The sequence below is a fragment of the Rhododendron vialii genome, chromosome 12a, assembly GCF_030253575.1.
Source record: "Rhododendron vialii isolate Sample 1 chromosome 12a, ASM3025357v1".
Classification (NCBI taxonomy): Eukaryota; Viridiplantae; Streptophyta; class Magnoliopsida; order Ericales; family Ericaceae; genus Rhododendron; species Rhododendron vialii.
Genome location: NC_080568.1, coordinates 2,456,677 through 2,527,680, shown reverse-complemented (window position 1 = coordinate 2,527,680; position 71,004 = coordinate 2,456,677). Strand labels below are relative to the sequence as shown.

Here is a 71,004-nt window from a genome sequence, read left to right as displayed (position 1 = left end):
TTCAATCTTATCTCTCTCAAAAACAAGACCTCAAAAGCTTCAAAATTTTAAACTGGGTGCTTACAAAAGTACCTTCTTTTTCTTTGAAATTTCCCATGATGTAACAGCCTTGAACTTGTATCATTGGGGTTTCAAAAGTACTCAGACTTGGGTGTTCCATCTACTTAGAGTGTGTGCATATCTCTTGTCAATTAGCTCTGCATTTTTTGAGCTGTCTGAATAGAATGTGATCATGTTAATTCCTGCTTGGTCTACAAGTGTTTTACTGGATTGGGATTTCTGTCATAACCTATTCTCTCTAATCAGATTTATTCTATCGCAATATTCCTTTGTCCTTCAGGCATTTGTGCAGATATTGCAGTGTCAAAGTACGAGTACTGGTCATCTTTGGCACCTCTTCCTTTTGAAGTTGTTATTTCTGCAGGGCAAAAAGCGAAAGAGGAAGGCTGGGAGAAAGGTTAGCACTTATATCTTCATTGATTTTCGTCTTATAGAGATAACAAATTTTCTTTGGGATATCACCTTTTCCTTAGTCGTTGATGCCTTTTTATCTACACTGTTGAGCAGGTGATGAGAATCCCGAGAGAAGGAGCAAACTTTTCGAGGACTTTGATCTGACTGGAGAAGGGAATATAGAAAGTATGCTTTCAGTTGAAATGGGCTTGAAGGAACTTGTGTCATTGAAGGTTTCCTTCTGAAGTATAAGATTTTTTTGTTTTGCTTTTATCTTGTACGCTTCACTGCTCGTCAGTAGTTTTTATTCTTCAGACCAGGCTGCTTGCTCTGTTTTTCTCTTTTTCTTCATTTCCCCATGTTCTTCAACTGCAGTTGTGTTTAGTGTAGTATTTTCTTCCATCGAAGTACCTACTTACATGATCTAGGGTTGCTTTTTACCAGGTTGAGGATGCCATCGTGCTTGCACTGGCACAGCAGCGACGTGCAAATGCAACTCGACTATCCAATTCAGGTTTGTAATATGCATGTTCCTGATATGCTTGATGGCTGATACCTGCTTAAATAGATAAGCTTCCTCACAATATGTGGTTTCTCGTTGAAAATGGTAGCACTGTTTATGAATGTGTCCTCTGATCCTCTCTTTTCAGTGAGGCACTGAAAAGTCTTCATTGTCCCATGTAGACTTGTGTGTAACAATGGATTATTGATGATTTTACTTCTTAAATGAGGTTGCCCTTTTATCAAAACCCTTGTCCAAAATCAGCTGTCTTTGAATAGGTTGGCCCAATTACTGAGGGGAAATATTGGTGAACTGGCAAAACTACCCTCCAACTCCAAGTATGTTTTCTTTTTCCCCGAAAGGCTGTTTCCTCTAATTCCCACAAAATTTCCACGGCAGTTGGGTCACCCTTTTCCCTGTTCCATAAAGAGTTGGACACATTCAAACTTTTTGAAGCTCACCTGTGGAATAAAAGCCGGCATAGATTCTAATTTCTTGTTTCCCTTCTCCGTCTCATTTTCCTGTTTTTTTAACAATTTGAGCATGTTAGCCAATCTCAAGGATGTTGATGTCTTCTAGATTATGTTTTGGGGTAGTAGTTAACTAGGAATGGAGTTCTTTGACAGTGAAATTTGTTTGTTGCTTTGAGGAAGTCTATTGGTACAGGAAGGAAAATGACAATCTCTCATGTTCAATTATGCACTGAAATACTTGTTTCCTCTTTTCACTTACTGGTTTAATTATTTCATGTGCAGATATCAAGTCACCTGGTGACCCAAAGTATACGGATGCAGTTGGTATGTTGTTCATTTTGTATACTTTAGATTTTGTTAAGTGTAACTTACTACGGCATTTTGCTATAGAAGCTACGATGCATTGATATTGCAGAGTGTATGGCTGCCAGCCTGCCATTTAGTGGGAAGGCAATGATCCAACACTCAATTGATGAATTCTCGCTGTCAAAACTTACAAAACACTAGCAGTATCCACACCTCAGCAAAGATGCAACCTTCCTGGAAAAATGTCACTAGGGCAAACTTGTCCCTTGTCATGATTTTGTTTAACTCTTCGACGATATCATACAGAAATAGTTTTTGCTTTTGCTTTTGTTCCTTCCTCGGCACTTGAATTTGTTTCTTTCAGAATGGGAGTTGGTTGCTGTTTATGTCCTTATTCAGTTGTTCCCAATAATCAAGTACTGCCCAAACTACTTTGGACCGACATTGAAAACTCAAAGATGAGACTTTGTTAAAACTTCTGTGCATAGCAGTATGGATCATTTAAGTCCATGTCAAAACTTTTCTGCACACAGCAGTATGAATCATCCAATTTCATAATGAACCTGAGTTTAACTTTGAGGTCTTTGTTTCGCTGCAGAACTGAGTCCAGAAGAGTCCGAAGATGTTCTTTTCAAGGAGGTCTGAGATTTCTCTCTTACTTAGCATTGTTAGTACAATCATGCTAATTTTATATATGTCACGCTCTTAACAAAGTGCATGTTTCATGTGGTTATAAACATAGTATGGTGCTTCGTCAATACATGGTATGTTATTTCTATTTTACCAATGTTGTTACTAGGTAGAAGCCACTTCATTTATCTGAGTAGCTAAAATTTTAAGCTCAAATAGTTCATTCAACAGTGTTCATTCTGGCTCCAGCCTTCTTGACAACGTTGATATTCACGAAGAGATGCGCTACGTGTGGAGATTTCTTTTATTTACACCTCAATCTACATCCCTAAACCTCATCAATTTTCGTAGAGATTACTCTAAATTTTAACAATTCTTCATTGAACAATGACCTCAATATAGTGGTTGTGCATTATTTTACTTTTTCATATTCTATTTCTTCGCGATTGATTTTGAGATCAAACTTTTCTAATAATTCTGACGACTGGATTCTTGTTTGTATCCCTTCTAACTTGCTCAGGCTTGGCTTACTTACTTTTGGAGAAGAGCCAAAGTCCATGGTATTGAAGAGGAGATTGCCAAAGAGCGACTCCAATTTTGGATTAGCCGCAGTGGGCACTCACCATCTACACATGACTCTGTTGATGGTATGTTACTTGATTACAATCCCCATCTTTACATGCAGTTATCGATTGGCGGTTTCAACAGTGTCTTTGCAAAAATTGAAAAAGGGAAACAAGGCAAAACTGCGGGCATGATTTATTCATGTTATAAATCTTTTTAACACATGTTCAAAGAATGCAGAAGATTTCTAATGCGAAGAGGTTCATCACATAGGAGATCTTCAGAGGGTTCAAGAGGTGTCACCGAAGTTTTGCTAAAGAGTAGATAGTATCAATTTTGAACGTTAATTGACACACGGTGAAGAATTCTTGCACACGCTTTTAGAAGTGTGTAGGTGCCCACGTGTCGTGTTGGTGCTTCTAGAAATGTATGTACGCATCAGCAGAAGGAATAACAAGTAAACATTCGTGGATTTAGAGGTGCTCTAAAAATTCTTACAAGATACAAAACATGTTTGCGGACCATCATTCCTGTCTTTAGCAGGTTTCCAAGAAAATAAACAAAGGGTGTAGTTGGATGGTTCACAAGGAGTATATTCGGGAAACAATTACACCAATGACCTTGAACTAGTAAATGATATGAGAAAACATAACCTCTGCGCTCTTTTGGGTAGTCTCTCTCCCTTGAATATGAGCTTTCCCATCCGACTATGTCAAGTTGGTCTCCAACAATCTTAGTATGGCTGCTCTTGAGATGATCAAAACTGCAACTTAAGTGCACGAAGCTGGAATTTCTAGGGCAAATTACACATGCTATTGCGGGAATTATATAAATAAGAATGCTGGTGTTTATAAATAATAGAAATGTGACACACCATGATGGCTGCAGCCTTCATTTTGAATTTGAGCATCTTTGAACTAACATTATATTTCCTTTCAGCTTGGCCTGGGCTTAGGGGCTTGCTCCCTCCAAGGTCTCAAGTTTGAAATCTCTAACATGTTACCAACTCCTTCGGGGCTAGTCCATATAGAGCTTCGCTCTAGCTTTAATTGGGACCCAGCAAGTGGGCGGTAGGATTGGTCCCCTAGGAGTAGTCGAGGGGCGTGCAAGAGTTATCAAAAAACATTTTCTTTCAGCTTTCTTTTCGACTTTATATTCTTATGCCGAGTGTATGATCTTCTAGTTGAGCAAGGTTTGATGGAGCTGAGGAAACTGGCTATTGAGCATCGACTCTGGGAAGCGTCTCGCAAAGAAACCGAACAGGACTCTTCTACTTCTGCTGCACGAAAATAGCCAAGCAAATGAAAATTCCCTCTTTGTAGCTACTGCCTCAGATGTTTGTATTGTCATATTTACTGAAACTCAGTCTTTTGTTACCATCACACGAAAACACACTTTTGAGAAGTAAGTTATGTATACTTGTATGTACCTGAATGTACATTATTTTTTTACCCTTCAAATCCTCATCTTTATTGAGAAGGAATGTGTATACGAAACTATATGTTAAATGTTTATGAGATGCAGCATTTCTTCAATTATGCAATGTTCTAAAAGTTGCTCGGCGCTAGTCGGGCGGTCGGCTACCTTTGAGCAATTAATCAGATTAATCGGCAATTAATCGGTATATATTAATTAGTAATCAGCGATTAATTGTTAATCAGACCTAATCGGATAGGTTCCTCTAGCTATTAATCGGTGATTAATCGTCGATTAATTCCTTGTTTTAGAACACTGCAATTATGTCAATTGTTATTATACAACTTGTGTATTAGCAAACTGAGGTGTGCCCATTGATCATTTCGTGTGGTTAGTCGACAACTTGCAGGTTTAGCCATACCGATTGCTTACAGAAGTCTGGAAATCATTCCTTAATACAATCCAGATTATAACCCAAGTTGGACGCTACTTTTTCCTTTACCGAAGTCTAGAAATACTTTTTTTTTTTTTTGGGGCCAACTATTTGCAATCACAAATTTTCTGAACGTAGCCTGTTTATACTATGGTACACATTTTATTTGTACATGAAAATAGGCTACGTTCAGAAAATTTGTGGTTGCAAATAATCCGGCCCTTTTTGTTACATAGTCAGGGGTGTCTGGGCTTGATCGTCTACGGTCCTGTCAAAGGCAGACCATAAACGCCGGAACTAAAAAATTCATGAGAAATTATTTTTTCGTGGCCTAACTCAAGAATTGAATTATGGTCAATTGAGTTGAATCCTGGTCAATTATACGAGGAGCTTACCAACCAAACGAACTAAGCACGGGCTTCTTTTTGTTTTTTTTGTTTTTTTGTTTTTTGACATACAAGATCATCCCATATAATATATAAGAAAAATACAATACAATAAAAACGGACACTACCGGTCTGAAAATATAAAAAATAATGAAAAAAAATACAACAAAAAAAGAAAAGCCAAGAGTGGAACTTGTCGATCACACTCATGAAAGGGGGTTAGAGTGGCAAAGCATAGAGTGTTCAGGTGCGGACACAAAGCAAACTCTCTTGGATGAATCTGTCTCACCAACTTGATTCGTTCCCACTGCAAATTATATATGCTTTCACAATGAACAAGTTAACCCATTCCAATAACCAAAAACGTGGTGTCCCAAGGTCCTTTTCCTTCCCACATTATACCATACATTACTGTGAGGTTTTAAAAAAAAGTGTATGAACCACATGGTGAATCATGCACTAAGTAATTACTCCAAAATTTGGGTTATTTAGTACAAGTTTACAACTATAGCCAATCATGAATAGGCTTGACTCAAGAATCGAATTCTCGTTAATTGAGTCAAGAATCAAAATCCTGATTAATTATACAAGAGCATGAATCGTCTCTTGAAGTTGACAAGAGAATTAAAACAAGGGCATGATTAGATACTCCCGTTGTTGTAAAACGTTGTCAACCCAATTCACATCCACCACTTTTATTCACTGTTCACAGTATGGGTTCTCAAACCAAGCTCTCCAAATCACCGAACAACACAAACCCACTGTTTTCACAAGCCATAACACAGCATCAGAGTTCAATTCTCATGCATACGCAATTAAGCTCCAGAATTGCGTGAAAAATGGCGAACCCACCTCAGGAAAAGCCCTCCACTGTGATATTCTAAAGAGAGGTAGTGGTTTGGACTTGTTTGCATGGAATGTACTATTGAACGTGTATGTAAAAACAGACTTATTGTCTGATGCACGCAAGTTGTTTGATGAAATGCCCGAAAGAAACACCGTTTCTTATGTTACCTTGATTCAGGGGTGTGCAGAGTCTCTTAGCTATCTTGAGGCCATTGATTTGTTTGTTAGATTACAAAGGGAAGGTCTTGAACTTAACCCATTTGTTTTTACTTCGATTTTGAAGTTGCTTGTGAGTGTGGAATCGGCAGAGTTGGGTGGGAGTGTCCACGCGTGCTTGTATAAGCTAGGTCACGGGTCCAATGCATTTGTGGGCACTTCTCTGATCGACGCGTATTCTGCTTGTGGCCTTGTTGATGATGCTAGAGAAGCATTTGGTGATATTATTTGCAAGGACATGGTTTCTTGGACTGGGATGGTGACATGCTATGTAGAGAATGGTTTTTTCAAAGAGTCGTTAGAACTGTTTTCTCATATGAGGATGGTGGGGTTAAGGCCGAATAATTTTACGCTTGGGAGTGTGTTTAAGGCGTCTCTTGGACTAGAGGCCATTGATTTAGGGAGGAGTGTTCATGCTTGTGTTTTGAAAATGCGTTATGAGATGGATCCTTATGTTGGTGCTGCTCTTCTTGACTTGTATACTAAATTTGGAGATCTTGAGGATGCTAAGCTTGTATTTGAAGAAATTCCGAAATGTGATGTCATTCCTTGGAGTTTCATGATTGCGCGATACGCTCAGAGCGAGAGGAGCAAAGAGGCTGTTGAACTATTTTTTCAAATGAGGCGAAGTTTAGTCCTTCCGAATCAATTTACTTTTGCTAGCGTGCTTCAAGCTTGTGGAAATACGGCAGATTTAGAGTTGGGAAAGCAAATCCATTGCAATGTATTGAAGGTTGGTTTTGACTCGAATGTATTTGTATCAAATGCCCTTATTGATGTTTATTCCAAATGTGGAAAGATGGATAACTCAGTGGACCTATTTGTGGAGTCGACAAACAGAAATGAGGTGACTTGGAACACTTTGATTGTTGGCTATGTGCAATTAGGAGATGCAAAGAAAGCATTGAACTTGTTTCTACAAATGCGTGAAGACAACGTGCAGGGAACCGAGGTGACATACACTAGTGTCCTTTGTGCTTGTGCTAGCTTAGCAGCCTTAGAGCCTGGAACCAAAATTCATTCCTTGACTATTAAAACCATTTATGACAAAGTTATAACAGTTGGAAATGCCTTAATAGACATGTATGCCAAGTGTGGGAGCATTAAGGATGCTCGTGAAGTGTTTGAAATGATGAGCAACCGAGATGTAGTATCATGGAATGCAATGATCTCAGGGTATTCCATGCATGGTCTCAGTAGTGAGGCTCTGAGGATCTTTGAGTATATGCAGAAAACAAAAACTAAAGCTGACAAAGTGACGTTTGTTGGCGTTCTTTCAGCTTGTAGCAACACGGGCGTATTAGACAAAGGTCAAGCTTATTTCGCTTCCATGGTGAATGACTATCATATCAATCCTTGTATTGAGCATTATACTTGCATGGTAGGACTTTTAGGGCGATTAGGCCATCTTGACAGGGCTGTTAAGCTGATTGAGGAAATGCCATTTGAGCCTTCTGTTGTGATTTGGCGTGCTTTGCTCATGGCATGCATTGTTCACAATAATATTGACCTTGGAAAAATAGCTGCGCTTCATGTGCTTGAATTGGAACCCAGTGATGATGCAACCTATGTGTTACTCTCAAATATGTATGCTGCCGCACAAAGGTGGGATAATGTAGCTTCTATTAGGAATAACATGAAGAAGAAAGGAGTAAGGAAAGAACCAGGCCTCAGTTGGATTGAGAATCAAGGAACTGTTCATCATTTCGTAGTAGGGGATGCTTCACACCCTGACATTAGATTAATACGCGGGATGCTGGAGTGGCTCAACATGAAAACCAAGATGGCAGGCTATGTTCCCAATTATGAGGTACTATTACAAGATGTGGGGGATGATGAAAAGGCACGCCTCTTGTGGGCGCACAGTGAAAGATTAGCTCTAGCCTTTGGGCTTATTAGGACACCATTTGGAAGTCCTATTCGTATCATGAAAAATCTCCGAATATGTCAGGACTGCCATGCTGCAATTAAGTGCATATCAACAGTTGTGCAGCGAGAGATTGTTATCAGAGACGTTAATCGGTTTCATCACTTCCGACATGGAACTTGCTCTTGTAATGATTACTGGTGATACACTTTAACGATGCGTCATGGTGGGGGATAGAATTATCCATCTTTCAAGAAATTTGAAGTTGCACAAGGTTGTTTATTGGGGCTGGTGTGGAACTTGCTTTATTTGAGATAAAAGAAAAAGGGACCAAACTATCTACCAATAAGCACCGACTACGAGGGCCGCTTCCTGCTAAAGCTATGGTTCTGTTTGTATGTTGATATTAGCCACTCTCTGGTTCCAATCAATGGTGACAAACTTCTAATAAGCTTCGATCTCTTGAAGTCAGCACTTGGCGGTTCATTTCTGCGTTGCAAGATTGGTATCCAAATGAGACCTTTAAGAACCAGACTAGCTGTTGGACGATCATCTTAGGCATTCAATCTCACTCCAATGACCTTGAACAAGTATATGATATCAGAAAACACAACCTCTGCTTTTCTGTAGTCTCTCTCCCTTGAACATGAGCTTCCCATCTGATATCATGTCGGGTTTGTCTCCAACAATCTTAGTATGGCTCCTCTTGAGATGATTAAAACTGCAACTTAAGTGCACGAAGCTGAAATTTCTAGGGCAATCGCACATGCTATTCGGGAAGTTAAATAAACAAAAATGCCAGTGATTTTACCTAGGAGAAATATGACACACCATGATGGCTGCAGCCTTCATGTTGAGTTTGAGTGTCTTTGAATTGTCATGGCATTATATTTCCTTTCAGCTTAATCTACAACTTCATAATTCTTATGTTGAGTGTATGATCCTCTAAATGAGCAAGGTTTGATGGAGCCGAGGAAACTGGCTATTGAGCATAGAGCCATACTCCATAGACTCTGGGAAGCCTCTCACAAAGAAACTGAACAGGACTCTTCTACTTCTGCTGCACGGAAACATGCCACACGGTTGAAATTTCCCACTTCGTAGTTACTGCCTCTGGTGTTTGTATCGTCGTACTTATTGTAACTCGAATCTCTTGTTTCCATCACGCGAATGACCTTTATTGAGTTAAGGACAGTGGACACGAAAACTATGAGTTAAATTTTTATGAGATGCCGCATTTCTTCAACTATGTCAACTGCTATGCAACTTTTGTATTAGGTGTGCCCGTTGATCATTTCGTGGTTTGTTGACTACTAGCAAGTTTTTCCCTTTTGCAAATTTAGCTGTTGATTGTTATCGGTTTCCTCAGCATTAGTGTTAGCTAGTGGATATGAAGAGGTCAATTCCCGTTCTGCTAAGGTTCATTCTTATTGTTTAAGTATTTATTTTTTATTTTACGAGATAGGTGATTCTTTCATAATATATCACCTTTAATTCAAAAAAGGAAAAAAAACTGAAATAGTCCCTATAGTTAAGTATTTATGTCAATTTGGTCCTTGTAGTTGTAATTGGCTCGATTTACACTCTGTACTTTTCATTTTGTTTCAATTTGGTCCAATTACTAACTTCCGTTAGTCCGCCGTTAGTCCTTTAAACAACAAAATCATATGGCCCCCTTTTTTGGGGTTAAAATAGACTCGTTTGGCTAAATAAGACAACTGGCTTATTTTTTTTATCCTTATTGAATTTTTTTTCGTATTTGTTAGTTTTTCGTCAATTTTTTTGGGGTTATTGCATCGTCATGACGAGAGGAATTTAAAAAGTAAAAAATTATGATAGAAATCCAATTTTTTTTGAATAAAGACGAAAAAATTTGCTTATTGGCTTATTTTTGTCTTTATTCAAAAAAATTAAGTTTCGATCGTAATTTTTTACTTTTTAGATTCCTCTTGTTATAACGATGCAATAATTTCCAAAAAAAATGACGAAAAACTAACAAATACGAAAAAAAATTTGAATAAGGACAAAAAAATAAGCCAGTTGGCTTATTTAGCTGAATAGGATTACTCGTTCCCCTATTGCCCTAATATACCTCTGAACCAAAACACAGCTCATTCTTCCATTCTCCATTGATAATGAGGCACTTGGGAAGAAATTTAGTTATAATTTTCTACAAAAAGTTGTCATCGAATTCAGCATTTTCATGATCAGCTTGAGGCATCATAACCACTGATATTGTCTACATATTCAACTTGTGGACAAATACTGAGATGCCTGCATATAGAACCATGTTCAAAAGTCATAACATGATATAGATCCAAAAGTCATAACATGATAAATAACCATGTCCAAAAGTCAGAATATTATATAAACTCAGTATCAAATTTACCATGTCATAACCTAATAAATAGACATAACAAACCACTCAACTAGGTTATAATAAACCTAACTTAACAGCCCAAGTGGTTACAAAAAAAGTGCACTGTCATTCCATTCATTTTCTTACATTTGGCTCATGCATTGATTCCTAACTAGGAATGTTGAAAAATAAACCTAAGCCAATTTTTTCGTCTTTATTCAAAAAAAAATTGAATTTCGATAATAATTTTTTACTTTTTAGATTCTTCTCGTCATGACGATGCAATAACCCTCAAAAAAATTGACGAAAAACTAACAAATACAAAAAAAAAATTGAATAAAGACAAAAAATAAGGAAGTTGGCTTATTTAGCCGAATGGGTTTGTTTTAACCCCAAAAAATGGGGCCATATGATTTTGCTATTTAAAGGACTAACGGAAGTTAGTAATTAGACCGAATTGAAACAAAATGAAAAGTACAGAGTGTAAATCGAGCTAATTATAACTACAGGGACCAAATTGATACGAACACTTAAGTACAAGGACTATTACAATTTTTTTCCCTTCAAAAAATTATTACTTATTTTAGTTTGTGAAACGGTCTAAAGAAGGATATGGCTTCACTGCCATTGGGAGTCTCTATATCTAACTTAATTAGAGCATCTCCAATCCAATACTCTATTTGAGAGTTCAAAATACTCTATTTTATTCATAAAGTGATTTTAGAGGAAATCACTATTCCTATTTACTCCAACCACAAACACTCTATTTTTCCCTCTAAAATCACTTTACGAAAAAAAAACCTTTTTTCATACTCTCATAAGAATATGGTTGGTATAAAAATTTAGTAAGAAAAGCTTACAAGGACAAAAACATCTTTTAAAAAATGTGAACATTGTTATGGAGATGATCCTTTATATTTTCTCTTACCCTCTAAATATAGAGAATCAAAATCCAATACTCTCAAATGGAGTAGGGTTGAGAGGATGGGTTGGAATGCTTTGATACTCTCAAATAGAGATATAGAGTATGGGTAGGAGATGCTCTTACCCACCAATACTCTGTTTTTGCATCTAAATTCGTTCCAATTGTGTACTGATCGATGTCAGTTTAAAGTAAATTTCGGTACGGGTCTGAAATATGAAAGTTTTGGTTCATAAAATTAAGGCCGATATAGGGACTAAAAGGGGTGAACTGCAACCCGATGCAGTTTCACTCCCAATGACAGACAAGCCATTTCCATCTAGGAACTCTTACAACCCTAATACGTCGAGATTAATTAATTATCTCACTTATTTGTTGGCCAAACCAAATGGTCCCAATCCACAATTCTAGGGTCTGTCGAGAGTAAATTAGGAAATGCTTTGGACAATTTTTCTTAATTAATCTTATTCAAAACTGGTGGACCATATGGAAATAGGCAGTGGCAGAATATTTAGAGATTTTGTATGCAATTAGATTAGTGGTGATTTGAAAATGATTAGCCTTTTTGAAGGTGGATTATCTGGGCGTCTTATTCTTTTTGTAGTTGAGTTAGTGGAAGCCGTTGGGCTTGATTTGGGGAATCCGGTCGTATAAATTATTCGGTACTCTTATGCTTCTGTGTCAAGAGATTTTTTGGCTGTTGCATTATTTTTTTTTTATATGTTTTAAATCAAACGGCTAGAAAACCCTTCGGCACAAAGGATCCTGCCTCCTCTTTGGGTACCATGTCGCCATTGCTTCCGTGATATTTTCAGCAAATGAGTTACCACAACACCTCACTAATTGTCTTCCAAAATCCTAACAAAAGTAGTATCACCCGCAAAATTTATCGCTATGTGATTTGTCATGAGTACCACGTGAAAATGTCAATGGTACTCCAGGAGGAGTAGGGTTGCTAACGAACCGCCTGAATTGCTCTCGTTCTACTCGAGGCTCAGATAGTTAAGGCTCGACTTGGCTCAGGTCGTTTAATTGTCAAGCTGAGCCAAAGCTCGGGTTTTAGGCTTGCTTCATAAATGAACCAAGCTCAACACTCTACAGCTTGGCTCGAAAAAACTTGGCTCATTTGTATAGGCTCGGCTCGTTTAATAAATGAACCGGGCTCTACTTGTTAAGGGCTCGGCTCAATCACAAACGAGCCGAGCTTGAACTTGAATTTTAAGCTCGTTTAGTAAACGAACAGAACTCAAATACTACAAAACTCGACTCGACTCGACTCGTTTACACTCCAAGAGTGTTGAATAATTACTTTAACTGGTTGGGTGCATGCCATAACCGATTAAAAAATTGTCATTCCAATGATATTTTTCTCATCTATCTCTTACGCAACTTTAATGGGTGAAAGCTCGTAGTTAAATAAGGACAAGCACAATGGTTAATTAAGCTAAAAGAAAGATGCTCAATCCTCCAGGCTTGGTCTAATAGGTAAGGCCTGAGATATAGAAATTTGTTCAATCTTAAAGTTTCAGGTTCAAAATCTGATATCAATTTCTTAGAAATCAGTGGATCTGGCTCTAATTGGAACCACTTGTAAGTGAGCGGACTTTGGGTTGGTGTTGTGCAGTGGTATGCACAGCACCGTGCTACGCACCTTCGAGCCGTCGGATCGTGCATCCGACGGCTCGGATCTCATCTCGGCAACCAACGATCGAGAGCCGTTCATTGCCAAGATGAGATTCGAGCCGTTGGATACACGATCCAACGGCTCGAAAGTGCGCAGCATAGTGTTGCGCACATCACTGCACAGCACCATCCCTAAACGGACTTCGGGTTGATCACCTTCCAAGATTAGTCGATTTACATGTGAACAACACTTGAGTTATAAAAGAAAGAAAGATGCCCCTATAAGAGGAAGAAGATGTATAGGAGAAAGGGAAAAAGCACATTATTTGTCATCTTTTGTGGTGGAAGCTTGCAAAATGGCCCTTTTGCGTAGCCTAGAATTTTGTAGTAGTAGATTAGAGTTGGGCTTTTTAATTTTTTTCCCCCTCATCACGCCGTGGGTGTATCATTCCCATGCGCAGCAGGCTTTATGTATAATATATATATACACATAAACATAAAAATGAGGTTTGAATTATGTAAAATATACATAATTAAATAGAAGCTACAAAATGAGGTTTTGAATTAATGAAATAAGTATTATAGGGTGGTGGTGTTTGTTTCTGGTCTGGAAAAGGAGAGGAGTTAGAATATGGGCAAAGCGCATGTGGTGGGCGTGCCCGTGGCCCTCCTCCTCGATCGGTGGACTCAACCAGCAAAAGTTGGTGCATTCTTATATGGTGAAAAGGTTGCGCATGAGAGAGAGAGAGAGAGAGAGAGAGAGAGAGAGAGAGAGAGTTTTTAAGATTAGAGCGAGTGAGTTTTTAAAGTAATCTTAAAGGCCAGTTTTGACCCTATTAATGGCCTTAAACTAAACCACCCACTTTCTACTTGGATTTCCCAAAAACCTGGAATGAATGCTTGCTAGTATTTCTCAAACTATGGCAGCTTCACTACAGAACTCCTCTCCAATTAATGGCTTTAGCTTAAAGGACTTACTAAAAGGATAAAAGGGCCGAATTCGTCAACCTCTCATAATGGGCCGGGTTTCACAAATGGAATGGTTATTAAGCATTTTTGTGAGGGGAAAAAACATCTTCATCTACGAAGCAAGGTTGCCAAATTATAGAAGTAACACACTTTGGTAGTCGAAACATGCTTTGGGCACAGATATATCTTTAGTCGTTCGATGTGCATGTATTGGCTCTATACATAGCATATGGGGATTCGTGTATTTCGGACAATTCTAGATATTGGTGGTCAAATCTGTACCAGAGTCTCATAACATTAATGCTCTCTCCTCATGACTGAGACGATCTTTTTGCTTTGAAAAAACATACGAAGTACTCATGCTGTGAATAATTACACTCACATTCAGTGAAATACTATACCCCACAAAATAAAAATAAAAAAAAACATAAATTGGAAACTTTAGGGATGAAATCTTCTCTGGCGGATTGAAATGTGGAAGAAGTGGTGGGGATGGGAGATAGAGTGTATTATATATTTTGGACCCCTCCACAAGAAAAAAGGCAACGTGGAACAGTGGCATTTTTTGAGTTTTTCCCTTTTGTCTCTACCAATGGTTGGCCCAAGCCGGTTAAAAACAAGTGCTACTAATAATATACTATGCAAATTCCCCTGTTCCTGGCGTGGAGGAGATGTTTTCTCCAACATCTTCAAGTGGCTATCATTCTCACCTTGACACCATCATGACCACCATCTCCATGTAGTAGTACTCCATGAGAGAGAGAGAGAGAGAGAGAGAGAGAGAGAGTGTGTGTGTGTGTGTGTGTGTGTGTGTGTTCTGGCAGTTCCAAGTTCCAATCCACTTTTCTTCAAAGAGTTTTTCACCTTTCAGTTCAGTCCTAGCTTGGAGTATTATATTACGTTCCTTTTTCACTTTCCTCCGTTCACAATATTCCACCCCAAAACATTTTTACTGTGTATAAAATTGTGTTGTGACAGGACAATAATCCCTGACGGAAGTTATGATATGGTATGAATCAGGTTACATCACAACGTGTAGATCATCAACGTACATTAATGTGTCAAAACTCGAATACATTACGCCATAACTCAACTTTAAGTGTAACAAAAATTCTAACTAGGACTAGTGGTGTGCACCATAGTCCATATATAAATGCTATTTGGGATACTACTTCTAAGTGCTACAGAGTTTTCGTTAACTTATCGAAGGCGTCTTCGCTCACCAGCTTGAGAGGTCATGCATGTGAACGCAATATTTTTCCACAGTAGGATGATGCGGTCACGGGGTACTGCTTCATGCCTCGTTATTTTTTTTTCATAAAAATAGCATCTCATTTAATCACCAATTAAACCGTGCTACATGAGCATATTGCACGTTGTGCGGAATATTTTTTTAATAGAGTTTTTAATTGACAATGAGTGCAAACAAGGTGGTTGTGTAGATTTTTCATGAAGAAAAAACTATGAGGTACTACTTGTTTTCCTTTTTATGTACTGAAAAATGGAAAAATTGTATGAGTAGGCATTTTTGTTAAATTAAATGGACTACAGACCAATGACAATAGTCCAATTTTTCTGTTAATTGATATTTTAATTGATGTATGTAAGAAAAATGACCTGTCCAAAAATCTATAAAATGAGTTTTAGTTCATTTAATTTAGCGATACACAACTTTAGTCAACAGAAAACCATGAAATAAAAAGTCTTCTAGCGTTTTCCCTCTTTCTTATCTTAGAAAACAAAAGTATTCTCTATTGAATAGAGAGAGAGAACAGGAAGGTGAGTGAGGGGAGAGAGAGAGAGAGAGAGAGAGAGAGAGAGAGAGAGAAGGAGATGGGGGAGAAAGCAAAAAAGAAAAGTTGAAGGAAGGAAGAATTGAAAAGTGGAGCTTTAATTGCATTTCAAGACTCCAAAAGGCATGGTTGAGCTTCACTGTAGTACTACCATTTTTTAAAGCCCAGTTCCCAATTTCACAAATTGATCTCTATTGGTCCCCTTTGAATTCATCCCCTTATTAAATTGAAAAAATCAAATTATTAACAAGTGAAATAAAGTGACCACTCTTCATTCTCATACCTGTATATAAAACCTAGCTTAGCTACTCCGTATCCGAGAGAATACATTAGGATCACATACAATGGCCTGAGTAATAACTTAGTGAAATCATGGCGACGGATTTTCGATCGGGCTTGCTAGGTAGCATCTTGCGGTGGCGATTGCAACGGGAATAGACTTAGCTTGATGCAGATGATGGTTTCTCCACAAGCGTCAAGCGGATTGATGGGTTTCAATATGAGTTCAATTTTGTCGACTTATCTTTAAAAGTAGGTGAAAATTACCCAGTATGTTCCCGGTGTTCCCGATCCTGTTTAGATGATCATCTCTTAGAACATGGTATTTTTAACTCTTCCTAAAATTACCCGATTTTTCAGTTTAGAAGTTTGACGGGAATCTGAACTGAAAGTTGTGTGATTCGAACAAGCAATTACCATTATCCGATTGCGTTTATTTTTTTGCAAGGGTTAGTTAAAATATAACGATCTAAGAGATGAATTGTTCCGATCGTTGAAATATGACCGAACGATAACATGATGGGTGAGGTCCAGATGAAGATAGAGACATATCCTTAGCTGTGTTGAAGACTTGAAGTATGATCCTGTGTAGCCGTACGGCAGACAGAAAACTGTAATGGAGGAGAGGATTCCAGTAGGAAAACTCTGGACCACATTTACATTTCTGAAATGGACTCATCAATGTGGCTGTTTCTATTGTACAGAGTTTACTATTTGGTTATCGAGAGAGGGAAAGAGAATGTCCTGAGGGAAATTACTGTGATCGGATTGTCTCCGGTTATCGTTATTGTGGATTGTCGGCCACTCATCTCGACAATTAAAGGTCAAGAATTTCGAATAACTTCCTACCCGTAAGAGATTAGTCTTATTTCTTAAGAGATTATAAACGAATTCAAATCCTCGATTGTTTGGATAAATGATCGAGATTTGGACGGTCAGGTCGAGTCCAAATGCAAGACCAAAGGGCATTCAACTTCTTACGAAATCGAGGTGCGCGTAAGTTGACCTGGACGCCTAAGTTATCAAAAAATCCTTAAAGTAAAAGATATGGGTTTGCCCTAGGCTCGCGAGTTCAGCTCGGCTCGTTAACACTCCGTCGGCTCTCATGCTCGAGTTTTCGGCTCGTTTAGTAAACGAGCCAAGTGGAATTCGGCTCGTTTGACAAAAGCTCGATCTGTTAAGGGAGGCTCGGCTCGTTAAGGGCTCGGTTTGTTAAGGCTCAAGCCGAGCTCAAACTCAAGTTTTTGGCTCGTTTACTCTAGCTCTTAACAAAGCTCGGCTCGACTCGTTTACAGCGCTACCATGGGGGCATCATCACGGATTATCCATGTGTGGCCATTGTAATACCCTTCAAAAATATTTCTAGTTCAAATAATCTTGGAAATTTAGAAGGAAAGAAAACCAAAGATGTGGGTTTGTTCCATTTTTTTATTATTATGGGCAAAAAGAGAAGTATGGGCTGCTGCCATCCTTTTTGGATTTTTCACAAGATTCCAAAATGAAAAATTTTCCTTTCTTGGATGAAATAATTACTAGTACATTGGTTGTCAACATGTCATATTCACCAGTTTTATGAAGAAAAAGGGGAAGTTATATATCCTGTAAAGCTCCTTTCTGCGGAACAGAGTCTTGCCTTGCAGGGTGAGTTTTGGCATAGGCATTATTGTGATTTTTGAACATAGACCCAAAAGATGAGGCTCAGAACAAAATTGCACACCGTGCAGTTGGGCCATTTTCCAGCCCCTTGCCAAACTTGATTTAGTAATCGATTTCGTTCATATTGTAAATCTGTTGGAATGTGTGTTACGTACCAAATAATATGTCATTTAAACCAAAAACAACTCATAACCGGATGTTGGTGGTTTTCATTCTAGTGTGTGAGAACCCAAATTTGATTTCTCTTTGTGTTTCGATTGCATATTATTGCAGTGGTAGGCATAGCCAGAAATCTTGTTCGGTATAGGCACTGTTAAACATGGTTTTAGAATTTTCTATCTTTTACTTATACTAAATAACAAATAATAAAAAGAAGTGAACTTAAAACATAAAATTTGCTAGAATATATGTATCGATGAAGGGTCTTTATGTAAAAGCATTAATTTAAGAGAACCTTTGTAGAAACTTGACAAAGATACTAAGGGATGTAAGTGATATAAAAAAAAAATGTGTATGATCTTTTTGATACAATTTGTCATTACTTCTATAATTTAGGGGTAAAATTGAAATTACTAGAAATTGCAGTCCCCACTGGTCATGGCATGCACTGCCTCCACCACTGTATTATTGGATATTCAAATTTACATGATTTTAAAACCACACTTAAGTATTTCGACGATATCTATAATATGAACAGAGCCGTATTATTGAATTAAGTCCGGCAGAGGCCTAAAAACGGCCAACTGCACGGTGGCCCAAAAAAAAAACACACACACACACACAGACGGAGTCGGATCCTGTCAAGTTTGGTTCATTTTTTCCATCCGAACCATTCAAAAGTATTTTAGACGACCTACATTTGTTCGGCGTGTTCCAGTCCGACCAAACTTGACCGAATCCGACTCCACACACAGACCAAAAGCAGTAGGGACTGTAAATTTACACTTTTTGCAATACCAGCTAATTGTCCATTCTCTTTTCATTTCACTCTTGAGAGGACCAGTGGCACCAGCTGGATAGGGCCAAGTCAGGAGAGAAACAGAGCCGTTACAGAGCAATGTTTTGCCCCCAGACGCTCTAAATTTTTACTTGGACAAAAATATATACACGAATTTTCATAACATGAAATTCTACACAAAAATTAACTGCGAACTCGGGAAAAGTCTACGGCGCTCCTTAAAAGTGTGTATGATATGATTTTGATGTATTGTTCATATTGTTGTGCCACTTCATAATATTTTGGTGTCTGTCGTAACTTTGTTCTAAAAACTCGTAACTGTTTAACAACAGGATTCGTAATATTTTTACTATGATTCATTAGATTTTGGTGCATCTTATAACTTTTATACTACAAAAATCATACCTTTTCAGCAATAGAACTCATACCGTTTAGGATTCGTAAGATTTTTACTAGGATCATAACATTCTGGTGTGTCTCGTAACTGTTATTGGGACGCATATGATACACACCCAAATAAGAGTGGGTATTGTAGCCTTTCCCTTTTCTGTTAAACGCAATGGCAGACACCCCTTAAAAAGGTATACCATATGCACCTATTTTATATATAGTTCATTCATAACATTTCAGTGCGTTTCGTAACTTTTGTTCTAGAATTCATAACCTTTCAGCAGTACGATTCGTAACATTTTTATTATGGTTATAACATTTTAGTGTATCTCGTAACCTTTATACGATTCGTAACTTTTTAGCAATACGATTCGTAACCAATTTCTCTATAATTCATAGTAATATTTTGAAGGTGCATATGATACACATCCAAATAAAGAATGTGTATTGTAGTCTTTCTCATAAGTTAATCTTCTTCATTCGTTACGTATTGAAAATTCGACGTTAGCTGCGGATGTACACAACTAGATGACCATGTCCGTAAATTTTTGTGTCAAGTTGTTGTACGTGTTTTGCTTAATTATTCTTCTTGCGATTGTGCGTGTGATGATGGTGAATAGAAGCCGTTTATATTGAGGAGATATTTATTGCATTTTACTTTTCTTTTTTTAAAAAAAATTAATTTTAGCACTTCACTTTTAGTCATATACATAGGACCGGCCCAAAGACAAGGTCCAAGAGGGCCTTGGGCCAAAAATGGAAAATCCATTCCTAAATAATTATATATATTTTCTGTGCACATCTATAATACAAACTTCTTTGGTAGTTTAGTGGTAAAGTGTTTTTTCTTCCACATAAGATGCCTAAGTTCAAATGGTAGGGTATTTTTTGAAGTGTCTTTTTGCCAAAAAAAATTACTTTAGTCACACAAATTGGGGCTGCTGTGATTCAAACCTAAGTCCATTAAATATTATTGCAACCGCACAAGCTATTAAAGCCGAAATTTTTACCATGTTGAATAGTATGAACGAAAATGATACTATAAATAAGTATTTATGTTTATTATTTTTAAATTAAGAAATTTATATAGGGCATTATTCCATCACTTGGCCTAGGGCATCCAAATACTTTGGGCCAACCCTGCATAGACACTCCATTTTTAGTCTTTTTCTTATTTGAAATTACAATAATACCCTTCTATGTGTTTGGGAGTGGATGAAAGTGCAAATTTAAAGCAATATCCTTCTTTGTTGATTAAAAAAAAATGGATGAACCCCAAAACAAAATAAAAAATAATTTGGTAATTTCACATAGGGCTGTAAATGAACTGAGCCATTTGTGAATTGTTCGAGGCTCGACTCGGAAAAGGATCGTTTGAGTTCGATTCGTCTACTAAATGAACCGAATCTAAACCTCAAATTTAGGCTCATTTCATAAATAAGCCGAACATGAACATAACAGTATTCGGCTCGATTAGGTTCTCGAACCTGGAGCATATGTATAGCATGGGGATTTTATATAATTACATAGTGAAAATTTTAAAACAAATTTACTTATGTATATATTTTTATCATTTTATATGTATATGAACGTATTTATGTACATACTAAAAATTTTATTTGCAGCTTTAGACCTATATGAGAACATAAATATATGATTTTATTGGGTCATTAAGGCTCGTGAACAAGTTCGAGTTCGACCCAAACCTAGACAAGCTCGGTTCAGGTTCGGCTCGTCATAATTTTTGTTGAGTTCGGCTCGAGTTCGCTACAAAACTTAATGAATGAATCTAAACAATCTAATATTCCGCTCTGTTCCAAAATCAGTTTCCTATTTAAAAATGTCAAAAGCCAAAAGATTAGTTCAAAAAGAAAGGGCAATCCATTTAGAACAAAAATGCTCTTGGTAAGTCATCTTTTGAGTCTTCTCACATGGCATTCAGGTTACTCCCTCCCCCAGTCTTCGAAAGCGACAAAAGTAAAACAGTAAAACAAATGCCAGCAAAAGAACAGTACTACTCTCCTCTTTATATAGTTGTGTCACCTGACTGGGCAATATCGTCAGCTCCCTCTCACTCCCCCTCTCCTCTTTTGCTTCTTTCCTCTCTAGACAGAGAGAAAGCCATGCCATCTTTACAATGGAAAACCACGGCATTGGCTTTAACTTTGTTTCAACTGCTCCATCTCATCAAAGTGGAATCTTCTCTCTCTCAACCGGACAGAATCAACCAGCTACCGGGGCAACCCCAAGTCAATTTCCAGCAGTTTTCTGGGTACGTGACCGTTGACGAGAAGAAAACGAGAGCTCTGTTCTACTACTTTGTCGAAGCTGAAGTAGATCCCGATTCTAAGCCTCTTGTTCTCTGGCTCAATGGAGGTCTCTTTTTTCCAACTTTTCGTATTTTCCCGAGCAGTGATACGGACACAGATATTTGGATACAAATTCCAACACCGGCATATCCGAAAATGTTCGACGCACATAGATTCCACACATATAGAATTCATGCACGTGGAACAGCTTCGGACATATTTGTATCCGAATTTGTGTCCGAATCATTTTCCTTGCCCACAGAACCCACATTCTATCCATCATGTGGGAATTTAAGTTTTTTTTTTTTCTTAATTTTTGTTGTAGGGCCCGGTTGTTCTTCATTGGGGGTGGGGGCATTTTCTGAGAATGGACCGTTTAGACCCAGTGGGAAAGTGCTGGTCAGGAATGAATACAGCTGGAACAGAGGTAGTGTATTTTTTTACTACATTATAAATATATTTTATTTTGTGGGTAATTTCAAGAAAATCAAGAATCTGATTTGGAAATGATTTTGTGGTTGTTTGATTCTGCAGAAGCAAATATGTTGTATTTGGAGACACCAATTGGAGTTGGATTCTCTTACTCAAGTGATACGTCATCTTCTTTGTCTGTAAATGACAAGATCACAGGCATGTCCCTCCAATTTTATCCACATTGCACCCAACTTTCTTGAATCGATTTCAAAATTTCGAATGATTTTCCCTTCTGGGAATTTTCCTGTATATGGGTTGAAACAGTGTCCTTTATGTATACAGAAAGTCTCCCCAACCGCTCTCCATTTACTGCTTCCCTACCACTAGTCCGAATTTTAAAAAACTCTTTTAGGGAAAAGCTTTTTATAAAAATTCGAACCATTGATTGACAAGACGGACGGTGAAATATTGAGCGGTGAGACAGAGCGGTGGGCGTAGCAAACATTATCTGTCAATGACAAGATCACAAGCATGTCTCTACAATTTTATCCACATTTACCTAACTTTCTTGAGTCTATTTAAATTTGCTATTGCGACTGCCTCTGCAGATTTTCCTGTACTAGATGGGTGAAATAGTGTCCTTTTGGCATTCATTTTCCAAAAAAACATTATCTCCATGTTGAAAATAGTGCAAGTGTTCTTCCTTTTCACATCACCCTTTAACATTTTTCTTTCTTGTACAATGAGTAAATATAATACTAAATCTCAAGTACTATGTAAGACTTCACTTTTATGTCATGCTTCTTGTTAAATGTTTTTATTTTTCCTTTTCTGACTTAGAAAGTCTACGAACTCACTTTAAAGTACAACTCTAAATGCGACTGTGTCCAAAACCGATGCATGTGGACTTATGTGCATCGAACGGTGTATGCAGTTGTGTGCTATCATTGCTCCTTTGGACTTGGAAAAAGTCCCACAGTCCCAGTTCGCACAGCCTTCTAAATTTTCTTGTCTTTTATTACAGCCGGGGACAATCTGGTCTTCTTGCACAAATGGTTTGTCAAATTCCCACAGTATAGAAACAGAAGTTTGTTCATTACAGGAGAAAGCTATGCTGGTACACTTCGCTTTGTAGTTTGTACTGAATAAAATGTTGTCTTGCCAAATGGAGAACAATTCAAGATTCAAAGTTGAAGACTGATGCTTTTACTTTACTTCCAAACAGGTCACTATATACCTCAACTAGCAGAACTTATGATACAGTTCAACAAGAAGGAGAAGTTGTTCAATTTGAAAGGAATTGCTGTGAGTAGTCCACTGCAAAAATATGCAGTTTTCAAGTGTAAAAACCTTATCAACTAACAAAATCTCAATTTTCCAAAGTGCGAAAACCCAATTCAAATCCTATAGTCTACTAACATATTTTCAAATCTGGCCGAAAAAAGAAAATTCGTATGTTCAAATCTGTAAAAATCCAATGCAAATCATGATTTGGCCAATGTAAATGGAAGCATAAACATCCTCCCATCTTGGCCTATTCTAAAGTAGTTCAGCCGTTATGATTTCCTGTTGTTCTAAATTTCAGTGTTTCACATTGACTGCAGCTGGGCAATCCAGTTTTGGAATTTGCAACTGATTTCAACTCAAGGGCTGAGTATTTCTGGTCTCACGGACTTATATCGGATCCCGCATACAAGTTGTTTACTTCCACTTGTAACTATTCTCGCTACGTGAGCGAGTACTATAGAGGATCCGTGTCTCAAACTTGTTCAAAAGTGATGAGCCTAATAACCATGGAAACAAGTAGATTCGTGGACAATTATGATGTTACCCTTGATGTGTGTATATCATCCGTGCTTTCTCAGTCCAAAATCCTCAGTCCCCAGGTGAGTTCGACCAAATGTTTCTCTTTTTTTCCCCATACCAGTAGTTCTACTTTGGGGTCTAGTTCATATTGTTTGATGCATTCTGATTGGTTTTTCACTTGGCAGCAAGTTACCGCAGAGACGGTGGATGTGTGTGTGGAAGACGAAACTGTAAGTTACTTAAACAGGCGAGACGTGCAAAATGCTCTCCATGCGCGCCTTGTAGGAGTCAACAAATGGCTTGTTTGCAGCAAGTAATTGTCTTTCATGAACACCCCACAACGAACTAGTCTTGTGTAGATACTAAAACATTGAACTACAAACATCTATCGTTATGATGCAAAAAAACATGCGAATTAAGCAAAAAACTACTTTGATGATTCCAAATTCCAAATTATGTCTGGAATTCACTTCATTATGGTGCACGTAAACTCCAATAATAACCACTCACGATACTGGTAAGTTCAGTTTTATCCGGATGATTCAATAAAATACAAGAAATTCACTGCTAAGAGTTCTCTTGACTTGCATCCCAAGTAGGAAAATTAGCTGAAACTGTATTATTTCGATTGCCATCCACTGTTTGCTCACGTTTTGTGTATCGTCTTGTTTTAATCCTTGGATTGCAGTATCTTGGATTATGAGTTGCTCGACGTGGAGATACCAACAATTTCTCTTGTGGGAAAAATCACCAAGGCAGGAATCCCAGTATTGGTTTACAGGTATAGCCTCTGACCTTCATAGATCTCCATGATCATACCAAATTCAGGCATAAAATCCTATGCTACGTACCTATAAGGCTACAATCATTTCAATTAACTCCATATTTTGTTTTACTCACAGCGGAGATCAAGATTCTGTTATCCCATTGACTGGAAGTCGAACATTGGTTCAGGGACTGGCTCAAGAATTAGGACTGAAAACGTCGGTGCCATATAGAGTTTGGTTTGCAGGGATGCAGGTGATTCTTGCTAATAATCATATTCATGAAATGCAAAAGCAGAAAATAAAAGTAAAAAAGTAAATAAACAAAATGTTGAGTATTGTTTATGATATATTCCCATTTGTGAATTGTTTCAGGTTGGCGGATGGACTCAAGTCTACGGCAATATCCTTTCTTTTGCCACCATTAGAGGGGCATCCCATGAGGCTCCATTCTCTCAACCCGAGAGATCTCTTGTGCTATTCCAGGCATTCATACAAGGCAGGCCTCTACCGGAAGCATTCTGATCTACTGATCAGCTTGCAGATAATGAATCTGGTTTTGAGATTGTAATTAAAGTTTGATAAGTGAAGGCAGTAGTTGGTTGATCTTTGAGAATGAGAAGTGCATTCTTTTGTTTGTTTTTCGGGTTTGTCCAAGCAATGGAACTCTTGAAATAGAAGCATTTTGTAAAGGTTTCAAGAAAATGAAAGAATATGTTGTCTGCTTGCTCTCCGTTTTGATCTACTTAATTGTAATCCCTGTAACTAGGAAAGTCTAATAAGGAAGTGTATAATTGACCGGCAAAAACATTAGAAAGAAGCAAAACATCCACGGGTAAAGACCATGAAATCGTTTCAACTAATTAAACTGCAGAACTCATTCTGGCTCTTAGAATTCCAGTCTAAGAACAAGCAAGGTGCAACGAAGCTATCAAGCTAACCATCTTTCCAGTATCAGAAACTATATCACTGACACTAACTGCAAGTCGGCGACACAGAAACCAGATCATCTCCCATTCTTTCGGTACTCTTTGGAGAGAAATGTGTGCAAGACGTAGCTGCCAATTCATCTGATAGAATAATTCATTGTTGCAAGTCATGTTTTTGTTTTGAACAAGTGTTGAGACGCCAAAGTGCCTTTCCAGATCCACACAATGTGGCTAAAGCTCAAATTGAATTTTATTGCGGTCCTCTCATTTCAGATCAGATTTAATATTCGATAACAAACTTACAAGGCTGTATTTTTGGACGTTTGAATGCAACAATTACTACGATGGTGAAATTTTTAGGGTCATCCCTCCTAAATTCCACTAAAGTAGAGGAGCTCGTAAACCAAGGTTGAACTTGAAATATCATATCGCCTCCCTTAAAGGCGGAGTCCTAGATCTGTTGCACTGTTACATACTCTTTAGACAAGCAATCCTCCAAAACGCGGATATACATTACTTTGGAGGTGTAATTATATCTATTCTCTCATTGTTAGCCTGGTGAAATCACCATCATATGAACTCATTATCACCTGATCAAGCAAATCGAGTCCTAGGGCATCCAAAAGCAAGTGGTTCTAATGAATATGTTACACATTACAACTGGTAAAATATGTAATTCAAGCATTTCATGGTCTCTCTCTCCATGAAAAAAGTAGTGGTGGTAGTAGTAATCATTTCTTTGAACTTGTGAAAACTTGCCCACCTACCTAAATTTCAAGTTAATTCATATCGAACATCCACCCGACTCTCAGGTCCCTGAGCCCTGACTAATTCTACAATGCAGACCAACGATAGCCCGTAACTCTCTTTGGATACAGCTTACAACTTTCATCATGCTGTTTTCTTCGTTCTTGATTCTCCTGATTATTTAAACAGAAGAACTTGCTTTCAAAAAAACGTTACCCTTAGCAGTTGATCATTAGTTGAAATGGGATCCCGAGTTTCCAACTCAGAAGTACTCTACTTTGCTTAGAAGTACAAGTTCCGCTAAGGTTTTTGGGGCTTTTTTTTGTTTTATCCTTATTCAAATTTTATTCGCATTTTGTTAGTTTTACGCCTAACTTTTGTAGATTATAGATTCGATAAATCGGAAAAGTAAAAAATTATGACTTTTGCCCAAATATTTTCTGAAATATCCAAGAAAATATCCCAACAGCCAACTCTCTTCGAGACAAATCAATAATCCACAAAAATTGCACACAAAACTACCAAACATGATTTGTTTTTAAAATAAGAACAAAACAAGAAAAAAAACCCCAAAAATTTTAGGGGAACTTAGCCCAAACTGACGTACAATAGTCCAAATGTCTAGAGTTGAACTCTGAAGATGCATGGGCTAACTAACGGGCTAGCCCAATTGGTTAAAGGACCTTAATGCCCTCGACGGATTCTGCCGTCCGTTGAAAACGAAACTCCCCCTGTTCCTCTCCCACTTTACTAAGGCTCCGTTCCAGAAATGGAATAAGAATTCTTATTTTTTGTTCAATAAAAAGGCTTATTCCACAAAGATAAGAAGGAGGTGCTTATTTTTGAAGAATTTATATAGGTACCAATAGGCGCAGTGGAGGGAAATCGTACCGACGGCCGCGCCGGGCCGTCTCCGACCACCGGACGGCTGATCCGAGCCTCATCATATATACATATAAAATAGGTGCTCGGATCAAGTACCCTACACACCTCGGATGCTGTTGATTCTCGCGATAGGCCCCTCGATTTTTTTTTATAGAATTTTTGGACGGTTCGGATTGGCCGTCCGGTGGCCGGAGACGGCCTGGCGTGGCCGTCGGTACGATTTCCCTCCACCGGCGCCCCATTATCATAGCAACAGTCTTATTTTTTGTATAAGACAACTTCAAACTCAAAAATCATGTGTTTACGCAAATAATTTTCCTATCACTATGTATCTTGTTTGATAGATCTCATTGAGATCTTTAATATAGTGCAAAAAAATGAATTTTTTTTTTCATTCACATTATTTTTGAGTTTGAAAATTTGAAAAAAACTTTTTATTTGAATTTTGTGAAATGACCCTTCTTATTTTTGAATAAGAAGTGGCAAAATAAGTATTTACTTTTTAAGAAAGTTTCCGGAACGGAGCCTAATATCTCTTCCAATCCCCTCGAATCAAATCTAGTCAGAGATTTTATTTATTTTTTAAATCGATGAAGAAGATAATTACATCATGTATGAAATACAAAATACAAACTGCGAAACACTATATCAATTGTATGCGAGTCCACGAGATAAACCGAAGCTAACAACTCAACCAGCACGATAAATAAACTTATCAAAGGGACCACAATCACTAAGCCCAACTCAACTACAAGTTTCATTAATGAAAGAAATAATCCTAACAAATACTCCCTCCGTCCCATAATATTTGTCCGGTCCGCAAAACGGAGACGTAAAAATAATACTATTTTTGTAAGAAAAGTTGAAAAAAAATTCAACAATTTACTAGATCTCAACCAGTTCTTTTAACTTATGAAAAAAATTTAAATTTTTTCTCGAAAGAAATGCATTATTTTGTAGTTCTTGTTTCGCGGACCGGACAAATATTATAGAACGGAGGGAGTACAAGAGGAAGAACAATCATATGCAGGTGAGAAGACTTGAATTCCTGACCTCCTAATGAGATGCAAGAGTTTTGACAATTGAACTAGCCCCAATTAGCTCTAGAGTTGATTCGGTTTAATTTGCGATCTCTCTCGCTTGGGTTCAACTATTGTTTTTTTGATTGAGATTAAATTAAATTAAATTACTTCCACTGGCCGTGGAAAATGATGGATTTTCCACCACCACCATTATGAGTTCCACCGTGCATTTATTAGTTATCCAAATCGTTCATCTTGAAAGGCCCGCAAAATAGTATATTCATACAAAAAATAAGTTTGATCATATAGCGAACGTTATATCAAAATTTAAATTTTGACTTATAAAATGGATTATGAACAATTTAACGTGACACTATCACTATCAGACCGTATAGTGAAAATTTAGCTTTTGATAGATATATTTAATGTATTTTATTGATAAAAAGTCTAGGCTTACCACACATGTCCACCTCATACTCATGGAATCTGCTCTGAATTCCACAAAATATAAAAAAATAGTTATAAATTCTAAAATAATTTCTTATGAACCCAATAAAAAAATCAGGTCTACCGGATATGGTAAATATGTTTTCTTACCTTTTTATACTACATAGTTAGGGGCTGTTTGATAAAACTGAAAACTGAAACTGAAAGCTGAAAAGTTAAGTATTGAAAGCTGAATGCTAAATTTTTTAAGCTGAAGAACTGTTTGATAAACATATTAAGCACTAAATTAAAATTCATGAATTAATTTTAGTTCTAATTCCTTTTAATTTTGGTGATTGTGGTGGTGGTGGTGATGGAATGGTAGTGGTGAGGGTGGTGGTGGGATGGTGGCGGTGGAGAGATGATGCTGTGATAGTGATGGTGGAATGATGGTGGTGCAGTGGTGGCATTGTGGTGGTGGTGGCGGCGGCGGCGGCGTGGTAGGGGTGGTGTGGTAGTAGTAGTGGTGGCGAAGTAATGGTGGCGGTGGTGGTGGAGTGGACTAGTGGTGGGTGGTAATGGTTATGGTGGTGGTGGTGAGGAAGTGGTGGTGGTGGGGAAGTGATGGTGGTGGTAGCGTGGTAGTGGAGTAGTGATGGTGGTGGTGGTGGTGGTGGTGGTAGAGTGGTGGTGGTGGTGGTGTAATGGTGGTTGAGTGACGACGGTAGTGGTGAATGAATGCAAGCATATAAGAATTCAGCCAGAATTAAGTAGCTCAAAGCTACTTAATTTTTATCAACTTTTTACAATATATTTTAAGTGGCACTTAATCTATTAAGAAATGTAAAATGTGGTTATCAAACCTACTTAATCACTTATTACTTAATTGTTTCAATTTTAAGTGCTGAATATGTGATATCAAACAACCCCTTACACTACATCTTATGTGGAGCCTATTTCGGATCTCAGAAAAATCCCAAAAATACTGATAAATTTTAAAATATTGTTTTATGGAATCCTGTAAAAAATCAGCTCTAACGGATATCGGTAAGTATTATTTCTAGATTTGTAGTGAAGAAACTGCTCAGATGAACAATTCACATTCCTACGAATCAAGAAGTAATACTAACCAATATCTATTGGAGCTGATTTTTTACAGGATCCCATAAAACAATATTTTAAATTTATGGATATTTTTTTGAATTTTTGTGAGACTCGAAATAGACTCCACATAAAATATAATGTAATATGTAATGTAACTATGTAGTGTGACAACTACTGCTTAGTGCAGTTGGTCAGTCATTGCCTCCCCTTTGTAAAAGGTCTTGGGTTCGAGTCCCACAAATGACAGATCCTTTAGCGGACCAGGGCTATGAAAAGCTTCTGATTTTCCGTGCTAATTTTAACGCCCTTGCTAACTCCGGCTTATGTATATGGCCGTGGCCAAAAGAAAAAAATATATACAGTATATGTAGTATCTCCCTTTCCGGTTTGACAGATTTCTAAACGTAACCCGTAGAATCAGGCCAATCCCCAATTCAACTTCTTCTATGCCACCTTTTCTGTAATCAAAGGAGTTCGCTTCCATTTCCAGCGCCAAAAAAAAATAAAATAAAATGCCAGCTTCCCTCCAATTCCCCGGCTTAACAACTTCGACTCCGCCCAACGATCCGCTTCAAATTTCGAATTCCTCACGCCACGCGCCGTCTCTCTCAGTCGCATCCAATCGGCTCAAATTCTCGGGATCGGCGGCGGCGCCTCCCCGATTGTACAGGAGGAGTGGAGCAGTACCGAAGGTTTGTTGCAAGAAAGCGGTTTTCAAGGATGTGGTCGAAGGGAGAGGGAGGGAGGTGAGAAAAGTGGAGGAAGAATTGACGTGTGTGATGAAGTTTGGTGGATCGTCGGTGGGGTCGGCGGAGAGGATGAGGGAGGTTGCTGATCTGATTCTCGGTTTTCCTGAGGAGAATCCTGTCATTGTGCTTTCTGCTATGGGGAAGACTACTAATCATCTTCTACTTGTACGGACATTCCATGCTCTAGTTTTTACTAACAGTTTATTGGATATGTATGTACTTGGATTTGGAGAAAGCAGTGGTCTTTATGTTTATAATGATGTCATGCTCAAAGACTGAGACTCAGGAGTTCAAGTAGAACTGTAATTCCCATGTTTACTTGGGGCTTTTTCTTATTTTGTCCAAGGTCCCATTTAGTTGCACGGAAAGGATGGGAAATTATGGAAAAATCAACTTTCTTGTTCCCGTGTGTTCAATTACCCTGAAAGTTGTAGGACCTCAAACATCAAATTTTCCACCGGGAAATACTTTCCTACAAAATAAGTCTTGCTAAAACGAACGAAATTTAGTTATTTTGTAAGATTTCTTGTCAAGCGAACACACGGGGAAATCAATTTTAGTTTCCTTTACTTCACTTTTCTTGGAAATCTATTTCACCCTCAACATTCCCAACAACTGAAAGGAGCCCTAAGATCTCAGGTTCGAAACCTCTCATGTGCTATAAGTTCTTTTGGGGCCAATCTATACAGCCAACTTTAATAGGGACCACCACAAGCGGAGCGGTGGGATTGATCACCAGGATTAGTCGAGGTGCACGAAAGTGTCATATTTGCCTTATGCTACGCAATTTTTTGGTTAGTCACGCAGGGGTGTTCAGTGTACCATAGAAATGTTATGCATTTTTTTTGGTTAGTTATGCAGGGGTGTACGTTGGAAGTACTCAAGTACATGACACTCATATTTTTGGATGATGGCACACATATTTTTTGTGTATGTTACGCGTATTTTTTGGCTCATTAGTTACGCATTTTTATGGCGTTGATTGTGTTTGGTTAGGTTAAGTTATGAATAGGGATGTATGGTAATTGGTAAACCTCAAAATAGTTACACATTTTTTTGGTTAGCTATGCATATTTTTGGTATCAGTCACATTTTTTTTGTTTATGGTAAACAATTTTTTTTTGAGGGGCGTACCATAGGCTTTTCCTTTGTATTTTGGTTGCTTCTGTGTCGCTTAATTTAGTTCAAATGCTGAATCGGATGCTTGATATACAGGCTGGAGAAAAGGTTTTGAGTTGTGGTGATTTAAACATGTCTAAAATCGATGAGTTGACCTCCATCAAGGAACTGCATCTAAGGTGATCATTTTCAGATTTCACCTTGTACATCTTAACAGGCCCTTTGGATTGAGAAAAAAAGGGTGAGAAAGGAAAAGTAAGTAGGATCTTTATCACTTGTTTGGATAACTGGAAAGGTGAGAAATGGTAAGAAATCATGAGAAATGAATGAAAAAGATGGATTTTTAGTAGTTTATTTTCGTTTCTCACCAAATCTCACCAAAATGATGAGAAACCACAATCCCTCGGTTTCTCTCTCTTTCTCACATCCAAAGGGGCCTGCGAGGAGTCATAAATTCATTTATGACGATTCTCAGCAACATCAATGTGAGGTTTTGTTCACATAGGACTGTACAAGCGCTTGGAGTCGATACTTCGGTTGTTTCTGGTGAGTTGTTAAAACCATTTATACTTCGAGTTCAGATGCACTTGTAGAACAGTAGAAGCATATTTTAAAATGTCTCCTCTACTTGCTTTGATCAATTATGCTCCTTCCATATGTATGTTTGCAATTCTGATCACCATTCCAATACGATTGTATGATGCTATATTTTTCCCACTCCGTGGCCGACCATTTTTGCAGCACACTTGGAAGAACTGGAGCAGCTTTTGAAGGGAATCGCTAGGATAAAGGAGTTAACTCTCAGGACGAGAGATTATTTGGTTTCATTTGGGGAATGCATGTCCACCAGAATTTTTGCTGCATATTTGAATAAGATTGGTGCTAAAGCACGGCAAGTAAGTCTCTTGGAACTATTCTGGCATGTTTGGGACTTGACAAACAAAGAAGTTGTTACCGTCTTTCAATCTTTGAGTTCTTTCATTGTACTAGAAGCGCTTGTTTAAAAAATGACTGACACACAACCAAATACATATCAATTTGTGCTATACATCAACGAGTCTATATGGAAAATAGTGTACTGTTCTAGAGCTCAGGTTAAGTCGGTTGGTAAGAACTTTGGTCTCCATGTTAGCAGTTGTATGGGTGTACAGAGGTGGATTGAGTGGAACTGTGTAGCTCTAAAGTCTAAACACAAGATTCCCTGTTCCTGCAACTTGAAATATGATGTATGCTTCCGTGGTTGGCTTGATAATAGCTGATGGAGTTACTGTCCGTTATTCTCTTTCAATATCTGAAGGTTTCAGAAAATTTGTTCAAGTTTTTTTTCATCGTCCAGGAATTTCAAGTTTAGGAAGACATTTATGTCTGTATGACATCTGACATTCTGCTCCATTTCTGCTTGAGACCAAGCTTAAAATGTCTGCAATAGTCATCAGAAACAATTTTAGATCCCTGCATTAGTGAGTCGTTCAGCGCAGCATTTTACTTCTTCAATCTTGAACTTTTGCTCGTCCTATGTTTTCTGGCTTGGCTTCAATCCTGTTCTTACTTTCCTTCTTGTGGTATGTATTACCATTTTAATTACATAAAGCTCTGCAGTATGATGCATTTGACATTGGTTTTATAACAACGGATGACTTCACAAGTGCGGACATCTTGGAAGCAACTTACCCTGCTGTTGCAAAGAGGTTACACGGTGACTGGATCAGTGATCCTGCAATTCCTGTTGTCACTGGATTCCTTGGAAAGGTCTTTTTACTGACTTGCTGTGTTGTAGATGCAGGAAGAAATTTTTGTAGTTGCAAGTCAACTTAAAAGCAGCATTGTAATCACTATGTATGTTTTGGTAATTGTAGGGATGGAAATCTTGTGCAGTAACAACCTTGGGTAGGGGTGGAAGTGATTTGACAGCAACAACCATTGGTAAAGCCCTAGGCTTGCGAGAGATTCAGGTCAGAGTACACCCCAAAGCATGCGAGATGAGTGTTTTACGGAGTCTATCAATTAAACATGTTTTAAAGCTATTTTCTTAATGCTAAAAGGTGTGGAAGGATGTTGATGGTGTATTGACTTGTGATCCTAGCATTCACCCGCTTGCGGAACCTGTACCATACTTGACGTTTGAAGAGGCAGCTGAGCTTGCATACTTTGGTGCTCAGGTTGTATTTTCATCGATAGCATATGTTTACCTTTACAAAATTGATCATTCCTTCGGTGATTGTGTTTCCAGTAGTACCCTGTTCTTGTCTTGGAGGCGCAAGGGCACCTAGTAATGCTCACATGCAGTACTAGATGTACACGCACACAACTACCCGGAGAAAGTCGGGAGGTGGGTAGAAGGGGAGGACACAGAATCTCTTGTTTCTGAGCCCCATTTGAAGGGTTCTTTTTCCTTATTTGAGTTTCTCCTATATACAGACTAAAGAAAGGGAGTCAGTGAAAAGCTTTAAACAAGGTCTCGGACTGTCAGGCTGAGAGATTTTTGGTGATAACAAGAAAGGGTGTGAGTTCCAATGACATACATCAGGGTATTCCACATGATATTTACATATACCTTAAGGCTTATATAAACTTAATAGAGGTTCTTATATTATGTTATTTTACTTCACCCTTGTAACTGGGTTGATACCACCACCACAAAATTCATGTGCCCATCCTTTTAGTGCTGGAAGCTGACTACTTTTTGTACTTCAATCTACAATTAATCTCGAACTTGTGAAGAGGGTTAGCATTCATCCGTAAGAGTCATTTCATCTCCACTTATTATAGTTATCCCACTCAAATGATAGGCTAGTTATTGCTACAGCTTTAGCTACTGTTCGTTCATATCCGGGGAAATGTGAAATGCTGAAAGGGTTAGTTTTTGACACAGTTCTTCTCTGCAGGTACTGCATCCGCAATCCATGAGACCAGCTAGAGAGGGTGAGATCCCTGTCAGGGTCAAGAATTCTTACAACCCAAAAGCTCCCGGTACCCTCATCACTAAAAGTAGAGATATGAGCAAGGTTTGTAGCAGCAGGATAATTATGATTTCAAGGTTAAGAGTACTAAACTTTCAAACTTCCCACCACGATTTGAAAGTCTCTACTTAATGGCAGGCAGTGCTGACAAGCATAGTTTTGAAGCAGAATGTGACCATGTTGGATATTGTCAGTACTCGCATGCTTGGTCAATTTGGCTTCCTTGCAAAGGTGAGATATCAATTCCTTAGCATCTTACTTACATTTTATCAGCCGCTTTCTGTTTTGTTTACTAATTTTATGGGTGGGTTTACTGTGCAGGTGTTTTCAACCTTTGAAGATCTGGGCATTTCTGTGGATGTAGTTGCTACAAGTGAAGTCAGTATATCTTTGACACTAGATCCATCAAAATTTTGGAGCAGAGAACTGATTCAGCAGGCAAGCATATGATATTCTGGGTTTTGAACTCTTAGTTTAGTTGGTCTCTCTCTCTCGATAAGCACTATCCATCGCCATAACCCTCCACTGGAAAGTCTGCCCTGAGTAATGTTGGTCCACCTTATTTGTTGTGTATGCCATCCATAGTTGGTGTAAATATATCAGTTGCAGTTCATTTTCAAGCTTGTTTTCTAGACATCGTCTCTCTTTGAGATTGCTTACTTGCACAGGAACTGGACCGCGTAGTGGAAGAGCTAGAGAAAATTGCAGTTGTGAATCTTCTGCAGCACAGATCAATTATCTCCCTTATAGGAAATGTTCAGCGTTCTTCATTGATTCTAGAGAAGGTATCTCTATGTACTTGTATGTGTTGAAAAGCAAACATAAAAAAATGGAAATTTTAGCCAACACCAGTTTACATGTCAATGTTTAATTTTCTTCATTTGTTTCTTTTCCTTTGCTTGTTTACTGAGACTTGTGTGATTTCAGGTATTTAATGTTCTTCGGACCAACGGAGTCAATGTCCAGATGATTTCACAGGGAGCATCCAAGGTCCTTTTTCCGCTTATCGTTAGTATACACATTGGTGCCATATGATCAATACAATGGGTATCTTACAAGTATTGAATTCTTGCTCCTAAACAGGTGAATATCTCATTGATTGTACATGATGACGAGGCAGAAAGATGTGTTAAGGCCCTTCACTTCTCCTTCTTTGAGAGTGGTGATCTATCGGAAACAGATCTCGATGATGGATTCGGTAATGGCAAGGTTTCAGCTTTCAAGGTAGAAAGTAGATGACCATAGCAACTTTATTTGTTCTTTTTCACACGGTTGTATTGCATTGGCAATCATACAGAAATCACACGGTTGTATTGCGTTGACTATAGCAACTTTAAATTCTATTTAGCTCCGGATGAAGGTTACTGCAAATGCAATCATATGGTATTGAATCTTGGAAACTACATTGCATTTGCATAAATATGTAGTCTCGTTCGATAGATGTCATGTTTAACCGATACCCATTAGTAAGTTTACTCGAGACCTCGCCCAGTGACTGAAACGCACTTGTTCCGTTATTGTATTTTTGTGTCTTTAGTCGGAGAAAAAACGTCAGGGAAATTCAGGATTGCCTGAAGTAATATACAGGGTGCTAAATGATATGACGTCCATATTTCTCCCCTTGTAAATCTTGTCCAAACTCGACAACTTCTAGTTCTGGTTGGGTGCTTCATAGATAGCTGTGTCAATATCTAATGGTAGAAGAGCGTGTTAAAACACTCGGATGGATGATTATGAAGCTGGATCTGGGGACGCTGCCAACCAAGTGTAGGGGCATCTGGACCGTTTACTTCGGCAATCAATGGCTCAGATTGAAAACAAATCCTTAACAGTGAAATGTTAACTCTTCCCTGGAAGAGTTTGTTTTTAATTCGAACTACTGAAAACACTTTTGGACGGTCCCTGGTTTTAAAACTCATTATCGTAAGTTAAAATTTGATATTGGATTTGCCTATTCACGTTTATCTCCTTAGCTATTTCAGGGTGGAGTTTTTGGTGGTGAATCCACCACTGGTCTCATTTCGATAATTCAAGTCGTTCACCTTGTAAGATGTTTAGTATTGAGTTGATATCTGAGAACTATAAGGAAAATGGAGAACAAGAATTGCCGAGAGCTCCAATGGCTGCTCTGAGATTTATATTGAGGTCTTAAGTCACTGTCATGTGATACTCCAACGCTCTTATCTACTACTACACTTTTTGGCGTACCCAGTACTAAATGTGCGGACTCTATAAGAATGTGTGATGGATAAGGTGTGTTGGGACATCACGTGGTGTTGCCCTAAGACTACTGAATAATACGAGTTCCACTAAGCCTCTTAAAAAATAAGTGGCTTATTTTGGATTTTTGGAAGGGGAAATAATGGACTTACTGAAATAATTTTTTGTTGAATATGGATCTTGTTTAATAGATCTCAATGAAATCTTTTGAACGTTACAAAGAAAATTGAAATTTTATTTTCGTAGATACATTGACTATGTTCGCTTTGGGTCTCTAAAACCAACCCCTCCCTCTACGTATGGTCACCAATAAGTTTCTCTTCAATTGTTACTTTCATATTTCTATCTATCTCTCTTCATTCATTATCTCAAAAATCTACTTCGAAATCCAAATCAAACAAAGTTATCATTTTTTAATTTGAAAATTGCAAATAAGCTACTTATTTTTTAAGAAACTTTCGTAGAACACCCTCTTGCAAAGAGAATATGATACGACAATCAATGACCCTTTCTTAAAAACTCGAATGCCTAATATAGGGCCTTGGCCATTTGGTTTTGCCCAACAGAATAACAACCAAGATTCATTCCTAGCTGCCAATCACAAGCTAGAAATCCCAACTACAATGCCCACTTAAAGAAGTACAACTAAGAGAAATCAAGTTAGTCAAGTTGGTTGTCTTATTTTTCTCTCCAATAATGACCTGAGTTCAAGTCCCACGGAAAGCAAGTTTAGGGTTCAAGGCTCTGGATAGCCTCTGAACCTCCCGTTAACTAACATACTAACACTCAATTAACCCCTCCATTCCAAAATAAGTGACCTTTTTTGGACTCCGTGTTATTTTCAAATGCTTATATCTTTTAATTTATAAAGTTTTATGTGATTTTAAAAACTTTGTCAATAGAACTCATTATAATCTACTATCAAATAATATTCATATTGCATATTCTTTGACATTCATATTGAAAGATATAAGCAATTAAAAATAATACGTTTTCTCAAAAATGTTACTCATTATGAAACGAAGGGCTTTCTTAAAAAAAGTTACTCATTTTGAAATAGAGGAAGTAATAAAGGAGTACAACTAACTCCACAGACACAATCTTTCAAAGCCACTTGCTAAAGCTACTAGTAGTATCATTCACTCTTAAAATAACCTGTTAGTCAACAACCAAATCATCGCCAAGATTCCTTCCTTGCTACCAATCACAAGTTAATCCTCACAATCATTCCCGCACAAAGAAATACTCCCTCTGTGTTCCATATTTGTTGGTCCTCCGCGAAAATACTCTCACATTTCGTATGAGTTCGTCCACTAGCACGATCATTTCGTATGAGTTCGTCCACTAGCACGATCAAGACTACCTCCACCAACTCGTCGAAGTCGGAGACCGACTCTTCAGCAACCGGTTCAGACCCATCAGTATCCGATTCAGATACATCACTAGAATTAGACCAATCTCTTTCATCTTGGGCCTGGCCCAACTAGGCCCATAGTTTTGACAGGAGATCGAGCCAAGCTAGTACGATTACAGTTTTCATTAGAATTGCTTTCATCTCACCGTCCATGTCATTAGCCAGTGAATAGAGCAATATCTCATATGTAGCAAAGTCGTTGTAGTCAAGCAATCCAATATGACGAGAAAAGTTGAAAAGACAAGAATTGGGAACCACCGGCCCAGGGTCACAAGCCGACGGATGTATAACAAGCCCCAATACCTTGTCGCCCGGCTTGGTGAAAATCAGAATAATTACGAGACAGGTCATTCTCTCACAATAAATGAATCACTTGTCTTAGACGTCAACAAGTAAGGACTAACAATGTCCATATAGGACTTTCTCAACTTTACTCGGACTCTCCACTAATGGACAATGGATTTAGGTCTTCAAGGATTCGCTGAGATGCATAAGTTTTTTCTTTTTCTTTTGAACGGCAAAAGAAAATTTCATTAATCTTGAATTTATTACAAGACGAGCAAGGATGCATAAGTTGATCCTAACACTCCGAGTTAATTAATCAAAAAAGACAACGTCCGAGCACACTTTATTTGTAGGCAAACCAAGGCCCAAATTTGTTGTTCACCTACTCGGCACAATTCATATGAAAAGCCATGAAATCTGAAAGTCCTAATTGGCAGTTAATTGCTTGCAAATCTCAGAAATTCACAGCTGTAAACTACAGTATATTGTAAAAAAGTTGAAACCCAGCAACCCCAACATGCCTTTTGTACTCACCCTTTTGGAAGGGGGGTAAGCTAAGTTGCTAAGTTCCAACTTACGACCCATAGTTGATGACCTTTCAGTCAGTCCCCACCCCTCCCACCACATGTCCTTTAACCCGACACTTTTCATGCTCCCAAAGCAAAGCATGTACACTGCATGACCAAACCACTTTTGTCACATACTTTTACAAAGGACAAACTTTATTAATGCCCCTCAATTTCTTTCCCACAGTAAACTGGCAATGCACATGAAGAGAGACTACAGCCCTAGATTATTCAGGGTTGTGTAGCATCATATTGAGAAACTTTAGCTCAATAATGGGGCCAAACGAGGGTACTTGGCAGTGCTGCTAAGCGGTTGATCCAGCAGTTCATCTCGGTACTCGACGGCTCATATTTTAATCCAAACAATAGATGGTTGAGTTTTGTATGCATTCAAATTAGATCCAAACCGTACATGTCGAGATGAACGGCCGGATCGGCCGCTCAGCACCACTGCCAAGCACCACCGCTTGGTAGCATCTCCCAATCTAGGTTAAACACATTAGGCGTTCTCCGTTAATGGAGATAAGGCTGGAAAACCCAAGTAGTCACCATTTAACCCGTTTATGAAATTTTAACACGGTCCTACTATGTCCCAGTAATCCCAGAAAAGGAAAAATTTATATGCAAGAGCGCTGGAAAAATCAAGGGGACTGCCGAACCTTACATGGAATTGGACCCGGGTTCCAAGTACTTGCGTCTTAATTTGGGCATTTTCTTGCTGGAACGTTTAGAAACTGTGAACAGAATATTTTGTGGAGGTTAACATCGGTTATTCAAGATCAAGGCAACTGGATTTATATACTGTATCCAAGTGTGAACATAAATCGGGATAAAGTAAGATTGTAACTCAAGAAATAGAAAAGGAAAATAAAGATTCCTTGACGAATTTGAAGTGATGTCTTATCAGTCAACCTTAAGGATTTGATGATGAATACGACGACACTTTCAAGCTACACCGGTCCGATAAAGTATATGCTATGCGACACATGAGATGCTTGACTTTTGGAAAGGAACAGAACCACTGGATTTATCGGCAAACATGTTGTATGGAAAGCCATCCGAATAAGATAACATACTCAAAGCAACTTCCTGTTGTTTTCACAATACCAATCTCCAATATAGGCTTCACCAGCATTCAAAATTTTTCGCTTCAAATTTGGTTTGCGATGGAGATTGGAAAGTTCTCTGTTATCATGCACAAACCTCTAGCACACAGATATAGACCTTTAGTAAAAAAGATGATCGCGTACGTTGATTTGTCACGCACACCCACCCACCGTGCTCACAACAGTTTGATATGATGGTAAAACATCATGTAATTCCAACAAAGTTATCTAAAGAGAGAAGAAAGTTATCTAAAGAGAGAAGGAAAGCAAACCCCACCATCACTAGAAGATATGAAACCCACCTTGTGTACGACTCCCAAACTACTTTTTTTCGCAAAAGCAATTTCTTTGAGTACCATCAACTTTTACACATGCAGCATTCATCATGCATGTGCCCAAAGATATTAGCCTAGAAAAAACATCAAACAGAAAACTACACCGACAAAACTTGATTTTGATTGAAGACCAAGACCCTCTCACTAAAACCAAAATCCAGGAAAATGTACACAGATAGAATTGGTTGCTTCCACTGCAAACCCAAGCAGCTGATAGGACTGCTGCACATGGAAGCTGTACAAACAACCAAAACCTCCAAGGCTATGAGGTTACCACTACCACATAAACAAAAATCCTTACTGTGCAAAATTAAAGAGTTTCTTACAGTTCTTCAGAAGCTGTGCAGTTGGGTGAGCATAGAAACCAGTTCATCGCTTGAAGGCCGATCGGCAGGGAAATCAGATTGGCATACCACTGCAATTCTCACAGCCATTAGCATCTCTTCTTCTTCTACTTCTTCACCAAGAATACTCCTATCTAACGCTTCACGTGGGTCCCCCGCTTGCTGCAGATGCCGAAGCCATTGTCCCAAACTCCCTCCACTGGATGCTTCCCCAAAGAATGTACCCATTGGGTCTCTTCCAGTTAACAAGACACCTAATATAACCCCAAAGCTGAAGACATCACTCTTATCTGTATACCTATTGAACATATATCCACTTTCAGTCGAAAATCAAGTTCAGTTTCAGTTTGGAAACAGGTATATCCTATCTGTATGAGAAACCATGTCAAGCCTGGAATAAGCAGTCAAAAGCTAATGCTTGCAATTACATCATGTCTAGTAGCCAACCAGTACAGAATTTCAAGCACATGCTTGTGTTCCCACTGCGAGGCTCACATATCAAGGCAAAAACTCTAACTAAGATAATCGGACGAACAAAAACTTCATAATCAATATCAACGGCTTTCTAACCAGAAATGAACCTTCAGAATTCAACCAATAAATTGATTTCACATTAAACAGATGAGTTCAACTAAAAGAGTGAGAAAGGCCGTCTGAAAATGCAACTAAAGAGAATTACAGCATAACCCAATATGGTTTCAAGATGAAAAGCAAGAACTTCCAAGTTCTATTTCTGAAGATGTGAAAGAGAGCATTTTTCAGTGCTATTTCTGAGGGTGTGACGCCAAACTGGTTCTTATTTGGACTCTGTTTCCAAACCATTTACACAACGAAAACAACACCAATACGAATACAGCTGATGAATCCTAAGTTCCAAACCCTTGTAAGCACATAACACATTCCAGAACTATATAGCACAGAAAACATGAAAACTGTATTTTGCTGTTATTTCAGTACCTGCAGTTCTGAAAACACTCCGGAGCACTGTAGGCCGATACTTCCCTATCCAAGTTAGGCATTAACTTAGCCAAGCCACAATCTGCCAACCTAGGTTCAAACTCTGCATCCAACAACACATTGTTGGGCTTCAAGTTGTGATGCAAAACCTTAGGTGCACAGCTAAAATGGAGGAACTGCAGCCCCTTAACTATCCCAACCGCAATCCGAAGCCTTAGTTCCCAGCTAAGCTGCAATTCATTTTCCCTGACTCTCTTCATCGCGTCTTCAAGACTCCCCATGGTCATATAGTCATATACCAAACAAAACCTACCGGGTTCGCGAACAAAAGCCCTTAAACTCATCAAATTCCTATGCCTTAAGCCGGCAAGCATTTCAAGCTCCTCTTGCATCCGCCTCTTAACCGACTTACTGTGTGTTTCCGGGGACCCATTTTCAAAAGGCTCGAGCCTCTTGACCGCAACTGTGAGCCCATTATCAAGAACGGTTTTGAAGTATTTTCCGTTTGGGCTCGACCCTAGCAACTGGTTTTCGTTCGCCAGAGCTGATTGGAGGGTTTTGGGGGCGATTTTCGGGGAAAATATAACTGGGCCTTTGAGAATAGGGGTTCTGCCTAAGTACCGAATGAAGCAGCGAACTATACAAGCGAAAAGAACGGAGAAGATCAATCCTGTTGCGAGTCCAAGAAAAATGCTTAGAATGATTCTTTCAAACCTATTCCCGTGGCCTGGTGCAACAGAAGGGGAGGGAGGGTCGGCGGATATACGGCTAATAGACCTCTTTTGACATTGTACTGTTGTGTTGCACAAGCAGAAAGTCACAAGCAAGAGGAGTTCCAAAGCTAAATAGGTGGTCTTCTCCATATGTAAAGCAGAAACCTTTTAACTTCAGTATGTGGAGTAGAAGCTCAGAAATCAAACAAAACACACAGGCATGGAGGATAGTTGAAAATTTCCTAAAACCCAGCTGAAATCTCTAAATTCTCACCACATGAGAGAGTGAAAACCCCACTTGCAATGCCAAGAAAACCCACTTGCTCAAAACCCACTTGCCAAAACCCACAGCATTTACAGAATGAGGTATCAAAGAAGTAATAAATAGCACAAAAAGCTCAAATTAGTCATGTCATTTGCTTGAAAAAGCTTACAGAATTTCTTAAGACTCCTAATTTTTTTCCTAGGGGAAAAAAAAAAAACAGGAAGAAACTACCAGAGAAGCTTCAGTGGGTGAAAACCAGGGATATAGGCTATAGCAGAGGACAAAAGAATCGTTTTTTTCTGTCACAAAATCTTCAAGAGAAAGACAAAGAGAATCATTTCACCAAAGATTCCTCTAATTTCAGGAGAATCAAGCTAAAGCCAGAGGGGTGAATCTGTAAAATGCACACGCTGAAAACTACAATCCAATTCAAAGGAAGAGAGAAAGAGAGCCAAAAATGACGAATGGGGGTTGTAGAGTATCAAAATACCAACACAAAGGTACTTTTATTTCCCCCACCAAAATGGTAAAGAAAACAAAATAGAACTCCAAGAAACAACGTAACAGCTGCAGATTCGAGTCAGGACTCAGGAGAACCAGGAACTGAGTCGGTCAAAGCTCGACGCTAACAAATACCCACTAAGATTTAGATATGAGCAACAACCCCAACTGTTTTCTTGAAAGTGTGAGCAACGTTTGGAGGAAAAAAGAATCAGAATACGAATTCTTTAGGTAGAATGAGATACTTATCCTTCCTCCTCCAGTCCCCCTCCTCCCTCCCTCTCTCTCTTGACCCTAACTTTCTCTCTCTATCTAGCAATGCCCAAGTGACAAATATTTCCCGCCTTTAGGCTAGAGTACTCCGGTGCCACGTCGCCAGCAGAAGTAGCTGATTGATGGAATGGATATCCAGTGCTGTTGGTATAGGATTCGGGGTTTGTGTTGTGGAGCGGCCGTTCGTTTCGACAACAAACAGCTAAGGTTTTAATTGAGTAATAGATGATGCAGATTTGTAGAATCTCATATTAAATGTGAGCCTTTCGTATCGAAATGAACAACGAAATCATTCGCCCTACAGCACTATGTTGCGGGGCTGCACCTCAGCATAACCAAATCAGCTGGGATATGGCCATAGATATTCCAATTTTTTGAACAATCGCACAATGTGCTTGTTTATAAAAGTGGATGCAACAATTGTAACACTACGCACAAATTCCTAAATACTTATACACATACTTATACGAGGGTAGGACCCATACACATTACACAAATTTAAGCAGATCTATGCTAATACATGAACCATGAAAGTGGCTCAATGTCACTTCAATATGGGAAAGAGCTGATTTATCGAGTGATTATTTAGTACTCTTGAGATATGACCACGATAATACTTCAATTTCTTTAGTAACTACAAAATTATCTAGGGTTCATAAAGATACGTTTAGAGCCAATGTGAAGCCCATAAAAGTGGTTTGTTACTACTTCCTCCGTCCCAATTTATTTGTCTATTTTCACTATTTAGGACCTCTTACAAAATTATCTATATGTTTCAATTTATAATGTTTTTTATATGCAATATGAATCTTGTTTGATAGAGCTCAATTATATCTAAAATATGACATTTTTAAAATTATGTAAAACATTATAGATTGTGAGATATAAACAATTTTTTAAAAGGCACGTATGTCGAAATTGAACAAACAAACTGGGACGGGAGGAGTACATCACAAGAGAATGAGTTGATAATGATATTCATGCCTATAGTGTTCTCACCTTACATGATATTTTTTTGACAGGGCAACTCATGATGGTTGGTTAGATCTATAGCTTTTGGAAGCTCATTGGTATGTTCATATTTGGTTGAAATCCATCTGATTCTTTGGATATTTGTTATCTTTTATCTTTGGCTAGCGCTTTATCGCTTTTAAGATTGTTGATTCTTGGTGTGAATCTAAGACAGATTTTAAGTGTCGTTTGCATCAGGTTAAATGTCTAGGTTGGGATGTAAGATATCGACTGTCTTGTGTGTTTCCCGTTTTATATTTAGACTAGTGTTAGCCCGTACCTATGGCAATATGCATCCCAGTTGGAAAGGGATGACAGTTGTGTGATTTACGTGAAAATCATGGGCACTTAACCGGAAAGTGAGAAGATGCACTACAGCTTTTGGATCAAATGAATCGAAGCCGTTCCAACAACTTGTCCCCACACCCTTCTGTTTTATAATAGAGATTGTTAGTTTGACTTTATCCAAAGGGCAGCGGCAAGATTTTAGCTCAACGGTGATAAAAAATGTGCACAAAAAAAATTGCATTCAAAGCACTTATACAAGATAACGATATTTACTTTGCTTTAAAGCTTATCGGGCTTAATTTATTTTATTTTGATGAGTTATATGATCTATTTACTGACAAATTTGAGTTAATTCTCATTTACTTTGGATTTGCACGATTAATTTAGTGCTGATAATATAAAAAAATATTCAATTATATGCAAAGATATGCAAAATTTTAGTACATTTTTTGAACTTAAGAAGTCTATGCTATTTGTAATGAACTCCGCTATGTAAGTGCCACTAAGTCATTATTTTAATCTTCTCTATTTTGTCAAAAAAAAATATACAAGAGAATGAGCTCATCAATTGATGGAGTGATAATTCAATTGTTAGGACATTATCGCATGATACTTCAATCCATTTAGCAACTACACAATTACGTGGGGTTCATGACCATGCGTTTGGGGCCGATGGAAGGACTATGAAGTTAGTATAGTACTACTAGGGGTGTAAATGAGCCGAACCGAACCGAATATTGGCATGTTCGAGCTCGGCTCGATCAAAATTCGTCTAGCTCGAGTTCGAATTGAGCCGAAAAATCTCAGCTCAAGCTCGGCTTGACAAGAATGTACAAAGCTCGAGTCGGCTCGTTAGTATTCGGTCTGGAATAAACGAGCCAGCTCGGCTCGAATTCGAGCTTGAATTCGTCAACTTTTCAGCCTTAATATTGAAAAATTGGCTAAACAAGCCGAGTCGAACCGAATATTGGCATGTTCGAGCCGAACAGAACCTATATATTTCGAGCCGAGACGAACCTGTTCGCAAACCTATATATTAGTACGGTCGAGCCGAGCCGAACCTATATATTTCGAGCCGAGACGAATCTGTTCGCGAACCTGTTCGAGCCGAGCCTTGTTAGGTTCGAGTTAGGCTCATTTATCAAACGAGCCGCAAAATCGAGCTCGAGCTCGCTCATTTATCCTTCGAACCAAGCCCTTACCGAGCCGAACTCGCAAACTGCTTAGCTCATTTAGGGCTACATCAACAAGAGGAGTTGATTGTTGGAGTAATAGTTCAGTGGTCTGGACATGATTGCCTTGTGTTCGAACCCACCTAATTCCATAATATAATGGAAAATTTTAAAATTAGTCTAATAGGATGACAATAGTAATTATGAGAATGTGTATTAATGGGTATAAAAAGTACACAAAATAAATATTTTTTTTGACTTCTAGTGTGCTTGTCGTCAGCCAGGTGGGCTGACAATAGCAAGATTGTTTGAATACTTATTTCTCATTTTACGAGACATGTCATTCTCTCACAATGCATCACTTTTAATTCAAAAAATAACTATATCCATTGGAGTTGATTTTTACATAGCCCCACAAAAGTAAGTACTTATTTTTCTTAGCCGAATGGGGCATACGATTGTGTGGTGGATAAGGAGTTCGGATATCATGTGTTCATGTTCCAAGAGCACCCAATAAATTACCCTGATATGATGATAGCTGCTGGGTGGTGTGAGTGAGTGTGTCGCTGTCTCGAGGAGGCCGAAAGCGAAACATCGAATTGTGTGCTAGAACAGAGAGTGGAGAAGATCTGATCCGTTGATTTTTTCCCAAGTGAAATCTGGGCCGTCGGTTGGGGAACCCGCCAGGAATTTGTCCTCCCCGGGATTTGATTCTCTGGTTTGAAATCGGGACATCTTATCGAGCAACGCCATGTACCCGGAAAGAGCAATCAGTAGTTATTAGTTAAGATTTACTTTATATTTGGGTCCTATAAATGAAAGTGAATCTCAATCACTTGTCATTCTTTTCGGGAATTTTTTTGGGTAAATTTTCGGGATACATTGAGTAAATAATCGTGAGATTAGTAAAGTTTCACCTTTTTGTCCTTTTTGCTGGATAAAATTGCTTTTCTTTTGTATTTATCACCTTTGTTTTACCTTTTCATTCTTTCGGTCTTTGGATGAGGACCTCTGCTTTTTTGTAATTTGATGTTTACATTTTCGAAAGAAAAATCTTAACATTGCTCCATGGACAATGAATAATTTGTACGTCCAGAGTCGACATTAAAGTTCGGCTTCTTTCGTTCAATGAATAGGTTTTTTATCTTTATTTTTTTATTGAACGGAACCGTCCAATATTGCAAAGAAACAAATTTGAGAAAAAAAAAAAACTTTTGCGTTATTTAAAAGTCACATTAACCTTTCATTCTCCTTTTTTGTCCACCCATATTCCCGAAAATGAAGTACTACCTACTTTATTTTGACTATAGAAAACATGACATTTTTCTCTATATTTTCTCGAAGTTTGTAATGTCTTTACATTATCAATATATTAAGAATAGATCTATTGAAAATGCTAAATTTAACGATAATAAATGAAATACCTAGGTCATGTCAATAAATCAAATTTGTGTCCTTAGAAAACCGGGAAGTGATTTTCGCACTCTTTTGCTCTATTGGCACCATCTTTTTTTCTCTATTACGTAAAGTTACTCTGACACCCTTGCACGTCTAACCTTAAAATCTTTTTTCTTCAAATGCCTTAACTACCCCTCCAATAAACTCATGAATAGAAATCCCTTCAAAGGATTGCCCATACAAATAGCCAAGCAATTTGAGCCCATTCATGATCTGGGGAGGAACCGAAAATACCCAGCAATTCCATAAGTAGTTTTCTAACTAGTTCATGCCAAAAAAAAAAAGAAAAAAAGGAAGCTTCTTTGTCTAATTTGTGCTCCGCCAAAAAAGAAAGAAAAAGTTAAGTAGTAAAGAGAACTCTCTCTCTCTCTCTCTCTCTGCGAGCGCAAACGAAAATCCGGGAGTGGTAGAGGATTTATTTTTTGCCGGAGATACAAGGGTTATTTCTGTCACTCAGAAAACAAGAGGAAAATTAAATTATAAAGTGCAAGGGTGTTATAGTAACTTAACCTGGTAGAAACAAGAAAAAAGTGCAAATGAAGAACAGGAAAGTGTGGAAATCAATCTCCAAATTCCCACCACCCCCCCCCAACCCCCCCCCCCCCCCCCCCCCCCCCTCTTCCCTTATCGTTTGGTCCACAATCTCGAACTTTAGGGACTTCTAGGCTAAAAAGCGCAGAAAAATAAAAACAATTAAACCCTATAGCACATTTGAATTCTGAACCAAAGGCATCCGATGGTGGATTAGTGCTTTATTTATTTGTAACCTTCGGTTATAGTGATCTCTTCCCCCTTCCTGTTTAACCGATTCTCAAAAAACAAAGGCAACGACCGAACTGATATTCCAAAACAACTTTTCTTGCTTTAATCTAAGCATAATAACTTACAAATAATGTATTAATTCCCCTTCGAAAAGACAAATCGACCAAATAATGTACAAACAAACACGCCCTCAAATTCCGAAATCAATGGACGAACCATACAAAATAGACAAAACACCACCATTAACATTACCACAGCCCCTAGGCTAAATGCTTCCAGCAGCTCTCACCTCAAGAACAGCTGGGGCCATCTTTAACTATAGAGTCATAAGCACAAATTTGCATCTAAATGCACAAGAGTTCAAATCTACAGGTACTTTTTATAAAAATAATTACGACCCAAAAAAAATGGCGCCTTAACTCCTTTCCGAAGTGAGGCTACCGAGCTTCAAATGTTAAAGCCCTTGAAGCAAATCCTTTTCAAGATTACTATCCAATTGGAGCCGATAATAGAACAAGGACCTCATTTCCTCAACATTTGACTCCATTGAAAGCTCGACAGGGGTTTTACCTTCTCCGTTGACAGCATATGGATCTGCCCCCCTGCAGTTGAGCACAATAAACTGTTTAAATGAGCCGGATGATCAATATGCGGCAACCAGTATTATGGGGGACTATACATGGAGAGAAAAAGAGCACAAGGAAAGAGAAGAGAACATGCATGGGCAAATAACGCGAATGAGTATTACTTCCCCAATTTAGCTATACAGACTGCTTTGACTGATTTTGGAAATTGAGAGACATATGACAGATTGGAGAACTATGTTGAGGATGGGGGCATCGACCAATTATTCTTGCTTTGGAAGCAAAACCTTATCTCCAATAGAGGCTCAAAGAACCGTTCTTATAGACAACCCACCAATAGATAAAAATAGAGAATTGGATGCAGGAGCCATGAAGGTATCAGTCCATGCTACTGATTTCATATTAGCAATTTCGTATTTCAGCACTCCACACTATCGGCTTTACAAAGACCCAAGGTCCCCCAAGAAATAAATATGTTGCTTTTATATCCTTCATAAATAACAGAAAGTTCAAGAGACTCGCTTACACCTAAAGCTATGATGAATAAATAGACAAACGGAACTACTAGAACTCAATATAGCCTTCTTTCAGATGAAGTAGTAGTACTTGAGTCAAATACGACAAAAGGTGAATTTGGCTTACATGCGAAGCTAAACCAAAGTAGTTTGCACCTCAGTGAAGGAGACTTAACACAATAGTTGTGCACAAATATGAAACAGCAACCAAGCCAAACAAAACTTTGCATTAATCATTTTCCTGGTGTCCCAATCAAATGGAGCTGAGCTACGCTAATCTTTTCCCCCCATTCTACTCTGTCAAGGTCTATAACATTAATTGGTTTTGATAAAATCATACCACCTTCAACCTCAAATTCTATGGCAACTTATGTCACTCCCCTAACAGTTCCATTAACAATTGTGCTGTCGTTTTTCTCTATCGTTACTTACATCTAAGTCCCCAATAAGCCATTCAATGCAGGAACAAACACTGTTCTCAGTTTTAAGTGACCAAACCAGCTCAACCTATTTTCTCTCAACTTGTACAAACATTGAAACAGTGAATTGTAAAATGATCTGTAGGAAGGATGTGATAGTAACTATGATTTGTAGTCAGGATCAGTAATTACCTTGTAAGAAGCATCTTGACCAGTGTAGCTTTGCCTCCACGAATACAGTGATGAAGTGGTGTTTGACCTCTTGCATCAGAAGCATTTATGTTTGCACCATACTGTAGGAGGAGCTCCAGCATGCCAATGTCAGCAGTTTCACAAGCCACATGAAGCAAGGAGCACCCCTCAAGATCCTCCATTGAATGGCTTTCACTTGTACCTGCTGCTAAGTTTGAAGCGTTCAAGGACCGTGCTGGTGAATCCCCAGCTAAGATTCCAGAGCTTTGATCGAGGCTTGTCGGCTCTTGCAGCAGCATCGCTTTGGCAAGGGTTAAAGATTTGGATGACACTTGCTCATGGACAGAGTTTACATTTGCTTCAGAGTTTACAATGAGCCGATATACAGATTTCTTGTCATTACCACGAACGGCCTCCCAGATCTGTTGTGCCACTGTATGATTGTCCCTGGGCTTCCGAACAAAAAGTTTGTCTGCATACTGCAATCAGAAGAAACATGATCGCACTTCACTATTTTTTTTTATAAGTAATAAAATTTATTGAGAAGGCATCAAGGGAATACGACCCATGTACAAAAGAAAGCGAGGAATGATAGCACTTCCCTATTTTCCAGAGCAGATTTCACAGAACACCTAAGAAAAGGCTAAAAACTTAAAAATGAAGATACACTCGCAAACCCAGAATATCTAGAACAAAGGTAAAACAACTTTCATAGGTTCTTAATGCAAATAATTTAACTGCCTGCTCAAATTGCCGGACTGAGCAACACATTTCAATGCTTTTGATTTCTTTTTCCAGTTTCTTGGTTGTGTACTTTGTCATAATGAAGCAGGGTAATTTGGTAACGCATTCAACACATAACTTCCAAATTGGCAAGGGACTATATGGCGCTCAAAGACTCAGGGTCTTATAAATGAAGTAGCATTCAGAAATCAGAATTGGTTCGTGTGTGCACCCACATTCACAAAAAGTAGCGCCAATCAAGTGAACCATAAACCTGCTCAATCATGACTCATGCCCATAAGGTCAGACCACCAAATAATTAGTTCACAGTGGGGCAGGTTATGGACATGTTCTCGTATCTAGGCCCCGATTGCCCGTTCAGAGCCACAGATCAGCAGTATAGAACAAAAGTAAAAGAAGGGGAAGCACACCCACATCACGTGATATTGTTATTCCCATCATGCAATTGTGATTGCCCTTTTATTTAAGTGTAGATGTAAAAAACCCAATTGGTATTGTAGCATTAATCTTTCAGTGTTCAGTTCTTGCAGATAAGTTGTTTTAAACCAGGACTACTACTAGATAACTAAGCAATATACTGACATAGGCACAACATTAATTAACAGCAAGAGAACACTGTGAGGATCAATCATTTAGCATCCGCTTATAATACTTAACCTAACAATATATTCTCTCTCCACCATGCTTCTGGTGCCTTTCTCAAGCTAGTGAATGCACATATCAAAACTGTGCAGGTATTCATTAACCAATTGATAAATCTACATACGTCTCTCTGTTAACATATCTCCTGCCATAGATAAAAAATTTGGTATAATTACGCTATCCGGAATATTAGTTAAAAAAAAACTGTCAGGAATATGAAAAGAACCTCCTCAAAGTCACGTGCAATCAAGTGGAAATGAAAGTTTTCAGAAAATGAGCACAAGGATAATATGCATACCTTTGCATGAATGAATTTCTCCTTTACTGAAATAGAATCAGAATGACTAGGCTTCCCAATAAAAAGCATCTGTGGCTTGTCAGACTTGTACAAGCTTCAGCATCAGAACAGCAAGTGAATATTAGCAACATCCAATAATAAGCACAAATTTATAACAATAACAAAGCTCTTGCATTAAAGCTTTCAAAATTGAAAGTGAAAACTCCATTTAACTATAGTGGGGATTATTTACCCTGTAGGGACAAGATCAACCTGAAATCCACTTCTTGATTGCAAGTGCTCCTCCCATACTGAGTTAGCAAAGGTATTGCCCAATGACTGGAACATACTTATCACAGAAGGTTCCCAAACTTTAACATCAAGTGTCAGTGACCTTACCTGCAATAGAAACCAACCATAAGCAAAAGAACTGAACTCAACCAAACAAGCAACCTCTTGGGGTAACCTAAGATATTGAAATGAACTTATTCTAACTTCTAATTGTAGAACAATAACAATATCATCCTCAAAAAACTTCACACTCTGGAATCGTTTACTAAACCAACTCAATAGAATATCAATCCCACAAAGGCACACTGAATCTTTCATCTATTCTCACACGTATCCAATTGCCGGAGTACGGACTACGGAGTAATATGTCAGCAAGGCGAAGCATACTCATCAAATCTAGCAAATACTACCAAGAAAACGTGTCGTGCTTACACACACAAACACACAAAAAACACTGTTGGGAGAGAATGAACACATTCTTTGGTCCTCCAAATCAAAATAAAGTGGTTGTTAATAGTGAGTCGATGTTAGTAACGATACTTTCAAGTGAGTCGATATTAGTTAACTCTGCCTCTGGCTCTGCAGTATTGATGTCTTCATTATGAGCACTGGTCTGATGAACAGCATCTTCATCCATCCCAAAGAGAGTCCATGAGCGATACGGCAAAGCCGGCTTTAGGCTAAAGCAAGTTTGCTTTAGCCCCAATATTGCTTAAGCTTACAAATGGTCCCATTCCAGATATATCCAAATGGCAACATGCTTAAATTTCCAAAAAGAAAAAAATATACCACAGGACCCCAAATTTCCAAAGACGAAAACAAAACAAATAAACATAAAACATTTGTGTAAAAACTCAACAAAAAAAGAACCACTTCCAATTTAAGGTTAGAAAAATCCTTTAATCTCTTCTTATTTGACAACATCACATATGGGCAACCTAGGGCCATCAGTTAAACTTCCAAGCAATAGTTACATCGGAGGAATGCTGAGAAGAGCTACTAGCTTAATGTACTGTACAAATATGATGATCATGAACTAACTTAATCTACTCTACCAAAGAGCTCCCATCCTGTCAATAGGACTTGAATTTAAGTTAGCAGGATAGATGAGAAGCTGGATGAAGGGGCATTAAAATAGACCTTCAATGGAACATTCTCAACCATACGCTGGGTCGTCGGTAATCTAAAGGTGTAATCCTAATAGACTTCAGCAGAGGCATCAATTCTTGGGTTCATTCCAGCAAGTAATTCAGCAATCACTATCATGTCATTGATGGACAAAGTAAAAACTATTACATGAACAGAACCTTTATATTCTTTATAAGCAATATGCACCCAAAAATTGTTACAACAGTGTCTTAAGATGCTAGCACTGTGCACAGAAATATGCAACTTACCTTTGATATGTGCACACCCAGGTTCCGGTGAACACCAGAACATTCGATGCAGACAAGAACACCAAGATTTAAGGATGCCCAATCGGGTTCAGGAGCACCACAATCAGCACATCTATCGTTACCACATACTTTTCGTAGCACATCAATCGGCTTCTCAATTTTCACAGAGGTACGTTGTTGTGAACTTCTCAATGCCCGTTCATGATGTCCAAAGCCAAGCCTCTCGGATGTGTATTCTTCAACTGGTGCATGATCAAAATCAGAACTCTCAAATGAACTACTCTCACTGCCAGATCGATGATGACCACTTCCCATGGGACTAGCCAGCAAACACTGAAAGGAAACAACTCAATTATCAATTAAGTATGAAAATCAAAGACCCGTTGTGATAATGGACTTAGGAATTACCCTCTCAGGAGTCTGCGAACTCAGTAGTGAAGCGATGACCCCAGTTATCTTCTCAATCCAGTCCATTTGATCCAGGGCACTTTCTGCCTGCACTGACAGGCAAATACAAACATTAAAAATAACACTAACTTTCACTGACAACATAGCTATTCAGAAATAAGATGATTTGGTATGAGACACACAACTAAATGACCAAAAATAGTGCAACCTACAGTAAGGCTACCTGCAAGGTGTAATTCTTTGTTGGTGATATAATCCTGAAGCAAAACCTCAGATCCGACTGGTCGGCATCAACTTTTATTGTCGATGTCAGCAGGTTCACGGTGTGATGAGCAACGGATTTCTCATCGTGTACTCCCCCATGATAATGAGAAGAAAGCCAGCGACTCAGCAATCCAGAACCAAGTTCAGAACTATTCCTCTGACCAGAATGTTGACTGCCAGATCCCTAAAAATTCATAGTGATACAAAGGCAAGGACGGAATTAAGACTAAAATGGATGGACAGAATCCATACTTATATTCCATATGTGATTAAATTTCTTCCGCCAGTGGGCCGTCATTATGGGCCCCACCGTGCGTCTATTAGTTATATGAAACGTTCATCTTGTAGGGCCCGCAAAATAGTATTTGCATTTAAAAATTTAGCTTGATCAGACATTGATAGGTGTATCCAAATTTGAATCTCGATTTATAAAATGGACATTTTAACTTTAAAACAATTAACAGAATCAGACCATCTATTATATAAACTAAAATTCAACTTTTGATATATACATGTACCGTGTCCAATCAAACTGTTTTTTTTCATGGATACACTAATATGTGGGCCCTACAAGATGAACGGTTAAGATTATATCGATGAACGCTGTGTGGCCCACAACAGCGGTGGTGGAATTGTGGAAAACCCACCATTTGCACCGCCGGTGGAAAGAATTTAATCTCATTCCATATAAACTTACAGATGGTTTGCTGCATTGTTTGCGATAGTAGTACAGCATTCCCCTACTATCAAGGACAAAAAACCTTCTTTTCCAGTCACCTCTCAGGTTTGACGAACGTTTTGAGAGATAACCTTGTCGAATAGTTTGAACCTGGAATTATCATCCCAACACCAAATGTCGATGTTAATGCGGAAGTTAACCCAAAAAAAAAAAGGTAAAGAAAATACAAGTGAACATGATCTCTTAACCTTTCCCTTTCCAGCAGATTGCATGACCGCTTCTATCATTTTATGTGAACTTCTACCAATTGCTTGTATGCCATCCCCCCCATTAGGAGATCCATGAGAACCATTTGAAGACAACCTGCTTTCTCGATCAACCTGCCTTTTGTACTCTTGCATTCTCTCGTTAAGAGCTGCCTGCTCATAGTTGGACCTTTCTCTTGATTGTCGTGCATAAGTCAAGACCTACAAGCAACACGTGGCACTTCATATTTCTCAACCTTAATTAGAACAAGTGGAGCTCAGAAACATCAATGCATTAACTCAACTCAAAGAATCTAGCGCTATACTATTTCCAAAGTTATCTCTCTGCCTTCGTCTCAACAAATAGCCAAAGGTGGAGAGCTAGAACCCAAATAGCTTCAGTATACAAACAGAAACATAAGCAAAACTAGGATAAACAAAGACGAGATCACGAGAGCATAGTTTGAACTGGTCAATGTTATTGTTAGGAATAAAATTTTGTGTGCACTTTCCAGCACAGCTGTGTTCTTCAATGCCAAACGCAAATTCAAAGCATAAGGAAACAAGGTGCTGGCAGATTTAAATTAACAACTAGTCTTTGGAGGCGGTAACTGTGACCTGGGATTGAATCCTGCCATCATCGGTACATTGACCTCTCATTTTTTCAGGAGGGGTCTATAGATGAACCATCTCCATGAGTTTGATCACATATAGTCAAGCCAGTAAAATGGATTTAAAAAGTATTTAAGCGACTCAGATGTGTTTTTTTCCCATCCCTTATTTCAGTTTTAACTTCTCTTCTAGCTTGAAGGACCTAATCTAGAAGTCCCCTCTTAAAACCCTCAACCCGGGACCAAAACTTTGATTTATATGGAAAAACTATCAAATTCAAAATAGTTGGTTAATTACCTACAAAAAGCACCACATGTTGTTACCATAAAGGCGAATATAACAACAAACCTGATTGATGTATGGTTCCATCTGATGCAACAGCTCATACCCCTAACAAATTAACCAAGGTTTAGGGGGTCCACAAGCAATCCAGCAAGAAACTAAAAAATTTGCACAAAATGGTTTACCTGTTTGAAGTAACGGAGATGAGCATCCATCGTACCACTAACTGCTTCCAAAAACTCAAACCTCTTTTTTGCTTCCACATTTGAAAGAGCAGTTACCTGGAAAGCATCAAATTTCTAAGCCTCGTAGACTTGATACAATTTTCTGATTCTGGAATCTGGATAACCAGTTATGGTTGTAAGCACAAAATATTAAGTTACCAGGTTAAAGCGAGCTTGCTCAAAAGTAGACCTTGCATGGTGAAGCTCCTGGAATAATTCAAAAATATAAGCATTTTATGGAAAAAAGATGTTCTCTACAAGGTTTAACCAGTTTATCTTTTTGTCCAGATACACATCATTCAGGAACATTCTGAATAATACCTCCTCCAGAACTGTAGCTATATGATTCTTTGTTCCTTTCCTTAGCGATAGAAACTTCTCACGAGCCTGCAGCATGCAATGATTTAAGAAACTACACAGAAATTCAATATTCAAGTACATCAATCTAATTTCTCCTACAGTAACTTATCAAACTTCTTGGATAAACAAGACTGTTTTGGGCACTTCTTGCTAAATTAAAATGGACGGAAAATGCCATAGCAGGACAAATTCTAAAAAATTTGGGGTTTTCATTCAGATATCACAGTTTCCCGTAATTTGTAGCACAGTGAAAATTTGTCAAACCCACATATAACCAGATGATCTTAATCAAGGAAGTGCTACAACAATCTTTTTAATAAGTGAAGGAAGAACCCTAATATAGCATGCACCTGAAGGGAAATTTTTCGGGAAGGCAACATAAAACAGGCATGGAGCTTGGGTAAGTGGGCAACTGTTGTAAAAAAATGGCTTTTAACTTCTTCACTTAAGCAATCTGAATGCCTCCTAAGGTTTGAGTCTGTTAACTTTGATTAGTCTATACACCATCCATAAATCCAAACAAAGTAAAAGCTGCCTTCAACTGTACTCCACACTCCCAGAGACTAGCAAATAAAAGTAACTACAATTGTGAAAGTTTGTTTGGTAGCTCCAAATCTGCATCCAATCCAGTGTGATCGCATAAAGAACCACTTCACCGAAAGCAAGAGCACTTGCCTTCCACCTTTGAAATCACACTGTATTTCAAATTTCTTCCCCGACTGAAGAGCAGAATTTTGAGCAATCTGATGTTGAGAGATCCTAGAAGAAAAAAAGGCACCACCGTATTTGTCAAAGGTTATTACTTACCAGTGAGTTAGTAACCAACCAGGCCTTTAAGTATGAACTTTTTCTGTACTTTTTAACAATCTCCCATCTCTCTATTGTGCGATCTTCGGCAAAAGTAGATACCAAAAACTAGATATGGAGTCGAGGCTGCCCTCACTCTTACATATTGCCTTACTTCACACCACCATCTTGCATGGCATTCTCTCTCGGAAGAACCTTCCACATGTGTAGGCCAGGGACATGTACCCTACCCACCCGAGTATTTGACTCGGATACCAAGTTTCTCAATCAAAGGTAGAACTCAACCCTAAACACTAGCTATAAGGTGAAGACTAAGATACACTATCAACGACGCAATGAGGTACTTTGCTTCACACTATATTCACCAAGCAAAGTAAGAACGGTCAGATTCACATGTTTGACGAAATGACCCCAGCTCCTTGTTGAGGCTCATGGTTTGTTTGAAGATCACACAGCGCAACCTATGGGGGCTTTGATGCTCCAATGCTCTCACATGCCAATCAACCAAACCCCAAAAAAACTAAAGGATCAATCCACTTTAGCCCCTACTTTTATCCAACCCATAATGCACTACCCAGAGAATCCAACACTATGCATCAGTAACAAATTTCTTCTCTTCAATCAAGTAATTTTTCACCTAGCATCACCACACGTCATTGACAGCCACATACACCAGTAGACAAGAATTTCCTATCACAACCTCTTTCAAAACCGACCATGGCTATGCCATCGCTACCACCTATAGACCTTTAGATTCATGTTTTCACATCTTTTGTGCAAACCAATCGTTAACCTTGACGAACCTCTCTTCCCAACGTTATACATCCACCCCTCAAACTCCCAAGAAACCAAGCTTTCAAAACCCCTCGGACAACCCCTCCAACTACTTTACCCAATCACTCCATTTCCAAATGAATCAGAGTGAGAGATCTACAGAAACCTCTCCCTCATTCAACCATCACTATTCTACTCTCTCCCACACAATATCAAAACAACTCGAAAGATTGAGACACACCATCAGGAGCACAGAACATAATCAGATAGCTACTTCCTTCAAAGAAAAACAACCCAATTGGAACTTTCACTGGAATGCAAACCAAACACCAAGAATTGAAGAGGAGAAGCCCCAAATCAACCCCCAAATCCAAAATAATCTAAAAATGAAAGACTGAGAAGAAAGGAAAGATCAATGGAAAACCCCCAAATCATAAAATCAGTCAGAAAAGATTGCATATTACCATTTGTTTTTCATCCATTCCATTTGATTATTTCATCTTTCACTAACAGATGTATTGACGGAAAGTGAAGTATTGCCTACTTTTAAAACCTCTTGGAGCTACGAGTCATTAGTGGTCCGTAGGTGCCTTATTTGGTCTAGTGAGGATCTAAAGGAAGGTAAATTTCCATTACCATCCTGAGCGGTTCATAGGTCCCTTATTTGATTTAGTAGGGTGAGTTAGTGCCTCAGGTGCAAACCCTAAAATTACTATCTTGATTGAAGGAGAAAAAGACTTTAACTTCTATGTCAAATTTATTGAGTCTTTTTTTGATTTTTTCATGATTTATTATTATCATCAACCATCGAAGTACCTGAGATGAGAATCACCTGGTCATAAAGAAGGCTTGCCTTGTCAAAATGCTTCCGTGCTTCCTGCACAAAACGACAAGATCCCTTATTAGCTGATACAACTTATAATAGGAAAGAGAGTGAAACTGCTTTTACCTCTAGCTGCTTTTACAACTAGCTGCTTTAAAAGCTTTAAGTTGTTTCAGAGAGTTGCTTAAGTCCTAAGATCATATGCATGCCCGTAGAGGGGAAGCCAGACTACTCTAGATGAGCCAAACAAGTGCATACACTATCGGTAGGCCTAGAGATTCAAGACTATTAATCAATTACTACTAAAGCTACTCCATAAGTTCATTCCACAAACTAAGAGCCCTTCACTGAAGTTGGAATCAGCTACTTCCAACGAATTCTAGCATAGATGTTATCCAGCACAATGAATTCTTAAGCATTATTCATGATTAGGATGTGCATGTGTGCAGGAAGGCACCCTCTGCATTCTGCAACGAACTTGTTGCTTGAACATACCCACCCATGCCTCACATAGTCACATATGTTAAAAGGTGACTGGTGTCCAACAGACAACATTATTAACCATAGAAAATTAGCAATGAAATTCAGCAACAATATTCTACATTCAAATTTGAAACAATCAGTGTCTGAATGCAAGTATATCAGCCCAGTAAATAGTTTACACTGGATTCACTACTATTTAAAGCGACATATGAGCATATTAAAGAATTCAATTTTACCAAATTCCAAAACTAGTAGCTGTACTAAGATGTCATCATTAGCCCTTGATAAATAATATAGATAGAATACTGAACCACTCCACTCACAGAACTAAACTGGCAAAACCTGCATGATTCACGACCTTTTCCGGTTAATCGAAGATATATTATGCCACAAATGTCAACCAATTGTAGAAGTTAGCGGCATTTAGTACCTTCACATCATGTAAATCTATATTGACAAATTGTAGCAACCTGTCATTCAGCATGTGTTCAACCTGAAACAGAAATGGAAAATGTTAGACGAAAAATACCATCTCTACTCCAAACAAATAAGAACATTGTATAGCTGATGCACTAGTAAAGGGAGCAACACCACTCTCCTTTCCTTTTTACAGGGGGTTGGGGATGGGTTGAAGTAAAGCATCATGACCAAAATATTAGGGCTATAACTTACAGTAATGTAGTAAAACCACATGTTAAAAGAAAGACTTCTTTGGAATCTTTCTTCCCAGAAATGCCCTTCATTCTGAACAAAAATGACAAATGAAAAGAAAGACTTCTTTGGAAAACTATTTCGGGAATTTGTTGGGTGATAATTTCTGAAAATAATCCATTTTGAATAAAGACTTGTTTGGCGAACAAGCGTTTAGCAACAACACGTAATCGAACATATTGACATTCAGCATTGCGTTAGGTGAAACTGGCAACCCTGCAGCTCAATACTTCGGGCTCCACCATTTGGTTGCGGGAGTGGGGGGCGAAATGAAGGGAAGTAAGAAAACTTCACCTGGGATCTAAGAACTTCCTTATATGTCCCTATTTCCCTCAATGCAATAGTAAATTTTGTCATAACAGGGCCTGCAAAAGCAAGCAGAATTTTCACTCAGCAACACAACTGATAGACTAATATCTTACACACCACCAGACATGTAGAGATCTCATTCAGAACCAGTGAATTAAATTCAACTTTTATCAATTTGTCACAGATAGAAATAAAAATGGAAAGCACACACACTTAACATGACCAAAATCACCAGATACTCCAGGTGACTGGTTAAGTTGCGGATATTTAACATTGACATCAAAGAGCACTAGTATTGCCAAACAAGTTTTTTTCTGCAGTCCACATGTGCCTATGTTAACTATGAGCCACCCAAATTCAAGAAGTTCAATTTTCAAACTTCATACAAGTCTATGGATCATTGTTGTAAGAACTTCACAAACTTCCAACCAATTTCTCTTCTACCATAACCATGTACCATGTATGAGAAGTCCCAAGTTGCTTCGGTACCAAAGCGATGTACAGTACTGTTAACAAAGAAAGGTGCTCAGTACATGTCCTGAGGCAAACGGTGTCTTGTTCACAAAACCATAGGAATCATATAACGTACCGAACTGGAGAAGAAATCACACGATACAAAGTTGTAGCTATCTTATGATACACGATACGAATCCCAACAGGTTACAGGACACATGAAATGACAAAACCGATACACTACGCGTATCCCAATTCACCGGTTAAGAGTGAGGGCACCCTCTCTCCAATAGCTAGCTTCTGGGGTTACCAATACCTTGTAAGATGGTATCAGACAGATAACTGCAGAAGGATACGTGACATGTGCTGCTGAGCCAGCACGTGACGTGTGCGAGGGTTTGAAGCTAAGTCACACGTTGCTAGGGTACCAGTTACCACACAAATGTTATGCATACAAGTGTGAGGATACCCTCACTTCACCAACAAGCATTCGGATTGAGTTCTACCCAAGACCGTAAAACAATGACAGGATTCAAACATTGTTATTTAACTTTTGAGAATGGAACATATGTATTCCTTTTGAAATGAGCTTATTACTTGCATGGGTTTCAAGCTATAAGGAGAAAAAGAAACATTAGCTAATAGAACAAGGAAAAGCATGTGAGAGAGCTAAAACCTTGACTCAGATTACTCGACTTCATTTATCTTGTCAATAATGAAATTAGGCCATTTCAACCTTACCTTTCTTGCTAGTATTGTTTTCTAATTCCCCCCTTCTCCCCAAGTAATAAACAAGGGGAATAACGATACTAAAGAATGAGATTTCCAAGTTCCCATTCCACGAATTACTGACCTCAATCAAAATCATACTCGCCTTACCTAATACTCAAGAACATCATACGGAGTATCACTTTAAGGTCATTTATGCTCAAGTTGCTCAGCCTGAGTCTGTGCACTAGCTATCTAAGAAGCAAGTAATTAAGAAGAAAGGCATCACCATTACCGACTCTTTAATTACCGAAAACTAGAAACAAAAGGACTGACCTACATCCACATCACAACTGCAGAATAACTTTGAAGTTTGAAGATAAAGTACCAAACATTTAGACATACCTCCAAAAGCAACACTAATTGGATCATTATGACCTCCACCAAAAGTTTCGAGGGCGCTGGCAAAAGCAATGTCCCCGTCATATCCCTCGCCAAGCCCTTCACTGCAAGTTCCAAAGCACATAGAAACATCACCTTCTTTTATGATAAAAAACATAGAACATCTTACCAGATATCACACGTGATAGCCACCGAAAACACAAATAAACAAGCTATTAATACGTCGTCACTTGCTCTAGAAGACAAAGGAGCTAAGATCATCCATGATCCAACCAAGAAGTCATGCAGAACAAGAAGATATCAATTCTTTTGAATTCATTGGGGTATTTCTATCCATATTCAGGCCCAAAGGATTACAAACATCAAAGTGTCTTTCAAGTTACTTCTATCGACCGTCTTCCCCTCACAAATTTTCTTCCAGTCATACAACAATACTAAGGAATTGAGAATATCTATTAGAAAAAGAAGACCAACTTATCCATCCAAGTCCTTCCGCAGACAGATCTGTGGTCAAGAACTAGAAGGCACAAATTTGAAATATTAACATGGACTAATGCTCAAATTACAGTCTAAAGTCAAAAGGCTATTGAAGAAGATTGACTAACGGTACCTAATCAAATCAAAACAGCAACAGCAAATTTATGAAAATGGAAGAATGAATACAAAAAGCAAACTAATATGCTTGGAATTCTATTACACGATCACACATGCTTAATAATGAAAAAATATAAACAAAAATGTTGAACTCGTACTACAGGAAAAAAATGAGACACATTATTGACAGTGTACTCACGTGTATTTCCGACATCCTTTATAAAATTTTAAACTTCTTTCCCCCAAGAATTCAGCACTTTCCTCCAAGCATTGTATCTGTCTCACCAAACAAAGACATCAGCAAAAAGCAAAGTCTATGAGAAACCAATAAAAAAACCTGCACACAATCACTAGAGCTTGTGGCCATTACAAGAGTACCGATGCATTAAAACCCAGCTATCTGACACACTATGTGATTGGATTAAAAGTTGCAACTTCTGATTTGACCCAATATTCCATACGAGTTTCATGAAGAATCGATATGCATCAATATGTGACTCTAACATAAGAGAAAATCGGTGATGAATCTTACAAATTATGATTCATCGCTTTGTCTGATTCACAACAAACTGCGATTCATGCAATTCTTCATCCCATTTGGCAAATTCAAAACACTTTTACTTCTTTCTTTCATTAAGAAACAGTAATATGACTTCCTGGTGTGCATGGTACTAAAATAACTAACCGATGCATAATTTGTTGATCGCTGGGTCAATACAATTTTTAATATAATCCAAGCCGGGTTCTAATCTCCTTTTGTTAGCATTATTTTTCATCAGACATAACTAAATGTATCTCCTAAGGTTTAAAATAGCTTGTACGCCAGAAATAGTTTCATTTTCATGAAATAAACATAGTTCGCCATAATACGAGTCGAATGAGATCATTGACATGGACCCAAAGGTTGTGCAATGATTTTCTTTTATTGCTACACAATGTTTCTAAAGCGAATTGATAGAATTGGCCTTTCTCCACTATAAGTCTACGTGTCAATATTTTGATGACTACAACGAATTGAAAGAAATTTACACACCGACAATTTCCATAAGAAGAATCCCAGTATTACAGGTTTGAACTTGAAAGCTGAAAGCAGGAATTGCAGGCACTTTAAATGCATTGTTTGCTTCGATGTAACGGTTGTAGGAGAGAATGGAATTGTCATCTTAGCTTCAAACTGGATGACCATTCACCTAAACAGGTGATACTGATTCAGTTTACAATCTACGTTCTGTTTTATTTTACCAAACCCAACGGTGGAATCAACATTCAGAGGAATGACTGTTCCATTCCAGCTTACTAAACACTACCTACCGAAACAGACTCAGTGGTGCAGCTATCTTTGAAAGTTCTTCACAGATTATAATCGCAAAACAGTACACAAGAGCATTTGAAGTTTTGAACAAGCCACAAAGCTGGCATTTAAACTCTGACTGAATCCAGAGGGAAATCCAAAGTTATGATACTTACATTTACTCCCTTATAAGTTGATTGTGCTAAAGTCAATGCGATAGAGTTGTCCTTACCCCAGTATAAGTCGGCATGTCAGCATTTAGTTTACTATGCCGACTTGACAGACCGACCATTTTCCAGAAGAAAATGCAAATTGCCAGGTATCAGAGGTTTGAACTCGAAAGCTGAGAGCAGGCATTTCAGGCACTTTAAATGCATTGTTTGGTTTGATGGAATGTTTGCGGAGAGAATGGAATTTGGCATCCTTAGCCTCCCAATGGACTGACTATTCACCTAAATTAGAGATTACTGGCCCAATTTGAAATGTACATTCTGCTATAATTTACCGAAAGGAATGACATTCCGTTCCAGCCTCATTCCAGTTTACAAAACACCTAACGAAACAGACTCATTGGTGCAGTTATCTATGAAAATGATTCATTCACAATATCGCAATCAACAAACTGTACACAATAATAGCATTCGAACAAGCCACAAATCTGAACCCCAAGGGGTTGGCCGGGTGATCAAGGCCTGGGAGTCTGGGACTTAGGGTTTGCTCCTCATAGGAGGTCTCAGACTCCTTCGGTTTTGGCTCCCAAAACTTACCTTTCTCTCACAGCACGGTTCCCCATAGTTTTCACTCACTCACTACTCTCATCTCTCTATCTATCTTTCTCCAATTATTATCTCAAAAACCTCTCTTGAAACATTTACAGAACAAAGTCCTCATGTTCGAAACCTCCCAAGTGCTATCAACTCCAACGAGGCAGTACATACAAGCTTTGTCCCCGCTTTAATTAGGCCCTGCTAGTGGACAGTGGGATTGGTCACAAAAATTAGTCGATGTGCATGTAAATTGGCCCGGACACCTGAGTTATCAAGAAAAACGAGCCCCAAATCTGGCATTTAACTCTGACTGAATCCAGATGGAAACCCAACTAAGTGATGATGCCAAAATGCAAAATTTACTGAGCAAAGATTCAAATCCTGCTGGCTGCAATACATAAATTGCATGAACACAACCCCCCCCCCCCCCCCCCCCGAATTTGGGCCTGCTAGTGGACGGTCGGATTGATTAGTCGGATTAGTTGAGGTGCATGTAATTAAAAAAAAATAACATGACCGAGAGAGAGAGAGAGAGTCAGAGAGATTACCTGCTTGCGGAACATGGGAGAATCGTCGAGCTTTGCGAAATGCATATCTGAGACGGTATTTGGTCCTCGTGTCTGTAGTAGTATAACTTTTCCAACATTACACCAATGCTCGATCTTCTGCGATTAAACCTAACCACATAAAATTCACTCAATGCTCCCAAAAACACTCAAGATCTCTCCTTTTTCCCCGATCTCAATCATAACAGAACCCTAAACCAGAGTAATCACCTTTACTTCAATCACATAAAGAAAGAAAGAAAAAAGACTCGCTTGAAACCTAGAACAACTACCAAATCTACCTAAGCCCGATTTGGGGTCCAGAATTGAGCTAAATTGGCTGGTTCGAAACCCTAGACAACGAACTGGGCAGTAAAAAGCAGGAACGGAGAGAGAGAAACCCTATAAAGCAGAGTGTGATTATTAACGGTGTTTTCAAGATGTTTCGTACTTTGTACTACTGCTAGTCTTCTTGGGAATTATTATATAATTTTAATTTACTAAAATTAGTGGCTTTTTAAACACGATTCCATTAAACCGGAGAATGATGAAACAGAAGAGAGAGAGAGAGAGAGAGAGAGAGAGAGAGTGAGAGTGAAAGAGAGAGAGAGTGGGTGACAGGGTCCAAAAAGTGTACACAGAGCTTGTTCTGTATTTCGCTTTTGCAAGATTTACACTTTACGTCCTTAATACTTTCCCGAACTTCTAAATATTGACCCTCGAAGGATTTATGTTCTCAGTTTGATCCATGAAGGATCGTACTGTTTTTCAATGTACGCCAATTTGTTTTTTTGACTTTGCATGGGGGAAAACCCCTTGGCCCTCCAGCTTTGTAAATGTTGCAGCAACCACTCCGTTCCCAAGACTGTTATCTCCCTAGTGAGATTTTTCTTTCCTATCTCCACTAACCGCCGCCACTAACACCACCGCAAGAACCATCTTTCCTATTTTATCCTATCAGCCTCCGCAAATCTACATCTTAAAACACCCTTTATGTCCTCCCCATTGTGGCAGTAGTCTATGAGAGAATATCATTCATCCCCGCGTACGAATACACTATCCATCATTCATTCATTTTTATTAATAATCTTCCAACTTCATTTCTCCCGATCAAGGATCTAGTGTTCAAATTCAAACAAGATACATAATGTGGATAATATACACACTTTGTTAGTATAAAAGAAAACCAAAAGAGAATCACTATAGTATTAATTACAGTAACCGGTATGAATGTAAAAACCTAATTTATAAAATTTTACATCTCAGAAATAATTAAAAAAAAGGTTAAAGAAATAATTTGCGAAACATAAATATAGAATTTATATAGAATAAGTGATAAGTCTCACCTATATGTTTTGCCTTCGACTCCAAAAAGAATTGAACCAACTCTTTCCCTTTTGTGTTTTATTTATGTCTACAAAATAGACGCCCGATAATAATTGGGGCACATTTGACAATTGCAAGATAGTGTAAGATAGAAAATTAGAGAAACATGAAGGGGTCAAAGTATCTGTACTAGCTATTTGTTTTTACTTTAATTTTCATGTTTGGTCATTTTTTTTGAAAAAATCTGTCATATGTCAAGGTACGATGATTTTTCCTGTGAGAGTTGCGAAAGCGACACATGACAAAATTCAGTTTTATAAAAGACATATCTCCCGTGCTGCAAAGGAAAATAAATATATTTTTAAAAAATAAATATTTATTTTTTTAATTAAATATGATGTATTATGAAATAGTGATCTATCTTGTAAAATGACAAATAAGTACTTACAAAATAAGAATCTTAATGGAACGGAGCCAATTTTAATTTTTTTCATAAAGATTAATTTCTCACAAGAAAATCTTATAGCGTGCAATCGATTACATGATTTGTAGGGTTTAAAGAAGACTTAATCATTATCTCTAATAAAACATGTATATATACATTAAATACTAATTAATTTCCTATAGTAAGAAATATGTTTTCAGCATAAAATCTTACAGCGTGATTGATTTCATAATTAAAAGTTAAAACTAGATTTGCAAATCTTCCACTCGATCCCTATCATTAATTTTGCAAACCTCTCATTTAGGGTCCCTATCATTAAGTATGATTGATCTTGCTGGACTGCTGAGTTAAATTGCAAATCTCTCATTTTAATTTTTCCTTGAGTATCGGTTGGCACATTTTGTGACATATGAGAAGACATAAGTACTCCCAATAATTCTATGGGGACCGATGGAGGGTGCACCGATAATATACAGATTGGCACGTGGGACTCCATTACAGAATTTTAAACAAATGATTTAAGTTGTTCATTAAATTCATAATAATAGTTCTTTCTAGTGGCTCATTTCTCTTCACAATTTCTTCAGAAAAGCATTTACAGTTGTCCGATTGAATTGAAGTTTTTACGAGGTCAAACGACAGAATAATTTTAAAAGTAATGAACAGGTCGGATCATTCGTTTGAATCTCCAAATGAGGCCCATATGCCGACCATCCATCTGTCCATTGCCATCGGTACCCATAGTTCTGTTCGAATTGGGGGATGGTGTTGTGCAATGGTGTGTACAGTACCATGCTGCGCACCTCCGAGCCGTCGGATCGTGCATCCGACGGCTTGGATCTCATATCGGCAATGAATGATTTTCGATCGTTGATTGCTGAAATGAGATCCGAGCCATCAAATGCACATTTCGATGGTTCAGAAGTATGCAGTACGGTACAGCGCACCTTACAACACAGCACCAACCCGAAGTATTCACTCGCATAAGTCCATCGAATTCTTGTCCCTTGTCCTTATCTTCAACTACTTACCATTGAAGAGGGATGGAGACACTGGCTTGCGGACAAAGTCATACGTTTTTGGAAGAGACAAGCTCCTCCTCACGTTATACCTCTTGTGGCCAAGGGGAAACTGAATTCATGCCATGTCTGTCACAATGTCTGGGAAGAAAGGACAATGCTATCATACGTTCTTTTTTTCTTTTATTATGATCAATAATGCTACCAACACGGCCACTGGCCGACCACTCATCTCTCGCGTACGTGGTCTCATAATTAAAATATGTATTGCCGACACATATGTGAGAGATGAGTGGTTGGAGAGTGATCGGTAGGGAGCGTACGTGGTAATGGCTATATAATAAATACGTATATGGACCTACATACAAAAATACATATGGTAGTACTTTTTTTTTTTTTCTTTTTCTGAACATGCATAAATACGCGTGTGTGATCGTGAGCAAGAATGCGAAATCACGTTTTGAAAACTCTTCAATCTATTAAAATTTGTGAAAGCGATAATTTAAAACGAGAGCGTAGAATTGTAACGACCCGGATTTTTTTTGCCCTTTTTTTTTACAAATTTATAATGTTAAATTCTTAATTCAATAACTATTTAAATTGAATTATTAATTATACATTATTATGTGTATAATTGATATTATTTTCACACTTATATACGATATATATTTGTACTTTAGATATATAAGTATCCATATTCATCTCTTATCCTATCTGACCAAAATTCTATCAAAACCAATCTTCCACTCCCCTTCAAACTCTTCCTAAATTATATCTCTCTCCCCTTCCGCATTCCACCACCTCCATACTTATCCTCAATCCACACTCCTTTCTCACAATACAACACATCTAGTCCACTACATAAATAGAAAAAAGAAAAGAGGGATCACACTCTTTTAATTTTCGTTCATATCACGTCCCTCTGTTCACGGCCTGTTTCTTCCTAGTTGCTGTTGTTTTTAGGCCTAAGTTTCTCCACGAATGTTGTAGAGGGCGTCGAGAGCTTCGATTTCGACCCATGAATCACCCAAAACGGTCAAGGATTGATAGAGTTATCGTTGTCCAAAGATCAGTGAAATTATCGGATTTCTGTTTCCAGACAGCAAACAGGACTTATGAAAACCCCCACTTTTCTCCTAGTTCAAATGGTTTTTGGGCTTCGACTTCTTCACAGAAGTTGTAGGGCGTTTCAAGATCTTCACATTAGACACAAGAATCGTCCAAAACGGCAGAGGTTTGGTCAAGTTATTCCAGTCCAAAGTTGCTGCTAGAATACCGATCTTTCGCCGCCAAACGAAAACCCAACTGACTCCACCGAATCGTTTTGTCCGGATTAAAGGTAAATTAATCCTTCTCTTACTTCTCCCTAAGTATATGTACTCTTTACATGAGGATTTTTAACAAGTTTCAATTGCTAAAATCGAACACACGAATCGAAATTATATAGTCCGACGTTTTTCTCCTGCTTTTCGAAAACCCAATGTTCCTGGACATATTGTTTTTGAAAATTAACACTAAAAATACAGTTAACCCCTTTAGGCTATTGAATGTATTGTTTTGGTCCAAAATTAATGATACGTTATTTACAAATTGCAGTTTTTAAACCTGAGATGGTTAACTGTACAGTTTCGACCCACTATTATATTATCACTAATATGGTAATCTAACTTCATAAATCGACTAATAAAAGCATAGACTTACTAATATTTAAATAAAATTATTATTTATTTATTTTTGATAAAAATTTCTTGTATTGTAATTAATTTTTTACCATACCAGACTAAGGGCAACGGCCCGTTTATAAAAAGTTACGCGATTGCCTCACTTGTTGTTTGTTTATTTCAATTATTATTTTGGTAATATGCATATTGTTCAAATTCTTGCTTGATATGCTAGATTGGACCCTAGAGACATGAGGTGGTATGCGAATAGAATTCACCTAGACGATACTAGGTAATGGATGAATTGAAAAGTTTTATTTTTAAATTCCCTGCAGGCATGATTTTGAGATATGATGAGATTTGTGATGAGATTGAAACTGGCGAGTGTTCAGTGATGAATTGATAAACTGGCGTGTGTCCAGTGATGATTGTGAAGTGATTTGTAAAGTGGTGTATAAAATAGGCGAACCCTAGTTGTGGTTCAGACATGATAAACTTTCCCCTTGTTGTAGTTATTGGGGTGCACACTCGGTATATAACTTAGGTGTATCTGCGACAGCAAAGGGAAGTGATCTCATGGGACCGAGCATGGCTAGCAGTTGGGGGAGGAAAGATCTCGTGGAGAGATCTTAGATTTCACATTAGGTTAATGGATAGTAATAACTGGTTTATATGAAAAAATCTCTGTTTTACTTGTTGCATCCTTATTATCCGATTACTCCCTCCGTCCCAATTTAGTTGTCACTTTTTGGAGTTCGTGCCACTTTTCAATTGATTATATCTTGTAATTTATAATGTTTTAGGTGATTTTGAAAACATTGTATTATAGAACAAATCGAGATCTATCAAACAAGATCCATATTGGATATAAAATTCATTACCAATTTAAAGATATAACTAATTTTTTTATCCGGTTAGAATAGAACTGAGACAAGTAAATTGGGACGGAGGGAGTACTTGTTAGCTGTAAAGTAAGAGGGGTAGTTGGGTTGGATTATTCTACTGGGTGATTTATCACTCACGGATACGTCTGTATCCTGGCAAATCGTTTGCTTCGGCGATCAATTTGCCAGTGGGCACAGGTTTCAATGGAGGGGATTCAATGATGATGCAGTTCGACACGAAAAGAATATCAGGAACGGAGATCGAGTATGCTCGGGATTCGTATCAAGCCTAGAGTCAGCTCTAAAGTTAATGTATTTTGAATCAATAAATTTATCATGTGACTGTAATAACTAAACTTTATTTTGAAAAATTATGTTTATTTAACAAATTTTCTTAAGATTTTATTTTATATTGCTTCCGAAAAAATCGGGGCGTTACAAGAACAAATAAAAAATATTCTCGACGAAAGTCAATGTCATTAGTTGTAGTCAGAGAACATTAAACTCCCGGCAAATGCATAAGAGTAAATGGTGCATACCATTCGAGTGCCACTCCACTTACAGAGCGTAAAACAAAGATTGTAATCAATAGAGAATAGTCTTAGCGAAAGATAATGTGACCTAGGATAGAATATTACTCCATCTGTCCCAATTTGTTTGCCCTCTTTTTGATTTGTACATGTCCTAAATTGACTGTCCAATTTCAAAATCAATGGATCAAATTATGTAATTTTTCAAATCAATGAATAAAATTTGGTTTCCTTAATAAATTAAAAACCCGAAATTGGACAAACAAATCGGGACGAAAGGAGTACTATAGCTTTCACTATTATACTATCCGAATTTCTTGATTTCTTAATCAAAGTAGATTGAGTATTACTAGATTGAGTGTTACTATAAAAATCAAAGATTATTAAAGATA

The 71,004-nt window shown here is 38.1% G+C and overlaps 6 protein-coding genes and 1 long non-coding RNA gene across 8 annotated transcripts in view; 4 read left to right on the top strand and 3 right to left on the bottom strand.

Annotated features, from left to right (window-relative positions):
* LOC131310932 (coiled-coil domain-containing protein SCD2) overlaps nt 1-4,463 on the top strand; it is a 9,192-nt gene extending 4,729 nt beyond the window's left edge. For both annotated transcript variants that reach the window (XM_058338206.1, XM_058338207.1), the window contains 7 exons: nt 341-457; nt 568-686; nt 898-967; nt 1,711-1,752; nt 2,333-2,373; nt 2,885-3,011; nt 4,112-4,463. In XM_058338206.1, coding sequence (XP_058194189.1) covers nt 341-457; nt 568-686; nt 898-967; nt 1,711-1,752; nt 2,333-2,373; nt 2,885-3,011; nt 4,112-4,221 — 626 coding nt within the window. In that variant the 3' untranslated portion in view covers nt 4,222-4,463. The remainder of the gene's footprint in view (nt 1-340; nt 458-567; nt 687-897; nt 968-1,710; nt 1,753-2,332; nt 2,374-2,884; nt 3,012-4,111) is intronic.
* A 1,257-nt stretch (nt 4,464-5,720) lies between these two features.
* LOC131310931 (putative pentatricopeptide repeat-containing protein At5g13230, mitochondrial) lies at nt 5,721-9,338 on the top strand. The gene has a single exon (XM_058338205.1). It carries the CDS (start codon nt 5,801-5,803, stop codon nt 8,294-8,296), a length of 2,496 nt encoding a protein of 831 aa, XP_058194188.1. The 5' UTR covers nt 5,721-5,800; the 3' UTR covers nt 8,297-9,338.
* An 11,745-nt stretch (nt 9,339-21,083) lies between these two features.
* Nucleotides 21,084-25,067, top strand: LOC131311525 (serine carboxypeptidase-like 45). The gene is made up of 10 exons (XM_058339022.1): nt 21,084-21,417; nt 21,676-21,777; nt 21,885-21,988; nt 22,797-22,881; nt 22,990-23,069; nt 23,369-23,650; nt 23,756-23,883; nt 24,259-24,351; nt 24,473-24,590; nt 24,710-25,067. Exons 1-10 carry the CDS (start codon nt 21,165-21,167, stop codon nt 24,857-24,859), a joined length of 1,395 nt encoding a protein of 464 aa, XP_058195005.1. The 5' UTR covers nt 21,084-21,164; the 3' UTR covers nt 24,860-25,067.
* Nucleotides 25,068-29,803: 4,736 nt separating this feature from the next.
* On the top strand, nt 29,804-35,675 carry LOC131311406 (aspartokinase 2, chloroplastic). Its single transcript, XM_058338858.1, has 13 exons — nt 29,804-30,361; nt 31,412-31,494; nt 31,821-31,861; nt 32,057-32,211; nt 32,915-33,064; nt 33,172-33,267; nt 33,358-33,474; nt 34,201-34,320; nt 34,414-34,506; nt 34,597-34,713; nt 34,944-35,060; nt 35,203-35,265; nt 35,359-35,675. Exons 1-13 carry the CDS (start codon nt 29,960-29,962, stop codon nt 35,512-35,514), a joined length of 1,710 nt encoding a protein of 569 aa, XP_058194841.1. The 5' UTR covers nt 29,804-29,959; the 3' UTR covers nt 35,515-35,675.
* LOC131311407 (uncharacterized) lies at nt 35,383-36,014 on the bottom strand. The gene is made up of 2 exons (XR_009195490.1): nt 35,571-36,014; nt 35,383-35,534 (listed from the first exon to the last, which is right to left on the bottom strand). It is a non-coding gene; the product is annotated as an uncharacterized LOC131311407 (long non-coding RNA).
* Nucleotides 36,015-40,300: 4,286 nt separating this feature from the next.
* On the bottom strand, nt 40,301-43,334 carry LOC131310018 (inactive leucine-rich repeat receptor-like protein kinase CORYNE). Its single transcript, XM_058336794.1, has 2 exons — nt 41,503-43,334; nt 40,301-40,843 (listed from the first exon to the last, which is right to left on the bottom strand). Exons 1-2 carry the CDS (start codon nt 42,363-42,365, stop codon nt 40,534-40,536), a joined length of 1,173 nt encoding a protein of 390 aa, XP_058192777.1. The 5' UTR covers nt 42,366-43,334; the 3' UTR covers nt 40,301-40,533.
* A 4,686-nt stretch (nt 43,335-48,020) lies between these two features.
* Nucleotides 48,021-65,366, bottom strand: LOC131310017 (ADP-ribosylation factor GTPase-activating protein AGD3). The gene is made up of 19 exons (XM_058336793.1): nt 64,751-65,366; nt 62,344-62,420; nt 61,554-61,654; nt 59,973-60,043; nt 59,398-59,460; nt 58,494-58,538; nt 56,042-56,107; nt 55,880-55,927; nt 55,682-55,777; nt 55,563-55,604; nt 54,606-54,824; nt 54,376-54,507; nt 53,638-53,862; nt 53,415-53,501; nt 53,007-53,339; nt 51,572-51,717; nt 51,340-51,433; nt 49,656-50,134; nt 48,021-48,547 (listed from the first exon to the last, which is right to left on the bottom strand). Exons 1-19 carry the CDS (start codon nt 64,793-64,795, stop codon nt 48,400-48,402), a joined length of 2,517 nt encoding a protein of 838 aa, XP_058192776.1. The 5' UTR covers nt 64,796-65,366; the 3' UTR covers nt 48,021-48,399.
* Between the last annotated feature and the right edge of the window lie 5,638 nt (nt 65,367-71,004).

Coding starts and splice junctions, on each gene's coding strand:
- LOC131310931 (XM_058338205.1), top strand. CDS start 5,801: ATGATTAGATACTCCCGTTGTTGTAAAACGTTGTCAACCCAATTCACA.
- LOC131311525 (XM_058339022.1), top strand. CDS start 21,165: ATGCCATCTTTACAATGGAAAACCACGGCATTGGCTTTAACTTTGTTT. Junction 21,778..21,884: donor TGAATACAGCTGGAACAGAG/GTAGTGTATTTT, acceptor TTGATTCTGCAG/AAGCAAATATGTTGTATTTG. Junction 23,070..23,368: donor TCAATTTGAAAGGAATTGCT/GTGAGTAGTCCA, acceptor CATTGACTGCAG/CTGGGCAATCCAGTTTTGGA.
- LOC131311406 (XM_058338858.1), top strand. CDS start 29,960: ATGCCAGCTTCCCTCCAATTCCCCGGCTTAACAACTTCGACTCCGCCC. Junction 34,507..34,596: donor AATTTGGCTTCCTTGCAAAG/GTGAGATATCAA, acceptor TTTACTGTGCAG/GTGTTTTCAACCTTTGAAGA. Junction 35,266..35,358: donor TTTCACAGGGAGCATCCAAG/GTCCTTTTTCCG, acceptor GCTCCTAAACAG/GTGAATATCTCATTGATTGT.
- LOC131310018 (XM_058336794.1), bottom strand. CDS start 42,365: ATGGAGAAGACCACCTATTTAGCTTTGGAACTCCTCTTGCTTGTGACT. Junction 40,844..41,502: donor GAGTGTTTTCAGAACTGCAG/GTACTGAAATAA, acceptor TATGTTCAATAG/GTATACAGATAAGAGTGATG.
- LOC131310017 (XM_058336793.1), bottom strand. CDS start 64,795: ATGCATTTCGCAAAGCTCGACGATTCTCCCATGTTCCGCAAGCAG. Junction 55,928..56,041: donor TAGCTACAGTTCTGGAGGAG/GTATTATTCAGA, acceptor GAATTATTCCAG/GAGCTTCACCATGCAAGGTC. Junction 53,863..54,375: donor AACAATGCAGCAAACCATCT/GTAAGTTTATAT, acceptor ATGAATTTTTAG/GGATCTGGCAGTCAACATTC.